The 69,694-nt window shown below is 33.7% G+C and overlaps 2 protein-coding genes across 2 annotated transcripts; both read left to right on the top strand.

Moving 5' to 3' along the window:
• The first annotated feature begins 12,215 nt into the window (after positions 1-12,215).
• LOC128554590 (alpha-(1,3)-fucosyltransferase C-like) lies at positions 12,216-13,870 on the top strand. Its single transcript, XM_053535856.1, has one exon. The coding sequence runs from the start codon at positions 12,272-12,274 to the stop codon at positions 13,409-13,411; it is 1,140 nt and encodes a 379-aa protein (XP_053391831.1). The 5' UTR covers positions 12,216-12,271; the 3' UTR covers positions 13,412-13,870.
• Positions 13,871-61,587: 47,717 nt separating this feature from the next.
• Positions 61,588-62,742, top strand: LOC128554589 (probable UDP-galactopyranose mutase). Its single transcript, XM_053535855.1, has one exon. It carries the CDS (start codon positions 61,588-61,590, stop codon positions 62,740-62,742), a length of 1,155 nt encoding a protein of 384 aa, XP_053391830.1.
• Positions 62,743-69,694: the final 6,952 nt, after the last annotated feature.

Below are 69,694 nucleotides of genomic sequence, written 5' to 3'. Positions count from 1 at the left end.
TACTTGAACTGTATTTCGGGATTATATTTAAGTTGATTTTGTTTAAGCGGCATTTTAAAAGAAAGAATAAAGTGTAATTAAAAAGAAAATTGTTATTGTTTACATAAATGTTATAGAGACAAGAAAGATAACTCATGCACACCGCAACTAGTAGACACATGTAGAACGTTCTTTTATATAAAAATTATGACGTAGTTTGTATACAAGTCTTAGTGAGCAATCGGTACGCACGACGGCTGAAATGAAATTCTATGCCTAGTGTCAGTGGTATGCGAGATCGATTCCCAACAAATCCTGTAAAACTTTTTTTTCTGTCAAAAACGACAGAAAGTACTATTCTTTGATGGTGAGTTGCAAACCATATTTAGATTTTATATTTTTAGCCGCGAGTTAAAATATTTTAAACTATTATTTCTATAATTAGTCAATTATTCTTTTACTGTATGTCTTTGATAAAGTTATAAACATGTGTTTTTATACTTCTTTTTTTATGACGTATGAAAAATAGTAAGTCAACAACTCAGAATTGTTTCATCAATTTTAAAATACTCCGTTTCATCGCCGTACGAAGTTTCATAAATAAATGTATGTTGAGTCAATTAATGTCACTGACATGTCATTTCCAGTGTGAAATATTTTATTTTATGAATAAAAGATAAAATCCCTATATAACCATTTTTAAAACACAATAGCTAAGCTACATTTGTGTTTAAAAATGTCTTAAATATCGAAAGACGCGTCATCTTATAATTGTTTTTAATAATTTATTGTAGGTTGATTGTGATTTGTTTTGTTTTGCATTTTAACGCCGTTTTTCAACAGTAATTAACGGACAATTAACTTAACCAGAGTTCCTGGATTCCGTACCAGTAAAAACCTGTTCTACGCAAGTAGTTGTCAACTTCCCCACATGATTATGAGATGGAGGACAAATGATTGTAATCACAATATCCCCTATCATATCGTCACGGAGAAGAAAAGCCTCGCCCGGGGATCGCACTCGCGATCCTGCGATCCGCAAATCTGCGGTGTCCTTATTGAGCTTGCGAAGCAAGTTCTTCAACATATATATATCAATTTCGACATTTCATTCCTGATGAATCCATTCATCGAAGCGGGCCCGGACTAGCTAGGCTCTCTGCACTGTTAATGAATACGCTTTTGAAATGAAGGCACATATACAGGTGTTGTGTTTTTTCTCTTTCTTTTCTAGAATAACAGTAATGATTTTTAAAAAACCGAGGAATGTATATACATGTAGTTAAGGTATCACAGAGGGGGACATGGATGTTTTTGTCATGCTAAAACGTGCGCACGTATTAGTTACTTCGTGCTCACGTAATATCTATTACTTGCGCACGTAATAAGAATTATGTTACGTGTTACATGCGCACGTAATTGTATTAAACATCTGCGCACGTATTATTATAAAAAATACCTATGCGCACATATCACTCGGCATGATGGAAAGCTTACTATAGACATCACTTATTAGCTTATACGTGGGCACGTGCGCAGATGTTTCTTAGACTAACACATGCGTACTGAGCAACTATGCCGGCCCTTTATCGCTACAGCCGTTTCGTCTCGAATCTGTCTGTCTTTCTATTCGAGGAAAGGAAAAGCGTTATTCCAGAGGAAAGCCGGGTCATTTGCTTCTCACTGTGCAACCATGACTAATTGTTATTTTGTAAACAATTTATACCTACCGCTCTAATGAATTCAGTGTTTAATACCATTAGAATAAAATCAAATGTCTTCATGCGCGCATACAAATGTTACTACTTGGGTATATCCCAGGTCGTCTTGTAAACTGATTTTAATATAAATGCAACAAGTGTAATTGGAATATAACAAAATGGACTAAATCAAATAATTTTCTTTCATCTATAATCCAAAATCTTTTGCAGGAAATCGTAAGCATTTTACGTTACATATATAAGGGCATTTTGGCGGGAAACTGACGTGCCTTTCTTGTCACTTCTTAGTAATGATCTTATATACGCTGATGTATATTTCGTGCTTCTCATATCGATATTATAGTTTCGTGTCAAAGGAAACGTTTTTGATTTAATCCAAGAAATTAATTTGAATAAACTACATAGATATGCTTCCATAGTTGTAATGCCTATCTAATTCGTTTCCGGCGACATTTCTACGGGTACGTGTTTTAATTATGTGGTAAGGATTTAATAATATTTAACTCGTATATTATTTATTCAAGTAAAATGAACACTGTCGTTTTTTCAACTTACTTGATGAAAATACTTCATTACATATTTAGAAAAAAAAATCACCGAAAATATGAAAAATGTAAGCTTGTAAGACAAAGTCCTGCTTCCTGATTTATTCGACGAAGGTTTTGTTTTATACGAATGTCACACAAGAAGAACATTCCGTATACTAAACAAAAAACCCCGCTAAATATGTAAGGAGATATAGAAGCAAAAATGTTTTTTAAAAGTTAATATTTCATCAAGTATGTGAAATAACTCGCTAAATTACTATAAATAAAAAAAATGCAAACTGTTTCTATGTTGCTATGGTAACGCATATGAAATGAAAGTTTTGGATTTTAGTTTTAGAAATTTTCTTGATACAAAATAAAACGAAACAGACATAATAAGTAGAGAATACGCCTATGTAGATGTATAAAATATAAAAAAAATCTTATTTCTTAAAAGATTTTCGGTCGTCCTTACATGAAAGAGTTATCTCCCTTGTTTTCCTTGTTTTTGCACGATCATTCTGTCTTAGAATACAAAATAAAAATTCGTTTCAAGAAGTTGGATCACTGTGTATTGTGATGACATACAGTTTATAGGGTTCAGCAATATAAAATAAAATATATTGCAAAATAGTTTTCTATACCCCCATTCTAAATGATCAAATATCTTTTCAGCGTAAGTCTTAGATAGGTGTAATAATCAATTATTTTTGGTTCATTACCGACGTCTGGTCATTATATCTTAGTGGATTTTGAAAAATATAGTTAATTACCAATGGAATGGTGTTGTTTTAAATGCATATTTAGTGGGGGCCATTTTTGGTCCTTATCATATCCCGTCCTTTAACAATTCTTCAAAGATGGGTGTAAATATTACGACTTAACTGTCTCAGTGTCTGTCACACAAGGTTTGTGTGCATGTTTAGAAATTAATTATACATCAAAATAAGCCATCGATATTCACTCAAAAATGGGTGTAATTTTGAGTAATGCTGATGTAATTACTCTGTGTTAATAATGTATTTCTCTTTATTGGAATTTAATGTGTTTAAATGTGAAAAAATCAATAAAATCGGAAATGTTCCATTATTTATTAAATGCAGTAGGTCTGTAAAAATGGTGAATGTTTCGAAGTGAAATTATTATTTTATTTGGATATAAGTTACGGACAAAAGTGGAAAAATGTTCAAACTTGGAAGATTTTATAAGTATAGTTGCTAATAAAATTTCTATGCATGATTTAAATTGACTGTCTGCGAGTGTGATTATGATAAAATCAGATAATGTTCATCGACGTCAGGTGGTAATTCTTATCTCGCCGCAGCATGTATAATTATTATGATATCGGCCTCAAGGAGTTAACCCAAGTGAACAAAACGCACAGCACGGTTTTAAACCGCTTCAGACGTACCATAAGTTTGATCTGATGACATTTTATATCATTGACAGAGAAACACCGCATAACTTAGTATCATGTGTTCCGAGATTTATTTGAGTTTGGCTCAGAACCAACGGAAAGACGGATAGGCTTAGTTAATGAACATGGTATAGTTATAATTTTTAATCATCAAACCTCGAAATAAACGAAGGAAAGAAACTCAGACTATCAGAAGGCCAAGTATTATGTATGCAATATCAGTTTAACCAACCATTGCAGATATTGTTCTGGAATGATGAACAGACAGACAAGCGGAAAAATAGACAGATGAACATATCGAAAGGTCAGAGCGAAAATTATCTTAGTACTTGTAGATAAAGAAGTACTTAGAACAGTTTCACTCTCATCTCTTAACGTCGAAACTATATCCCTCCGTTTTTTTTTTTTGCGTAGAGGTAGAAAGACACAAGCAATGGATAATTATTATCACAGTCTCATTCTTATCGAAACTATCCTCAGTCTACCAAAGAATATCTTCTATGCACTAATTTATTTGCTTGGTAGTCCCTAGTACACTTTCAGGTCATCAAAAAGTATGAATATTTCCGTACCACTTAACAAATCGTATTTATATCTTACACAAGTTTAGACGGTGTAATTACAATAAATTTGCTTGATTCGTATTTATACTCATTTCTTTATTTGTTGTTCTATGTTTGAAAACCTACCACTTCATGGAACATTTATGAGCGATCAGGCAATATTCCGCGAGAATTATGCTATTACATGAGATAAGAGACAAACCACAGCCGTATGTTGCATAGGATCAAGCTATTCGTACTTCTTTGATATTTTGATAAATTTATCAATGTAAAATACTAAAAATGTTTTAACAGGTACCAAAATTAAACACGTATAGATACATCAAATTGTGCTATATTCGGCGTTCGTTGTCCAGCTTATATATTATTGCAGCATTATTTATAATACCCCTCTTCAGTTTAGACACCTGAAAGGGCCAGAAATTGGCTATTTTGGTCTTGTCTGTACAAAGGCGGTTTTATTTATCTTTGGATTTTAACCAAACTTACACACAACTTGTATCACAATAAGTTCTCGGTTCATATCTTGAACCAACCATACTCCCGCCATGGGGCGTGGTCATTTTTCTTTTATGTATATAGCTGAAATTTCAAGATCTTCTAGTGTAAAACTGCCGATTTAAAAAACAAATAGATACAAATGGTCCTTGAGTGAACAAAGATTGCTCAAGTAATTTTGTTTCGTCCAAAAAAAGGAATAAATAAATAAAAACATTGCCGCCAGAGGTTGTGGTCACTTTTGCCTATACGTATGACCTTTAAAAATCTCTCTCTAAATGTATAATGTAGAATATTAGAAAATCGTCTTGTATAAAACTGTTTGCCTGATTTTAAAATAACTTCACACAAATTGTCCTTGTGTGACGTTCTACAAATACTTCTAAAGTTTTTCTGATTCATCAAAGAAAAAGCATGGCCGCCAGAGGGCCTGATGATTTTTCACCAACAATTTCTTTAAACAGCATCTCCAAAAACCACTACATGGATTTTGATGAAATTATATGAAAATGATCTCTAGGTAGCCCTCTTTCAAAGTTGTTCAAATGGTCTCGGTTCATTGAGCTTATGGATCGTTTTGGTTCAACTCTCAGACTTTATAAGTTAATTTTACTAGAACTTTGATATGTGGTATGGGATATAAGGGTTTGATTCTCTACCGTACTTAAACTTATTGCTCTAATGTCCAAAATGGCCACGTTCCAGTGTGTTACATGTACTTGCTATAGGCTTATACTAGTATATAAGAAACTTTGAAAATCTTCTCTGAATCTGTTATAGCTTAAGCCTTAGTATTTAGCGTGTGATATCAGAACTGTACTGTCTGCAGTAATTGTTCAAATTATTCCCTGAGGTTAAAAATAGATGCCATGTATTTGATAAAAAACTTAACATAGAAGAAACCTTACTCTGTACTTGAACCACAAACTGAAAACCTTGAATACCTATGAACGCTTTAGGGTCATTATTTCTCGTTTACCATTCTAAAGAAATATATCAACAAATATCAACTTGTTAATCTCTACAATTATGGATAATGGGGCCTCAAGTGCATGAAATATGGAAAAGTGGAAACTTCACAGGTCGCTCAACACGACAAAAACAAAAATGTTGCAGGCTCGGTTTGATTGAGCTTATTCATGGACGGTAGTGGAAATGCATGCTACCGTCCACGCCCTCTAGCCCCGGGTTGAGCAGAACTCAACATTTACACATGCTAAAAATACAAAAAGCAATTTAGAGACATCCGCAGATGTATTCAAACGGCGGTGAATATGGAACCTTCAATGATACACATGTTGAGGCGTGTAATTCCATGAAGAGCGGCGTTTGGTCCCCAGATAAAATAATGGGTTTACCCCAAACGAGAAAACAATGGGCAGAACTAAACAAACTGGAATTTAGGAAGGGGATCTGAGGTAATGGAGCCTATCACAGGAACTGTCAAAAGACAAAATTAAAAAGCAGGCACCATATCCAAGGGGTGATAATACAATACCCAAGGCTATGAAAGCGGGAGTATTGTAACCACTCAAGACAAGATGGTCATGTTGAGAAACTAAACAGTACCAATAACACGACATAAAAGTCGTGCTGAACGATCTGAGAAGATCGAAATATAACAGCCCTGATTGAATGTTTGGGGAGACTTTTTACGGCCGCCATACGGCACAAACAACGCTGCCGTAATAATAAAATAGGGAAAAGTGAACCGTATGTGAATTTTGGTATGATTAGTGTTTCGATTATCTGAATCCTGACAAATATATACACCTTACTTTTTATTCAGTTTTCAGTTATCGTTTCGCATTCGACAATTTATTTTGAATGAATTTTGATCTACCAATCCACACCCATTCAGTTCTGTTTGTTCTCAATTTCTGTTTCTTCACTCCAAAAGTAAAGTTGTAGCATCTGCTTACTGTTAAATTTTAATGCCTTTCCTCCTATTTCTGAATTATTCTTATGTCTGTTATATCATCCGAGTTCCTAATATTTAAAGCCATTACTTCTGATACCAATTTGAAGAGTAGAATTTATATCGGACAGCATTATCTTATAACGATGCAATTTAAAGCTTTCAGATATCCAGCCATTATTTAGAATACAAGAATGAAGAATAGCTGTTAGAATAAAGTGTTTTAAACCACAGAATAAAAGTGGATTTGAAAGGAAGTCAATCGTCTTAAAAACTTTCAAAACGTTTAGAGATTGTATTGCTTCTTCTGATCTGAAAGATTTAGGCTGATGATGATTTTCATATGTATTCCTTATTTGTAATTGTTAATAAGCGTAGTTGAATAACGTCCCATAGGAATATCGCCACCATTTGTAATAGAAAATTAATAAGATTAATAAATAAATTATACTAAAATCGAGAAATATACTAAGTTTTACGTTACCATCTCCTCAGCACCTATTTGAAAACGTTTCAGACATGAAAGTCATTCTTTTCATTTTCCATATCTTTATTATATTGAATTTAGGTGTCTTCAAAATAGTAAACAGTATAATATAAATTGCAACGCTTAATTTTCAGTATATGCAGATAACTTTCTTCACACCGTTACCGTTATCATAAGCTATGGAAAGCTTTCAGTAAATTTCGCCGGAATGTTAAAAAAATACAATACGAACCTTAAACACTTCTAAAACTTGGACTTAAACACCCGGAATACTATGGAGATGAAGTCCTTATTTTAATCAAATATTTATAAAATGGGTTATTTTAAAAAGTTTATCAAAAGAGGATACGATGCAAAAATCGTGAAGCACAGTGCATGTTTAGTGATTGACCCCTCTACAGTTAATTGCTACGCCTTCCTATTTAATTGTGCGATGACTAATATGTGTAAGACTCCATGATGCTTTTCTCCTAAATCCTACAAGCAACAGACGGAGGGTGTTGATTTTTGTCTTGCAGTTTTCTTAACCGTGTCCTTGAAAGTTAGGCTCTTGGTGCTCTGACTTTAAAAAAGTTTAGTTGGTTTAATTGTACTTTAGATTAACTTAATTTTATGTTTTACTTTATTAATCTGTTATTTTGCGCTAATGTTAGAGCCTTTCTCAGCGGGAATTTTATTTACATTTTGTTGTCTAACTTGTTGAAAATAGGGTAGGTGCGAGATTGGCATGCCCTAAACGCATTTAAACCCCCCAGTTTCCTTTATATAGGTTGCTAACCGTTCCAAGGCGGTGCCCTTATTTTCAACTGGTTTTCTGTCTGTTTTGTGTTGTCTATTGCGTGTGTTTTCTTGTTTGTTGTAAACGTTTTTTTTCTTCCTTCTCACTCCCCCTTACGCCCTCTTTTTCCCTTGCATTTGCGCTACATTTTTCATCCCCTCTCCCTTTACTTTGAGTTAGTTTTCTTGGCTCCCCTTTATTTTGGCTGCCGGAATCCTAAGGCGGAACACGATTGTTTTTTTTCCTGCATATATGGGTGCGTTTGTGTGCTTATGAGTCTAAAACGGTGCCCTACTGTTTTCTTGCATCTTACTTGTTCGTTCTTTAGCTCACCTGAACATTGCTCAGATGAGTTTTTCTGATCACTCGATGTCCGGCGTCCGTCGTCTGTTGTCTGTCGTCCGACAACATTTAGCTTGTGTATGCGATAGAGGCTGTATTTTTCAACTGATCTTCATAGAAATTGATCAGAATGATTACCTTGATAAAATTTAGGCTGTGTTTCAAAATGGGTTATCTAGACTAAAAAACTAGGTCACTAGGTCAAATCATGGAAAAACATAGTGTATGCGATAAAGGCTGTATTTTTCAATTGATCTTCAGGAATTTTGGTCAGAATGATTACATTGATGAAATCTAGGAATACTTTGAAAATGGGTCATCTGGGGTCAAAAACTAAGTCACTAGGTCAAATCAAAGGAAAACCTTGTGTATGTGATAGAGGCTGTATTTTTCAAATGATCTTCATAAAATGTGGTCAGAATGATCACCTTGATAAAATCTAGGCCAGATACGAAAATGGGTCATCTGGGATCAAAATCTAGGTCACTAGGTCAAATCAAAGAAAAACCTTGTGCATGCGATAGAGGCTGTATTTTACAATTGATTTTCACGAATTTTTGTCAGAATGATTGCCTTGATAAAATCTACGGCAGATTGGAATATGGGTAATCTGGGGTCAAAAACTAGGTCACTAGGTCAAATAAAATAAAACCTTGTGTATGTGATAGAGACTGGATTTTTCAATTGATCTTCATGAAATTTGGTAAGTATGATTGCCTTGATGAAATCTAGGTCAAGTTTGAATATGGGTCATCTGTAATCAAAAAGTAGGTCACTAGATCAACTCAAAGAAAAACCCAGGGTATGCGATAGAAGCTGTATTTTTTAATTGATCTTCTGGGGTCAAAAACTAGGTCACTAGGTGAAATCAACGGAAAACCTTGTGTATGCGATAGAGGCTGGATTTTTCGATTGATCTTCATGAAATTTGGTAAGTATGATTGCCTTGATAAAATCTAGGTCAAGTTTAAATATGGGTCATCTGTAATTAAAAAGTAGGTCACTAGATCAACTCAAAAAAAAACCCCTGGGTATGCGATAGAAGCTGTATTTTTCAATTGATCTTCATAAAATTTGGTCAGAATTTAAGTCTAATTTGAATATTGGTCATCTGGCATCAAAAACTAGGTCACTAAGTCATATCAAATAAAATACTTGTTTAACTCAAGAGACCACATTTTTGGTCCAATTCTAATGAAAATTGGCTAGAATATTTGTTTCCATAATATCCCTAGGTCAAACATGTTTACACTGTTATGGTGTGTTTTCAGGTGAGCGACCTAGGGCCATCTTGGCCCTCTTGTCTATGTTATTTAGTTGGGTGAGGATGTGTGTTCATCTTTGGTACATGAGTGTCTGCGCTATTGTAGCTTACGTTGTAGTGTGACTGTTATTAAGGACTTTAGCATTCCCTTTGTATATTCATCCTTGTTCTACTTTACCCTTTCAAATTCCCCAACCAACACCCCCTCCCAATTTTACTCCTTACCACTTCCCCCCACCCCCCTCCCCCTCTATCTATATTTGGCATAAATGAATATGTACTTGTTAGATGTTTGAAGCAACTCGTCTGTAATTTTTTTTCCATTACAGCTTCTTTTTGTTGTGGGCCTACTTTGCAAATGTGTGGCTCTGAGGCTGTGTTGTTTGGTGCTCTGTGCTTCCGAGAATTCTACCCTTACCTATTATCTTTTAGGGGAAAGACCGGAAATGATGTAGTGCTTAAGTACATATCTAAGATTATTCGAACAACTTAACTTGTGCAGCTCTCTACCAACTGCGGTGGAACATCAAAGCAGGAACACTCTTAGATAAACCTACCGACTAGCAAAACTTCATGGGTACTTGATGTCACCTTAAGTAAAAACCATTTGCCTGCAAAGACCACACGTATTTCTTGTCCCTTGTCTTGTATAATGTTCAATAGTTTGACTGAAATTGACTAGAATATAATTGTTAAAATGTAAATCTATATGAACGGATAAATCTAACGAGTTTTAAGACGGCAGCGTATCTTGTTATCGTATACATAACAACTTCTCATGTGATAGTTATGCTCTGCCAATTTTCACTTCAATTTTTAAATTTAAATGTTTTCAGTGGTCTTATTTAGATAGAGTGCTGATAAACATTTTTCTCTATATTCTACAGGAGTATTGCTGAGGATGTTTCCAGAAGAGACAGTGTCGACACTACGCTGTAGGGCCAATGATGTTCTCAAGCGGCCGAGTGGACTCAAAGGCGCATTCAGTGCAAAGAAAATTCAGGGAATTTCAGCAAAGTTAACGACAAAGTCTCAAGATCAAAATCGTTACAAGTCTTTAAATGAGGGCGAAACCACCAAAAACACCATAAGTGGAAACATGTGACGTGTACCGCCTTTGAAGCAAGCTTAATTTTTGACTTTTGAAACAATTTTAAGGTGAATTTGTGAAACAAAAACGATGACAACCTTGTTTTTAAAAGGTTCTTATTTTGTAACAATCATATCTTCAATAACTTATGTGTTTTAAGCATGTCAATTTTGTAATATGTGTGTGATTATATCCCTTGTAACTTCTTGTCTTTTAAATATTTCCTTATGATATGTTCATACCCTCAGTGAATTCATATTTCAAGTTCAAATATTGATGAAGAGATGGTTTATTAGTAGCCAATAGTTATTATTTCAAGTATTTACACGTTTTCGATATGTCTTCGAACTCGTTTTAAAAACATTTACAAGACGTCACCATTGGGGTGACTTGATGTCTCTAAAGCGTCTTGTTTGGGTTTAGGAAACGCATTTTAGACGATAATGTCTGAAAACGTCTTAGCCACGTATCAGGTTTAAGTGTTGGCAAGGTTTTGCCTAGGTGTTTTTGTAGTTTTCGTAGCGTTTAGAAAACCATACCACGACGTCGACAAAACATTTTATGGGTGACGACAACGTTTTCAAAACGTCTTAGCTGGAAAAGTGATCGTTAAGTCCAGGAAAGGTAGGATGGTTCTCTTAGGCTTAATCTATTTACTTAAAATGCTTCTGCGATTTATCTAGAAAAACTTGCTATATTTGTTCCTTCAGATTTATAAAGTGTTTCACAAAATTAATTTTATCTCCTCTTTCAGTATCTTTGCGATACTTGTATTTTTATCAACTACTTTAGAACTGTTTAAAAGGTTTGGCGCTTGTATTGATTTATTTTTTAAATTCAAATAATATTTTGAATTTTTTCGCCATCTTCAATATTCTCTATCCTTGACCTTATATGAGTTACTTTAACCTTAATTTCGTATAGTTTTGGATCTCTTTTTAAAATACAATGTATTATTGTAAGGCATTGAATTTTCAAATAAACTGTGTAATTTATATTTCAGTGTATCAGCGGATACGGTATTCGTATTATACTTTTTCGTCGTGAGTACGATTCTCAGACCCGTTAAATATTTCTTTATATTTTTTCTTCAATATAATTCATTGAAGACAAAACGAGTTAGTAAATCGCGTTCTAACATGTTCTCTAAAATCACGTATCTTCATTGACACGTAATTATGTCTAAATACATTCCACTTTTAATATGATTTAATTTTTTAAGCTTTCCTGTGATATTTTTAAACCTGTACGAGTTAGTTTTATAAGTTTTATAACAATATTACACTTCACTTTAATAAAAGCATTGCCCGGCCAAAATCTTAGAACTGATTGATTTATAGGTACTACCACTTTTGTACGAGAATAAGAAACAAAACAATAAACTAGAAACCAGACAAAAACAAAATTACACAAAATATGTAATGCAAATTGAGTAAAATAATGAGGATCGAACTCTCGAGAAATACCGTCAACAAAGAATCACTGACTAAATCGTAAACTTAGTGTATTGACTTGATTAAATGTTAATGTTTAGCTTCTAAACGCCATAACACTGTGCGCTACATTATTTGAAAATGTATCCAAGTAATAACGTTTAGTTAAAAAACTTACCAGTGAAAGAGGAATGAGATTTCATGCGCGTGCATTTCTAATATATTCGTTTATCATATGCCTTGAAGTTGCATTAATGTATAAGTATGTAAGGATGAAGAAACAGCAAACTGGAAATTATGATCATAATATTCAAACTTTGTTAATACAAAAAAATAACTTTTCAAAAGTTACAAATAACATTTCGCATAATGTGTTATATTTCACAAGTAATATATTTGAAATTCACGCTAAAGAAAGTAAAATAACAACAGGTAAAAAATTAATTGTATTTTTCAATGTACCGGAATACATGCAAAGTAATACGAGAAAGGATACGCTGTATAGAAACTGTGAATATAAAAATTGTATAATTTCGTTTGATATAAATAAAATGTTAACGGCAGATGCCGTCATATTTTACATAGGAATTAGAAATAAGCGAATGGAAAAATATCCACCAATAGATTTGAAACAACGAAACCCAAATCAGGCATGGATATTTACCTCTGTGGAGCCTCCTGAGCATTTTTATAATACTGATTATCAGTCAGCATCGTGGCATAATACAATGAACTGGTCTAGTCTATACAGACTTGATTCAGATATACCAAATCCTTACGGTTGTTTAATACGCTCTATGACCATTAATTCGCAGGACTATGTTTCAGCCTACAGCACAAAAACAAGGAATGCACTCTGGATGGTAAGCCATTGCCAGGTTTCTAGTGACCGAAATCAATATGTTACAGAATTGATAAGGAGCGGATTCGATGTTGATATCATAGGAGGCTGTAGTTCAGACGGAAGAAAAATAGATGTAGAAGAACTTGATCAAATTGTTCCTACTTATAAATATTATTTAGCGTTTGAAAACTCGTTTTGTAATGATTATATTTCGGAAAAGTTTTTTCAACATTTCAATTTAAGTTGGATTATTGTTGTAAGAGGTGGTGCAAATTATGAACGTTTACTTCCAAAAAATACTTATATTAATACAGCGGATTTTTCAAATATCTCGACTCTAGCGGACTACCTCTCAAATCTTGGAAATGATAAAGAAAGATATATTGAATTTCTACGTAATAAAGACAAATATGTAAGCATCCGCTGGCATGCAAACAGAAATTGTGAAATATGCAGACGATTAAATAATCTATCCAAGTATAGAAAAACATATACATCACTTAAGGAATATCTTACTGATGGCCAGTGTTTTAGACCAAAGGACTTATAAGTCAAATTTATAAAACACAAATTGAAATAATTGTACGATACATGTATTCGGAACATACAAATGTTTTCTATCTGGAGAAATAGAAATAATTTGAAACGTACGAACTTAGAATAATTCTGATATATTCAACAAAGTCGAAAGCGTCAACGTTTCTAGAACTACATTAAAGAATTCTACATTGCGTGTGTTTAAGGAGTGTACACTTTAATGCATTTATAAATGCCCTTTTGCAGACAAGTTTGTTATGTAATTGTTTTGATTTGACCAATACATTTAACCATATACTTTTATAGATATACCTATATATCTATACCTTTAAAAGCAACAAAGGTAATCCAATTATCATTGGCAACTATATTTTGAAAACAATAGGCCTAATTGTTCTACAGAAATTGATTAAATATTTCTTTTTAATCGCAAAGTTACATTGAATATTACTCTTCTGAATAAAGGAATCATCCCGGGACTATTAGCAATAATTTAATGAAATAAGAAAGCCCCTTACAATGCGTTTCTTATAGCTGGAATAATATATATCTAAATTATCTTATGTTTCTCTAAATACACACTACATTTGAATATTTGTTGATATCCCTGTAAAGTTTGACATATGAACACACTGTTTGATACCACTCAAACTAACAAATCATAACAACGGTAACATCTTCACTAAAATTTATTGAGCTACGAGGAATGAAATAAGGTAATTCAAAACTAAAAAAGTAAAAACTCAGAGCTGGAGCTGGACTCAATCAAACCAAGCCTGCTACTATTTTGCTTGGCTGCGTTATATGCGTTATAAATTTACACTCATGAAAGGATGGAATCTGTTCCCATCTTTACACTCATCAAAGCATAGAATCTGCTCTCATCATTTCACCGGCTTTTCTTTGCAGTTTTCATTAGTAGATTATCAGATTTGTTTCCAGACACACATACGAGTTCTGCAGTGTAGATTCTTTAGGCAAAGTTTGTCATCTATTTGTTATTCATTTTTATGTATAAAATATGCTTCGTTTGGCTGTGTGAATTTGAAAATTACTGACGCTATTGCATTTGTTTACACCGTGTCATTAGTAACACCTATTAGTAACCTATTTTTTCAGAAATGATGAAACACAATCACCCAGAAGAATTACAGCTGAACAATGTTAATACCTCAGATTTATTTGAGACGTCATCTTTTGACTTACATTTAACAATTGTGAAAAGTAATTTAGAAACAAAACTATATGATAAAATGGACGATTTAAATTTTGAAATTGTCAACTTCCCCATTTTGATGGGTATGTCCTTCGAGCAACAACATATGGTGATTGTATTTCACAACTTACTCGTCCCGCAAGAGCTAGCCAAAATGATTTTAATGACAGAAGTTATCATTATTAAAAAAAACCAAAAAACTTTATTGCAACAGTGTTACCAATATCATAAACTACGAAAGGTTCCACTAAATTTTATTACAGAGCGTCCAAACTTTTAAATAAATATATTGCAAACCTTAAAACGCTCTTAAATCTTAGTCATACACTCCACGCATACAATGGGACAATTTAGATGGTTCTTTGGATGATACCGAATAAATATCGGTAAAATGTGTCGAAAAGTTTATCAAAACAGGATACGATGCGAAAATCAAGCACGGTGCATGTTTTATGACTGACTCCTTTATCCACTATAGTTAGCCGCTACGCTTTCCTATTTGAAAGTTCGATGACTAATAAATTGTACAACAGCGGATGTTTTTCTTCTACAATGAACGGTCGGAGCGAGTGGACTTTTGTTTTGCGACTTGCTGAGTACATTTGTGTAATTATACCTCATCTATATATTTTACTATATATAATTTGGAATTTTGTCACTAATGCTAGAGCTCTCTAACTTGTTAGAAAAGGGTAAATGTGAGTCTGACATGCCCTTAACGCGTTAAAACTACCTAATTTTCGTTTAAATAGGTTGCTGATAGTTGCAAGCCGCCCTATTTTCAACTTGTTTTGATTATTTTATTTGTTTCGTACTTTATATAACGTACATTGTCTTGTTTGTGGTTTGTGGGTATTTCCTTTCGTATCTCCATTATCCCATTGTATTTAAACACCTGTGCGTTTACTTTGAGTAAGGTTAGTTGCCTACCATATGTTATGCCGCCGGCCGTCTCTGGGCAGTGTTGCGTTTTCCTTCTTATTTGCTCTAGTTGTGTATATGTGTGTGTTCGTGTCTTGGACGTGCTCCGCTTCGTTGTTTTTTTTTCTTGTTTAATATAAGTTTATTTGCTTTGTGTGTCTGTTAGTGTGGATAAAATTCAGAAACGATATATTTGGACCGTGTTTACCCTGGAAATCGAAAAGTATGGGGTTACTTGATTGGTGGTGTGCAAATGATTTCTTTACGCATATTTTTGTAGTAATTTAGCAATTAAACACACGTTACTCGTGTTGTAGTTGTTGCACGCATGCACAATTCAAAGGTAGAAATCCAATTGCTTACCTGTTGGAAGTAAAATGCTGTCCAGGTCTTACTTTTGTTCAGTTGTACTGAATTTCATTAAAACAAGCAATCTTTTAAGTAAACTGTTAAAGACTCAGCTGACAGTTTCTTATATGTATATAGGGAAAATTTTCCTACGGACAGATTTTCTTTAAACTTTATGCACTGACTGAGAATCAAGTTGAAAACGGAAACATGCATTAAAATCATAGGCATCGCACTTGATCTTGCATTATCTGCCCTTGAAAATAGATTTTTCAGTATTTTCCGACTTTCAAAGGTCAAAAATTCATGACCAACCCTGGGTACCTATGACCACGATGATTTGCTTTATTTTATATTTCTGTTTTTCATTTGATTCTCTGACAGTAAACAGTTTAAAAAAGAAATTCTGTCCGTAGGAAAATTTTGCCCCATGTCAATTTAGACGCTGGCAACTGCCCTCGACTATGAACATGACGAAATGATACCTCGAAGTCCTTGTCTTTCCGATGGCCGAATTTCTTTAAACATTGTATATTGAATGCAAATGATGACTAAAACAGATGTATAAATTAAAACGCACAGTCTCCTTCTCTTAATCTTGAATTATCTGCCCTTGAAAATTGGATTTTGTTAGTATTTTTTGATTTTCAAGAGCAGATAATTCAAGATCAAGCACCGGTACGTATGATTTTAAATACATATTTCCGTTTTAAACTTGATTCTCGGTCAGTACAAAAAGTTTAAAGAAATACTGTCCATAGGAAAAGTTTTGCCTATATACATATAGGAGACTGTCAGATGTGTCTTTAAGTTAAAGCCGACATTACATTGAATTGTTATTAGTCAAGCTTGTGATTGCGATAGATTCGAATGAATGATCATGCCATGATCAGGTCAAATGCTTGAAAAGAGGCTTCTGCATGCGTTAGAGGGCGCGTGTTCGATATTTTCGCAAAACTTTGCAAGTAAAAGGTAAATATGTTATTTTTATTAATCACCCCTTCTAAAGAGAACATCGTTCAGAATTTACAGTTATTTGATTTAAGTCGGTCACTCACTGGATACCGGAAATAGCACTTACAAAATTGTACTTTTTATTAAATACTAGCATGCTGGCTTTCCTGTGTTCTAGTGCATCATGGTGCTACGGCGTAGCCAGGGGTGGTTCGACTAGTGTGGCCGAGGTGAACTTTAAAGTTTTTTATTGATATATAATATTTCCTTACCAACTGTTCATTTTCCTGTAATCACAACTTCCCCGTCTTATTTATATGTAATAAGTGAGACAGTCGGTCCACGTTTCGAGAAGAAGTCCTAATTATCTCAAGGATTCTACAGTTTTTTTTTATTATCGTCATTACTACCTTGTGTGAATAAAATATTATGTCCTAGCTACGAAATATTTACTCGTGACTCGGAGATACTATTTCTTCCAATGAGTTAAAGTTATTATCTTGTGACCGTAAGATAGACTCGTTCTCAAATAGGTTATTTCCTTCCCATGATATAAAGATACGCACACTTGTCACTCGAGGCGACAAATGTACGTTTCCTTTATCTTGTGGCCATGAGATGCGAACTCGTGCAAACGGGACACTACAAATTAATTAAAGACGCACACTTGACACATCGGAATTTATAGAGCTACTACGAACTGGTATCTCGTCGCTACGAGACACAATTTCACTTATCACCTCGGAGTGTCGGGTAAGATGGTATACCGAATCTGAAAACTAAATTGACTAAAAGATCCTTCTTCATTGTATTAATAAAACACTGAATTTTCATGTGTGGTAGATTATGTATTTTATGCGTCTGGAAGTCTGGTTATAAATGTTTCTCGTAGCATCTGAGGCGGATGGTCACGCTCACGTGCCCCTGACTGCTATGAATTCAAAACCACGATTGGTTTGTAGAATGCTCATGTTCTTTTCAGAAAGCTATCACTGTATGGTAACTACAACGGTAGCCGTGTGTTTGGATTTGTCCAATATGGCCGCTCAAAGCAAAAATCAACAAGAGATATTTAATACGTCTTGCTACGTTTCGTTACCAAACCCTGTTCAGTAACACTGGTAATGTCCAAAGAAGTAAATGCCGGACTGGCATGGCGATTAGAATCGTACTTAGCATAAATATATCTTATAAACTCATTGTAATAGTTCATTTTCGCGACTCATGTTCAAAAATTTCATTTTAATTATCTATAAAATCAAGCTATCTGGACAAAATGGATGTAAATGTACTATATGATAATCTCTAGTATACGTATGCATAATCTATGATATGTAAATAGCACCTAAGCTTCAAAAGGACTCAAAACGTATAGCGTCGTAAAAACATGAATGTAACGGTTTGGATAACAAGTGTACACCGGTATGGATGACTTAATCTCTTTGGATGTTTGCGGTTTGGACTAACACTTTCAACTACTAAGTTTGAAATATCGTTTGTTTCTAAGTAATGTTTTCATATTTTACAATGGTACATGTTCAAATATGTCTTCCGGCAGACCATTTATGTTAAATATATGAGCCGCGCCATGAGAAAACCAACATAGTGGCTTTGCGACCAGATTGGATCCAGACCAGCCTGCGCATCCGCGCAGTCTGGTCAGGATTCATGCTGTTCGCAAAGCCACTATATTGGTTTTCTCATGGTGTTGCTCATATTATGCTTATAAAATACTCATATGTTGATCAATATGGATGCTACTTTTTCTAGTGTATTTAATCAAACTGATGTTCCTGCTAACAAGATTGAAACAAGACTTTTCAAGAATTTTTGAAATGAATATACACATATCATTGCTGATGACCAGAAAAACTGTCTGTTAAAACTGAGCAAATGATCAATGCATACTGAAAATTGCTTCAATTCGCTACACACTGACGCACAGCTCATGAGTAATATTTGTTTCAGCAATTACCCGTGAAAGGCATAACTCTATAATCTGCCGGAAATACGTTAAGCGACAGTTTTGATATGTAGTTCTTGCTATACAAGGCTAACAAATGACTGGTGCACCTTGTCACCTTTCAGTATGTACTAACAGGTTTATACCCCAGAGGGGGATTCAATGTTGTTATATTTTCTGGTAGTTTTTGGATCATGGAGTCCATTCAACATATGTGTAACTGAGTTCCGCTTAGGCCGGTGCTAGATGGCTTGAGAGGTGTTGCACATTTCATTACCTCTCATGAACAGACTCAATCAAACTGAGTCTGCTATTATTCTTCTTGGTTGCATTCCTTGCTTCCAAAGGATCTTTTTACAGATTTTATTTGCTATTGACAGTGCCATTGCGACGTCCTGATATTTGTTTGTTTCTTTCTTTCTTCCATGTTACATATACGTTATAGTAGGTCTATATATTATGAGAGTTTAATAATTTACACATTTATGCATACACTGTAGTAGGCTTTCGTGTTTTTCTCCTATTGGATATGTTTTCATTTTTATAATTTCTTTTCTCAAGCGTAGCAGTGAAATTTTCCAATCTAAAACACAAGTAGGAGAGAAATGGCCACGTAAAGCAATGGTCATCACCATTAATCTTTGTAGGAAATTTAAACACACAGGCCTGTTACTAAGTAAGATACGTTGCAAGTGCAAGAATACTATTGTTGATTATGCATGGTTGTTAGTTCAATAGTAGGGTCACATTAAAAGCTTTGTTTCCTGTCTCCCAATCTCACATTTCAAAACAGAGCTTTTAAAAGGATATGATTTACTAGCTTGTTTAATTATGTACTGACTTCTGTTCTAATTTCATGACTGTTTATATACATTTCGATATAATTGGCAAATATCAAGTATAATAGTTGACTATTCAAATGCTATGTCACAAGAAAGCTAACTTAATGAATCAATGACATAAACAAGTACAAAAGGGCCAAGAAGTTTGGTAAGGCGTATGTTTTAATCATAGAAAGCTACCCTCTTCTGGTGCTAAATAACACTAAGATACCTGTCTAATACATGAACTTAACCATAAGTTGCTAAGTAAAGTCAAAATAGAGATATATATTTGCTTAAAAAACAGAAGAATCTTTGAGCCTGTGCATTGCATATCGGATAATTAGAGTGAACAGGTGTTTAAAGCATGATTTCATTCTTAAAATTGGTATGTGAGGTACCTGCTTACATACCAAAGCTACAGCAGTATTTATTAACTCAATGAATCGGCATAACTCTGCAATGACGTTTAAGTCAGACTTGCACAACCTTACTTTGCATGTTAGATCCTACTTAATATTGATTATTGAGATACCTGAGTTCGTACAAAAAAGTACAAAATTCCATTTAGTGAATCGGGAAAAGAGTCATACATTTGTGAATAAAAAACAAACTAGAATTATGGAACATGTGTATTGCATGTCAGATCATCACATTGAACAACTAAATTCCCAGTAGTCTTTACTGATATAACGTCTTACAAATAATTACAAAAATATGCGTAATCGACGAACGGATGCGTGCAATAGCCCTTCGTATTCTCCAAGTAATCGTTGTAAATCATCTTGGAATAGTGAAATATGCACAGGGGTTGCCTTGTGGAAAAAAGAAACTTGATAATAAAAATTCCCGTCAAGGAAAAATTTTTTTACATTGGATCAGCAGATGTGTTTAATTGTAATATGAAGACTATCTAAAGAATAAATTATCTCCGTCATCTGAAGATCTATCTTTCAAAAATAAAATCTCTTTGCTGGACCATCTACTCTGCCTAACTGTGACCTCTTTGTCTCTGTCTCTTTTTGTCTCTGTCTGTCTGTATTTCTCTACGGTGGGGCTCAAACTCAATAGCTATCGATCCAGACGCTCTACCACTGAGCTATCATGGCACACAATTCCACTTTCATCAATGGATTTTTGTATAATGGTAGAGCGTCCGTCCCTGGTGAGACAGATCGCGGACTCGATACCAAGGATGTAGAAAAGGGTGTAGAAAATGTCACCAGTTGCTCACTTAATATGCTCAGCATTTTGCCGATAGAACAGACCGTAGTATGGCATTAATGAGATGTAGAGACTGGTGTCTAAATTGGTAACACCTTAAATTAATTACATTAAAAAGTAAAGTTTTGTATCCGCCTAAGAATCCGATATACTATTTTTGTGCGGATTATACATGTAAAGGGGAACGACCGTCTGACATGTTATCGATGGGCGTCGATATATATTTCTGGTAAAATCAAGCAAATCCACGTAACTATCACAAAAATACATTTGAACAGACTTTCTAAAAGTTTAAAACATGTTAAAGTAGCTACGAGGGGCGTTCAATATGTAATGTTACTCCGTATGTAGTTCCGTAACTGCTGGCTATTTTTAGATGCGGTTTTCGGCACATTATAGAGCTATTTATTGGCAACACAATGCTATTTAAATTTTAAAAATTGGTAGTTTCAAAGTAGAAATATAATCATTTGAGTGAGGTGTACTCTGGTATACTGGACATTTTTTGTCCAAAATATTGAGATTGTAATACGCAGTTCCTTGATTCTACTATTCAACAACTAGAAGTATAGTTAAATTTTCAGTTTAAACAGATAAACAAAGCATGATTTTCACAAAAACATGTGAAAATTTAAATAAAAAAGATTTTAACAGTTTTAAATTGAATGTGTATATTTTTACTCGAAAAATGATAAAGTGAGTACAATAAGCCTCTGCAATTTTGTCAGGCGCGATAGTTATCGTTAATTTTTTTTTGTATTTTAAGTTGATACTAGTATCTTAATTTTCGATTGCGAAACTAGTTCTTACAACTTTGATTAATCGCTTTCAAAACCTTTTCCAGATCGAATCAACCTCGAGTTAAGATTTTTTAGTTGTGTTGTATAATTAAAATGCATTAAATAGTTTAAAACTAACGCAAACTCGTCAAAAATTGCTGTACCTCGTAGATAAATGATAGAATTTTGTGATTTTACAAGTTATTCTATTTTTCTGAGACGCTGGATGCCCAGGACAAACCTAAATTATAATTATGGTCCAGTATACCTGAGTACACCTCTCTAAAATGATCATATTTTTACTTAGAACCTACCTATTTTTATAATTTATATAGCATGGTGTTCCTGATAAATTGCTCTATAATGTGTCGAAAACTGCATCTAAAAATAGCCAGCGGTTACGGAACTATATACGGAGTAACATTACATATTGAACGCCCCTCGCATTTTTATGAAGTTAAATCGACAAAGGGTCGCATACTAGCTTTTTACAAAGCTTAACTTGTTTACATAACAATTCATTTACAATTGGTTTACAAAGCCACTACTGAAGACTATAATTCATACTGGCAGTGAGGTAAGATCAGACTACACTGCTTATCACGTCCAACTGATACCCGCGCGAAGGTAACAATAGAGACCGTTTTCTGAATTATTAACTTAAATGACACACACTGGAATCCATTTTAAATGTTTTTGACTTACTACTTTTGAGGAATTTGTCGATGCAGTATACAAATTTAAAGATAAGTTTGGTTAATGTTTGATGCAAAAGAGTAATTTTAGTCAAACAAACGCATTTTAACGTCAGCTCAAAAGTCAGACCCCAAAATGGTAGTATTGGTGTACGTTTTATATTCCGTGACAAGTTCTTTAATGCATTTTTTACGACGAAAAGGCATTGGTAGAAAGGAATATAGTTCTACAAAGCGAAACAGTGCAAACTATCTGAATCCGTTACTTTCTACCATTTATTCGCTTTCACGCAATGTTCCTATTTAATGTCTGTATACCTACTGAGTAATGATATATTATTGCAGTTCTGCATGTTTGAACCAAATTTATTTCTCCTATGCAGAATTTTACTGAACCATGCTTTTTCAATGTATATTGAAACCGAAGAATATCATTTATAAAAAAGATAAGATCATATGTTTGTTTTATTCTTTGACCGATTAGACCTTTATTTCTTTTAAAATTAACAAATAAAGTTTGAATATTTCCGAAGGCATATTAATCAGTAGATTGTCAGTTTTCACTTAAAACTTAAGTTTGTTTGTTGGTTTGTTTTGGGCTTAACGCCGTTTTCTAACAGTATTTCAGTTATGTAAGACGGGGCAGTTAACCAGTGTTCATTCACTCAACCCGTACCAACCTGATTCCCACTTGAATCAGCGGTGGAGGACAATGATTTCAGGAACAATGTGTTTTATCAAATCGTCACGGAGAGTATCGCCTCGACCGAGAATCGAACTCACGACACCGCGATACGTAGATCGGCGCTCTCCCTATTGAGCTAAGTGGGTTGCTTTAAAACAAGCAAATAACTTTGGATTCTATAAATAGTTTCAGTGTACCAGCAAAATACACTGAATGACATATATTACTGCATAAGACCAATAAAAGCTGTTTTCTATTTTCTGAAAAACGTACACTCGCAGAAGTTTTTTATTACGTAAATGATATTGATGTTTTTAAACTGATTAATCAAATAAGAATTTTTGTGTTTTTAGGATAGATAATACATCGACTTTTATCACATGACGAATTTAAAAGATACAGTTTCTCTTGTTTTCTTTTACATGTTATACTGTGTTTTGTACTGATGTATTTTATTGTACCAACAAAGTTGATTTTATCTCATGTTGATCTTCTAAAGATATTTTATCGCTTTGTCCGTCTGCCTATTTGACCGTCCGTCACACATTTTCTATCTTTAAGATACAGCCGACATTTCATTGAAACTTAAAATGCACATAGATGTAGCTGAAACGAGGTACATCGTACAAGAAACTAAATTTTATGTTGAATAGTATTCAGATTATTTCCATTTATGTAAGATGTGTTTTCTTTTTCAGAAGTTTACTTTTCTGTAAACTTTAATCAAAGATCCAAGGAAAATGAAAGATATATACAGGGTATTTCATAATATCTGCTATCATTTGGTTGTTTTAATTTTTTCGAAATTTAGAATGTACTTTTAAACGGAAGTCATTTATCAATAGGATATATAATGAAGTTTTATTTGAAACATAACATCAGCAGGTTAACTTAAAATGCTCAACTTCATGTTCATTTAAAGAAAAGATTCAGTTTTACAACATGTGTTCACGATGACGTCCTCTCTGAAAACCTGAATATTTTCGGTCAGCTTGTGTTACCATGTCGTCTGTCAATAACTGACCCTGACTGTTCAAACCTTTTAAATATTCTGTGCACTTGCATCTTGCTTAGTTTCTCACCTACAGGATATCGTTTTTACATTTATCTTAATTATGACTGTGAACGGTAAATAACTCTCATAATACAGCTTAACTATTTCTGTGCACTTTTCTATGGGCAACGTCATCTTGAAAATTTTACTTGTTTTGATGACGTCGTTTATGATGTCATGACGTGAACATTTTCCCATTACTTTTTACATTATGTAAAAAAACAAAGAAAAATATCAAACAGGGAATGCCACGCACCAAAAGCGCAGCCTCCTCAAAACGAACCCCCCAGCACGCAAACGCGTGCACCACACACACACTCAAAGCTTACACATCAGAACAAAACGAACAAAACACACACACACACACTCAAAGCCAACACATAAGGACAAGACGAACAATGAGCATACACACACGCGCGCACACAAAGTCAACACACAAGGACAAAACGAACTTCATTCTGTTTTCTTTTGAATACCATATAACATAACTGCGTTATGTGTTACATGTACGTTTTATATTAGCTCGCAAGGGTAACAAATGTTATGAAACACCCTGTATGTTCAATAAGTAAGTATAAAGTCCAAAGGGATTGACAATGTCAATTAATAATTAGCAACTCTAGTCTCTACAACGGCTTCATTCGCCTTTATCAAGTATAAATGGTCTGAGCTGTGTAGTAAATATCACATTTCGACCATGTTTATTGCTTTATCAATGATGATGTTGATAATAATAATAATAATAATAATAATATTAAAAGTAATAATAATGATAATAAGTAATAATAATAGTCTTATAATAACACAGATATGACGTTACGTTACCATAGCGTAAAACTAAATATTAACGCGCCAAATAGACATATTGCAAACAATATTTGGGGTTCTGTAAAATTGAACAGAAAATGGGCCATATAGGAAATTAGATTTGCACTGAACATGTTGTGGCGAACTTACCCCAAACAAGTTGCTGCAAACACCCCGTAAACTAGTTGCTGTGAACATCCTGCGATCAAGTTAGGAACAAGCTAAGAACTATGACAACTGAACAAAACCCTGACAGAAATTGCCCACAAAATAGCTGGTACAGAAGATATGCAATAACAATTAAATTGATGGGAAATATCATCATAAACTCAAGTTGCCATCATGTTAGAAGCTACTTGGAAAATGTTGAATTATTGTTAATTGCAATTCAAGTAACAGTGTAAGAACAAATAAAGTGGTGGGAAATATGGTCATAAATTCAAATTGCCAATGCCCAAGCGTTTTCAAATCATTTTAGAACCTACTTTGAAAATGTTGAAATATTGTTAATTGCAATTCAAGTAACAGTGTAACAGTACACAAAATGTATTTCATCCCAGTAACATTTTTTCTTCCCCATTGCTTGTAAGTTACAGGAATATTTAGTTCCATTAAATTGATTAGTTAGATCAATATCAGTTTCTTACTAATTTCTTATTAAGACACTACATAGGAAAATTGCTTGAAAAATGGTATTCGCATAATGATTCAGGGTTGTTATTATTTTTCATTTCTTTATTTATTTATTGCTAAAGCTTTTCCCCTGTTTTCTTTGGAATGTTTTACGGAATTCACATGGCATCTATGCTTGAAGTCGAGGTAGAAATTTCATAAAAAATATTCAAATGGGTCCTGCTATTTGCTGCACCCATTGGAAGTTTGTCCTTTTTATAAAGAATAAAGAATAACATATATTAAGTGTATCCAGACCTATAACGAATTGAGTTGTTACAAAAATCTGATTGATATCATTGAAAAATGAATGAAAAAATCTTACTAATTTATTCTATAATGTTAATCTACACTATATTGATAGGGTAAGTACATTTTGATGTATGTCAATTTTCTGTTTGCAGTTTTTCCTGTCCATATTATCATCATTTGGAAGAAAATTGGGAGGAGTAAGAAATTTTCAAATGTTCAAATCAATGATTATAATATTATTATGCATGTAAATCTCTGTATTGCAGTTTAATGTAGACTTTGTTTTAATAAGATTAGTATACAGAGAAGCCTAGAACTGAAGTTAGAAGTACTGTGTGGCTGCCGTAAAAAGTCACCCGACTCCATCTTGGTGTTGTTATATTTTCTTGTCCTTCGGGATCATTGATTTCAACTCATTTAGATTTGAAAATTGAATACTGCTTAAGCCGGTGCTAGAGGACGTGGGGAGTGTTGCATTTTCCATTACTGCTCATGAACAGACTCAATCAAACCGAGTCTGCAATTTTCACTGTGCCATGTTCTCGGTGCTCTACTTTCAAGATTGTATTTACTTCACAACAGCGGGTGTTAAGTGCTGTGTGGCAGTTGTAAAAAGTCACCCCTACTTCATCTCAATGTTGTTATATTTTCTGGTCCTTCGGGATCATTGATTTTAACTCATTTAGATTTGAATATTAAATACTGCTTAAGCCGGTGCTAGAGGGCGTGGGCAGTGTTGCATTTTCTATTACTGTTCATGAAAAGACTCAATCAAACCGAGTCTGCAATTTTCACTGTGCCTTGTTCTCGGTGCTTCCGAGGGATCTACTTTGCAGGTTTTTTTAGAAATAAATGCTAAGGCCTAGACATCATTGGTCTTTCTAGTTGGGAACAACTATCCGGATAGGACCAGTTTCTGTAAACATGGAGTGACTGCTTTATTTATAAGTTATTGAGCTTGTCAACCTTAAAAGCGTACGAGCGCCTAAGGAATGCTAGGTTGTATTTAAACACAAACCTTCTCTTATGATTTGGAAGCGACAGATGTACACATAGGATGTGTATACATAATTAAAATAGTTGAAAAGTACGCGGAAACATTCCTTTTATGATTTTCCTGTTTAATATTACACTTTTGAAAATGATATGAATACAGAGGCAAAATCATTTAGTGTTTGAACGTTAATAATCTTTTTATTTTTATTTTTTTTTGTAGTTCCAGCATAATCAAAATTTCTTTTCAAAGTTAATTAACTTGCCTGTTTAGTTCAAAAAATGTAAACCAAGTGCTTTGCATCTAGAGCCCGCGACTTTGATCCCAAGGAGCGCTGTATTTTCTCTTTAACGATTAATAAGATGACAGTGTGTAACCATTCTCCACATATGTGTCATATGTATGTGTTTGTTACTTTATTGTTGGGTTTTAATTGACACCGACACTGTCACAGGTCATATGGCGACTTGTCAGATTTGTTACCATTCAGGGTATTATTTTTTTATCGCGAGCGGGAATCTGAGTTGAACCATTGACCTTCTGGAAGCTTGATGGACGGCTTCTAAGAAGAAATAATCATAACCTTACTAAGCAAGTTTTCGAACTCACAGAGGTTAGTGGCAAATGATACAAAGCCAGCGGCCTTATCTCTTGTAAAGTTTGGAGTTCATGTCACTACTGGTGCAGATAAAAAAAATGGAAAGGTTATGAAACCACCGTTTTATTATTGAAATAATGTAGAAAACGTTTTAAAAACCAGTAAAACAACAACAACATAAACAAAAACAGAAACACTATCAAACAAATAGTTAGGTTCCGTTTTCTTGAGGAAACTGCAAAATGTACATACAGTCGACATCGTGCCTGCGACCACCTATATTAAGCAATATTTTTATTAAAAGTCTGGCCAAAATCCACCCGAACGTTTTCTGTACATAAATTCATTTCATTTAGCGGCTTTTTTATTGAAAGACAAGCGACCACATTAATGTAGTCCCGGCAGGTATAATATTTGACAAAAATATCTATTAAGCAACCGGGTACCAAATTTCCACTGGGCATTACTTCACCTCTGTAGTTAACGAGTACATTTTGTACCTGCCTGTATGAAATTTACCTCTGTAACAGTCGAACTGATGAACAAATCCTGCTATAATTTTCACGTTTTGTGGACTTGTAAAAGAGTTCGCGATTTTAAAACAGATTTTGAAATCATTCATGTACTTTCTCATCATCGTGGCATCCACTTCGGCTAAACGCAAAGCATAAATTAAACCTATGCATTTTGAAGTATAAGTTTATATACATATATGTATACATGTATTAATTATTAATACGGTTACATTTACAGTTAGAATCATTTTTCTTTCCACCTGACTGAAATTCATTATGAGAGCATTCCATTAAGAGGCCACTGTTTAGCAGTCCATTGGGCGGACACTTAATACAATGTCAACTGTATTTGAAAATTAACTAAAAATAAAATATAGCTAAATGGTTAAGTAAATTTAAACATGTGAACAAGAAACGAAGCTCTCTATTGCGGTAGAAACACAGTATACAATTTGATGTAAACAGAAAAAGGGTTTTATCTATCTCATACTTAAATACTAATTTATTCATTTTGATTTTGTCTGCAGTTTTGCTATTTCATAGCCTTTGACATGAGTTTTAAATACTTCGGTACAACAATGTATATCACTATTACTAAAGGCATGCCCGCTAATCGGACGACATGACAGTTAATCCAAAAATATTTGCCTGAAAGATTCCATTAACATGACTTGACTCTGAAGAAAATGTTTCTTTCAAGAATAAAGATTGTATTGACTTATACAAACAAAGTCAAGGCTTAAGTATTTACAGAACAGCAAAATATCATGTTAGGCACATCTCGAATCAACTGATTGGAGTAAGGAAGCACTGTACAATTTGGGTCGGTAGAAACATATCTTTTATCGTACAGTTGCATATCGTCATACAATATTTTGCGCATCGCGCGACAGTACAGTGCGACGCACAAATTTTGAACACGCGCCCTTTCTTATCAAGTCTTGTGCTCTACCTACTGAAATAACGTTACGTGCTTGTTGTACTTCGTACGGTTAATTTTCTTCCCGTAGTTCAAATTTAATACTAATATTAGACGTGTTAGGGGACGTTCATTTTTTTCAATATGACATAAATGTATAATCAATTAGTACAACACAGAATATTGAAAAGTATTGCTTTCAAATACACCTGAGCAATTGAGAGTATAATTATTTGATGCTTTTTTGTACAGGACTTAAGGATTGATATATCATGTAAAATATTCACCATTTTAATATTATGCACCATTCAAAAAATAGCGGAAAGTGGAAACTTTACAGGTCGTTCAACACGACAAAAACAAAAATGTTGCAGGCTCGGTTTGATTGAGCCTATTCATGGACGGTAGTGGAAATACATGCTACCGTTTACGCCCTCTAGCCCCGGGTTGAGCAGAACTCAAAATTTACACATGCTAAAAGTACAAAAAGCAATTTAGAGACATCCGCAGATGTATTCAAACGGCGGTGAACATGGAACCTTCAATGATACACGTGTTGAGGCGTGTAATTCCATGAAGAGCGGCGTTTGGTCCCCAGATAAAGTAAAGGGTTTGCCCCAAACGAGAAAACAATGGGCATAACTAAACAAACTAGAATTTAGGAAGGGGATCTGAGGTAATGGAGCCTGTGTATCACAGGAACTGTCAAAAGACAAAATTAAAAAGCAGGCACCAAATCCAGGGGGTGATTATACAATACCCAAGGCTATGAAAGCGGGAGTATTGGAACCACCCAGGCCGAAATGGTCATGATGAGAAACTAAACAGTACCAATAACACGACATAAAAGTCGTGCTGAAAGATCTGAGAAGACCGAAATATAACAGCCCTGATTGAATATACAGGGAGACTTTTTACGGCCGCCACAGGGCACAAACAACGCTGCTGTGATAATAAAATAGAGGAAAGTGGAAACTTTACAGTTCGCTCAACACGACAAAAACGAAAATGTTGCAGACTCGGTTTGATTGAGCCTGTTCATGGAGGTAGTGGAAATACATGCTACCGTTCACGCCCTCTAGCCCTGTGTTGAGTAGAACTCAACATTTACACATGCTAAAAGTACAAAAAACAATTTAGAGACATCCGCAGATGTATTCAAACGGCGGCGAACATGGAACCTTCAATGATACACGTGTTGAGGCGTGTAATTCCATAAAGAACGGCGTTTGGTCCCCAGATAAAGTAAAGGGTTTGCCCCAAACGAGAAAACAATGGGCAAAACTAAACAAACTGGAATTTAGGAAGGGGATCTGAGGTTATGGAGCCTGCGTATCACAGGAACTGCCATAAGACAAAATTAAAAAGCAATCACCATATCCAAGGGATGATTATACAATACCCAAGGCTATGAAAGCGGGCGTATTGGAACCACCCAGGCCGAAATGGTCAAAATTCATCTATCACAAACGCAAAAGCAAAAGCGTGATTTTTGCAATAACATAGTATGCGTTCCAGATTAAGCTTACATAGTGGTATGTGAAAAATTATATGACAAATCACTATATAGTTTAATTGTTAGAGGGAGCTGCAATTACCAATTTATGTCTTTACTAAAAAGAAGCAAATGAGACTGACCTTTTTGTAGAATATATTTGCTTAAACATTTTGAAAAGAAATAAATCAATGCATCAATGAAATACAGTTGATTTCTTTTCCCTTGATAAACATTGTTATGCCCCCATTTCCAACATATTTTTGTCTCGGTTGAGGTGTGGACACTTATATTTACGCCTTGTTCATAGATCTGTCCGTCAGTACGTCTCTCCAGGTGTAGGTCCGCCAGAATTTATAAATAATGATGTAAAAAGTAAAATAAACACGTACAACTTCATAACAAAAAGTAGTCCGTTTATATATTTACTTCATCATATCTTTGTGTATGAAATGCCAACACTTATCTAAACAATAAAATACCACAGAATGAATCGTGTATATTAAACAACAACATTACTTTACATCGCCATTTAAGTATCTTCTTCTGATGCTGAAAATGAACTGTACTATCACTAGTTAAAACGCAGTACAGTCTAATACTGACATCAGTCAAATAAAAAGAATACAAACACATTATTATGTGACAGCAAATTTTGTAGTCCGTTTTAATATGAAAACATTTCTTCTATTACAATTGTTAGTTAGTAGGCCCCTCACCAGTTACTAAGACTCGTGTTTCATACAAAGCAAAATAGATGAGGGGGGTTAGGGTGGGGAGGGGAGGGTCAATAAGAGCTATCATGCACCCCATCCCGCTAGACTTTTTTTCATAGGTACCAAACTATTCGGCTGGACCCCTCTTTCAAAATAAAAAATGTTCCCATGAAAACCTCTTTTGAACTATACAAGTTTTTGTGACAAAAATATAAAAATGGTATCAAAATGGAGCTAAGACACTTGTCTAAAACAGCATTTTATGTTAATAAACTAATTTGCATATTCATGAATATTAATGCGAATGTTAAAAAATGACAACATTTTATTAGAAAATAGTATTTTCAAAGTTTTAAATCAATTTAAGTAAAGTCTCTCAGTGTTTTTCAAATAATTTTTTGTAACACTGATGGATGGTATTTTTTTCACTCCAAAATAGGTGTGATTAACTAATTTGCATAAAATTAACCACATCCAACGTCTCAGGAAACAAGATACCACTTAAATCTAGTTATCAATGAAATAACAATTATGTGAGCTATATTGTTTGGAAATGTAGTTTAAACACCTTTTTGAAGGAGGAATCAGTATGTAACATACTTTACACATGTTTTGTTACCATTTCAATAACTTTGTTTTATTACATCAATTATTTAGAAAATATAGATCAGACAATTTTGTTCTGGTCTTAATGTCTCTCAGTGTTTTCTAGAATAGTATTTTGTTCTTCTGAAGGTAAATATTTTTTTTCTACATCAGGTATTTTAGCTAATTTGCATGAAAATAATTTATGCTAAAACAGACATGTCTGAAAACAAGATATAAGTAAAATTTAACAACATGACGAAATAGACCGTGATCAATAAACTTGTGTTATTTGAGCTATATCATATGAAAATATATTGTAAATACTTGTTTGAAGGAAGAATCTGTTTGAAACAAACTTTACACATGCTACGTTACCATTCACCATTCCAGTAATGTTGTTTTATTGTATCGTTATTTTCTCAGAAAATAGTAGAGGAATATTTAGTTATCAAGTTATTAGACACTCTTACAAGTTAGTATAACTCCATACTTCTCAAGCAATGATATTTTTCCATAACGACGCTTTAAAATACGCTGCCACTTTTTTCTGCTGTATTTAGAAATATATAGGAAATAAATTGAAACATTGTTATCAATATTATGATATCATTGATTTGTTAAAACTCTAAAGTACTAATTCTAACATTCTTCCTTTACTTTTGCCAACCATAAAAATCATTTGAAAGATTTATAACATATTCAAATCTCCTTTTTAATTTTTACTTAATGCATATAGCAGTTCAATTATACTAATACCTGTTTCTTATTTATGTTGTTCTTTTATATCATGGTTTCATACTGTTGTCAATAATTACATTTTACATTGATTATATATTTTCATGTATATTTTCTATATATATTAATAATGTATACATCCCTGCTAACATCCATACACTGATAATAGGGTTACAATTTGGGGCTGCCTTTAATGAAAAATATTTTTTTATGGAATATTTATCTAGTTTTGTGTGATTGTGAAGTGTATCTATGCAGTTATTCACGTGAGAAATAAAGCATTTTGTTTTGGAGATTCAGAAACACATGCATTTATTTGATATATTTATGGGCTTATTTAAAAAAAATGAAATATTCAGGTACTTCAAGTAATCTTTAGATTTAAACTTAAAAGAAAATGCGAAAAGCGGCCAAGAATGTAACAATATTAAGTGTTTGAAAACCAAAATTGTAAAGGAAACAATTACATAATGCTATTTAATACTTCTAGGAAGATACTGAGATCATTCCGAACGACACTTCGGAGTTGCTGAAAACATTTTGCAAAAGACTTTAAGAAGAACCTCTAGAAACAAAGGACGCAACTAAGCAAATATATAGCAAACTCAGTGTGAAAATCACATAACGCCCCCGAGCACTTGCTATTAACTTTGAAAAATGTCTCTCTGAAATAACTCAATCTACTGATGACTATATTAATAAATGGTGTCGGAATAAAATGCAGATCAGAACGCTCTCATTGAATGGAAAAACAATATATTTAAAATCATAAAAACTCGAGTTGAATTGATTGTATGAATCAAACCCTTCCTTATTTCCTCCTAAACCCAACTTTTCACTTCGAAGTTTAAAGAAAGCTTTATCCAAGGTACACATGAAGTTTATTTTTACTCCTGCATACAAAGCTTTTGATAATATTATTCTTATATGGCGTATTTACTACACAGAAATATTACAAAACGAACTGAAACATACAAAAACTTACCAGTTATAACAACAAGATCAGAAAATTATTGCAAAAGGTCATATAAACCAATGTATGAATTTTAATGTCGCACTTGACGACAGTCGGATGAAGCTCCTTACTTTTTCTTGGATCCCTAAACTTCACAAAACTCCATATAAAGCTCGATTCATCGCAAATTCAACCTTATGCAATACAAAACAAAACACATTTCTCTACTTTTGACTTTTGTCTTACTGCAATAAAAGACCACGTACAGAAGTATTGCTCCAAGGTATATAAGAACTCGGGTGTTAATCTGTTTTGGTCCATCAAGAACTCTGGGGATGTTATCAAAAAGCTAAAAAACAAACACTTCAAATGTTCAAGTACTTATGACTTTCCTACTCTTTATACTAATTTTCCACATAATCTTATTAAAGACAAACTAGTAGCTTTAATTGAGAAAACATTTGCAAGAGGAAACGTTTATTATCTGGCTTGTAATGAAACCAGAGTACTCTTTTCTAACAGTGTATTTAAGAGATATAACCTATGGAGTTGTGATCAGGTTTGTGAAGCTCTAAGGTTTCTGCTAGACAACATATTTATCAAATTTGGCAATAAAACTTACAGACAAGTAATTGGTATTTCGATGGGAACCAACTGCGTCTCACTCATTGCTGATTTACTCTTATACTGTTATGAACGAGATTTCATGCTTAGCTTATCCACTGAGACTTATTCTGAAATTATTGAAGCTTTTAATGGAACCTCAAGGTATCTTGATGATTCTTAAATATGGACAACCAATATTTTTTAGAAATGGTGAAACATATTTACCCAAAAGAGTTACAGCTTAACAAGGCTAATTCTTCAGATTTAGAAGCGTCATGTTTGGATTTAAATTTAACAATTGTTAATAATAATTTAGAAACAAAAATATATGATAAAAGGGACGATTTTAATTTTAAAATTGTCGTCTTCCCCCACCTTGATGAAGATGTCCCTCGAGCAACATCATACGGAGTCTATATTTCACAACTTATTCGTTTTGCAAGAACGTGCTCAAAGATAGATGATTTTAATGACAGAAATCTTCATATCACCAAGAAATTGTTACAACAGGGTTACCTTTATCATAAGCTACGAAAAGCTTTCAGTAAATTTAACTACAGATCGTCGGAACTGTTAGAAACATACAATACGAACGTAAAAACACTTCTAAAACTTGGACTTACACACCCGCAATATTATGGAGATGTAATTTATAAAATTCGGAAAATTAAACATAGTCCTTATTTTAATCTTTACTTAGTCGTGCCCTTAAAAGTTAGGCTCTTGGTGCTCTGACTTCAGACAAGTTGTCGAGTACATTGGTGTAGTTATACCTTTAGATTTACCCGAATTTTGTTTCACTTTATTAATTTGTTATTTTTGCGCTAATGTTAGAGCCTTTCTTAGCGGGGATTTTATAAACATTGTGTTGTCTAACTTGTTGAAAATAGGGTAAGTGCGAGGTTGGCATGCCCTAATCGCGTTAAAACCCCCAGTTTCCTTTATATAGGTTACTGACCTTCCAAAGTGGTGCCCCTATTCTCAACTGGTTTTCTTTTGTCATGTATTGTCTGTTGCGTATGTTTTCTTGTTTGTTGTATGCGTTTTTTCCCTCCTCCTTACTCCCCCTATTGCCACCCCACCCTCCCTTCTCCTTGCATATGCGCTACTTTTTGCATCCATCCCCCTTTACTTTGAGTTACTTTTCATGACTCCCCTTTATTCAAGCTGACGGAATCCCAAGGAAGTACACAATTTTTTTTTGCCTGCTTATATGGGTGCGTTTGTGTGATTGTGAGTCTAAGACGGTGGCGTACTGTTTGTTATGTTATTTAGTTGGGTATGATTGTGTGTTTGATTGTGTAACACGAGTGTCTGCGCTTTCGTTGTAGTGTGACTGTTATTCAGGAACGTAGCATTCCCTTTGCATTTTCATCCTTGTTCTTCTTTCCTTTTCAAATGCCCCCACCCCACGATTTTAACACTTCCTCACCCTCTATCTATATTTCACATAAAGTAATATGTACTTGTTAGATATCTGAAGCAACCCGTCTGTAATATTTTTCAAATATAGCTTCATTTTGTTGTGGGCCTGCTTTGCTAATGCGTGGCTCTGGGGCTGTGTTTTAGGTGCTCTGTGCTTCCGAGAAATCTACCCTTACCTATTATCTTTTTACATGTAAGATTAATTACGTTTAGTAAACATGGTCCAAAAGGACAGAAAATCTAATAACACTGAAAGTAAGTACGAAGAAACTTTTTACAACCATCATATAACACTTAAAGACTTTTTTTGTGATAGCGAATATTTTTTAAATATGATCCTTTGGAAGCATAACAATACTACCAAGCAAAATAATTGCTGACTTGATTCGATCATGTCTGTTCGTTAGATGTAGTAAAATGTAAAACTGCACTCACGCCCCTAGAACTAACTTAAACAGTGTTCTGTTATAGTAAAATTTTATGGATTAGTTAGAATCTGAATCTAAAATCAAATGAAATGTCTGAAAAATATAAACTGCATACAATTTAAGGCAGTAGAGTTACAAGAATCACATTCTGCACGTCCTGATTAAGATGTGACTTACTATATTTTCACTTTAGTGTTACCTACTACAACAAGTTTGCTCGCGTGTTGGTTAGCTCATCTGAACAATATGACCTTTTAGCATATTATCTATAAAGTAGAAAGCAACTGACAAAAGAAGATCATAGGCTCTCAAAAATCACTTTATTTTTTTATGAATGACATTTGATTACACTTTGATTCTAAAACAATTTGTACCATGCTCTCGAGTTTCTTGCTTCAGTTTGAACTTTTGACAAAGACTGGTCATGCAATTTTCATAACCTCTGATACGTATCTGAATTGATAATCAAACTTTATTTTGTTATGATTGATGCATAGTTTCTCTTAGTAGTGTATCTCCCAATGTTCTGGTATATACAGGAATATTCCACCACATAATACAAATTAGTCCTCGTCTGTACAATTTAAAATATCAAAAAAATATTTTGTACATTCTGTTATTCTTGTAAATGTTTCAAAATGACTACAATAGTCTTCTTTATTTCATATCTATAAAGCTTTATATATTTCTTATATCTTGATTTAGAATTACTAAAACAGTTTTGTCAGCCTGGAAAAAATTGTAAATCTAAATTGTTTACTTTAACGTGGCTTGCTACTTTCCTCACGAATTTTGGCACCATCTCAGATTGTGATGATTTTTGGCATAACTGAACGATAATGCATTCCCTTTCAAATGGTGCATTTTTTAGATAAATGTCTGATATAGTTCCTGCCAAACAATATGGTATCTATGAAGAAAGTCTATGGGGGGTGGGGGTGCATGGTAGACCAACTGCACCCCAGGACTAAAAATAGTGTTAGAAATATATAAATACGCTAAAGTCATTTACTGTAAGGAAAGCTAAGATGTAGTTCATTCAACAGGGTTTGACGAATAGTACAAAATTTCCTGTCATTAAATGTTTTGTACCTGTTATATAGAACATCATAACGACATTCAGAATTTTTCGACGATTTCAAAACTTGTGTACTATGATCTTACTGTGTAAGGCATATGTGCTCTGCCAATGTGAGAATTATACATGAAAGAAAGTATGTTAAGCTCAATTATTGCTTCCACCGGCAACCAATGCAAGTCAAACAATGCTTGTTTGGAACTGTCAAATGTCCTCCTGTTAAGAACAAGTTTTGCAAACATGTTTTGAATACGTTGCATCTTCCGCAATTCACTGTTAGCTGCACAATACAGTATGACATTGCAGTAATCAAGATGTGAAATAACTAGAGAAAAAGCTACAATTGCAGTGGCTGCCTTGGTTAAATGAAATCTAATGTTCTTACTTTGTGGGTATTTCAACATGGATGTACGATATTTGAGATTTACACGACCTTTAAAGTTCAAGGTTTTGTCAAGAAATGCACCAAGATATCTAACTGTGCTTTCACGTTTTCATCATCAGCAACGTTATTCGAATTTGTAAACGTATGTTCAAGTGCGGGAGGTCGTGGGTTCGATCCCTGGCCGCGTCATACCAAAGACGTAACTATTGGTACTAGTAGCTTCCTCGCTTGGCGCTCAGCATTAAGAGGATAGTACTAGGACTGGTCAGCCCGGTGTCAGTATAATGTGACTGGGTGGGGTATCATGTCATGTGTCTACGGCGTGATATTGCAGTGAGGCAGCACTATAAAGTTGGGCATTGTGCTCACTGCTACAAGTAGACACCGTCGTTCATATGACTGACAAACTGTTGAGAAAGACGTTAAACCCGAACACACACACACACACACACACACACACACACACACAAACACACACACACACACACACACACACACACACACACAGGTCTGCAGCCAAACATAATAAATTAAGTTTTTGAAGTGTTCATTTTCAGTTTGTTTCTACTCATCTAGTCTTAGATTGAAATTGCGCACCGTTCGAGGTCTTCGACCACTTGTGATATACGGAAGCAGATGTTGGACGAAAGCTTTTATTTGCCATATGGTCATCAGAAAAGCCGTAGACCGATATAGAATTGGGAACGACATAAAAATAGTCCCAGCATAGGTGAGATATATCCAAGGACCAAGGCAGCTCCCTTTGGGCACACTGAATTCAAGCTGGCGGTCTGATGAATTTGTATTGTTGATATCAACCTTACAAGTTCGAGGCCTTAAGTAGGACTCTACCCATTGAAGAGCTTTTTCACAGACACTGCATTATGCTTTTAGGAATAAAGTTGATTTGACAAATCTGAACATTTTTTTTGGCGATCCGGACGTTGTTATATATGATATATATTACTCTACATGCATGATTGTTTTCTCAGTACGCTAATGATCAAACTTGGTATATAAATGTGTTATTAATGATTTAGGGTTAGAGTGTCTTTAAATGTCTAGATTAAATTGCCAGAATTACGTCTTGCTTCTTTAGTATCGGAGTCAATGTAGGCTATTTGTTATCTTCTATTTGTATAATATCAAATTATGTAGTAACAGTACAAAATTAAGTTAATCCAGATGAATAAGGGGAAATTATATTACTATGATCACCTCGGTTGTACTTTTCTTGTATAAACGAGAATGTAAAAAGTGCTGATTCAATGCAAATGTTGTTGATAGCGATTATTATCAAAACATAGAAACTATGAAATGGAATTAAATAGTGTCAGCTGTCTGCTGATGAATCGAAAATGTACGAATGTAGAAAGCAACATCAAATATAATCCAAGTAAAGCACTTAAGATTACATAACCGTATGTACGAAACATGTATTCTGGAATAAGATCATTTTTGGCATTTTAAACATAAATACTTGTCTCATTTGTACCAATATTTAACCTAAGTTCGTCGTTGTTTAATTGATGAATTTCCTTCGTTTTAATGTGTTACTACTTTCCTACAGTTATATTATTCAAGTATTACGTAAATTGTCTCTGTTTTAAGGTTTTGTTGCGATGCTTTATTTATTATTAGACTTTTTGTTAGTAAGGCGGCGTTTTTTAATAACGTGCTTATTACTTAGTATACAGTTGACTGCAACACTAAAATGAATATAGTGTACCGTAAAACTCCATGTGAAGAATCTTTTACGTTATTGAATATAGTTGTAGTTTGTTATGCCTCTTCAAATGTAACAGATCATTTAAATGTGGAGTATGAACGTCAAAGTATACCTTTCTGGAATTATGTTTCCTTACGTATACAAACTGATTTTTAAGCTCATAAAATAAAACTTATATGAAGTTTTCTATATTATTTTGTAATATTATAACCAGGATAATATATGTACAAGTAAATAAACTTTAAAAATGTGTGGATTGTTGATATTGCACGTCGATAATTGCAAAGTATTGAAAGACTTCTTAAGTGACATGTTCAGCAGTAATAGTTTTAGCATTCACGTATTCGATAACGGCTGTTTATTTTCTTTTCGGAATATATGCATTTTCCATGTAGCAAAACTATTTGTGGAATACAAAAATATATCTTATGTGGAATATTGGCTGTGAGTATGATGCTGAGAAATCCACCACTATGAATTATCAACGCTATATTCATACAGTAGCATTGGGAGCGCTACATTATAAAATGATTTGTAATAAACAAGCAAGATTGTTAGGGGTTTCCTGCAGCATTTACCTATATGTGAACAATTTCATTAAAGAAATGAACCACTTAAGGGTGTTTAAAAAACTAATAGTAGCATTTATGTTTTCAGTTAAGTAAGTTGATGCATAAAGATTATCAATTTATGTAAAAAAAATAATATGCGGATTTTGTGTAACCCTGTTTTCAACATTTGGCAGGCAGTAAGTAAAAACAGCATTAAGAATTAGACAGTAGGCAAATATCTCCAAAATGCATTGTTGCTGAACAATACGTACATGTATGATATAGCGGAAAGAACAACGAAGGAAATGCCCTTTTTTCTAATCTCAACCGTGTCTCCATTAATATGGATCTTCAGGAGAATGATAATAATGATGGTGAAGGACGTTGTAATCAATAGTGACGTCACTTATGTATAAGTGATAAATATAATAATAATAATAATAATAAAAAACATGAAATATGAAAAAATGTAAAACATAAACTTAATTAATTTTATATTCATATTCCTTCGATTTTTTCCTCATTATTTGGCACAATTAGAAATAGACTTCTTTAATTATGTAGTATGGTAAAACCCACGTCTTAAAATCTTTTGAAATGAATATATATATAACATTTACTTGTCTGTTTGCCTATTTTTTCCCATACAAAAGACGAATTGGGCAAATATATAATCACATGTTCATCATTAGGCATACGTTATAAATATGAGTTCATTATTAAACTGAGGTGTCGTATACATATTAATGACGCCAGTATTACATCACGGGATGTCACAATTAAGTTAATACTCATTAACTAAATAATCCCTACAGCACGATCTTTCTTTGTGGTGAAACACCATTGTTCTTTATCTTGCTTTAACATTGAGATTAGAAAGTACATCATCTGATAGCTGGCTGGCAGTATTTTGATTATCAAAGGATTTTACTATACATTGTTTCAGGCCAATCTGTCGGTCATCTCATGACATCACTTATGTGGTCAATCATTTCAAAATTTACGGGGATGATATTTTAAATTTACGTGAAAATAAGCTTTTGAAGCATGACACACAACCAAGAAACACAAAAATAGATTGAGTCTTTTCGTAAGATGTAATGAAAAGTGTAAATCCACTTCATATCTTCAAGGTAAACACATAACATTATCTTCATGCTTACTTTATTAGTCTTTAACAGTAATAGTACGGGGGCAAATAAGGTCTATCCATGCACCCCCTCTTTTTTAGGAACCATATTGTTCAACAGGACCAAATCTTTCAAAATAAAAATAGATGTTCCCATGAAGAAACACTTTTGAACTACATGTATATATGATTTCACCTTTTCCATGGCAATCGTTCATTTTTAAGAATGACAACCATATAAATGATAATCAGTAAATATCTTGGTCAGTTTTCGTCATAAAACAATAACTATGGAGCTTTTATTGGCTTTTAAATAGTAGAATTTTTATATTAAAGAGAATTCCTATAGTTTTTTTTCCTTTCCTTTCATAGAATTTTTTCAAATTCACATATATGATAGGAAAATTTGTGCTAAAACAATGAACAAATAAAAACAACGGGTCACCTGGTTTAGTTTTGTGAAAAAATGTTTTGAACACACCCACTTTTGCTGAAACTGCCAGCGATATTTTTTGTACTAAAATGCAATGTGAAAACACAACCACAGAAATGGCAAGATACATGTCAGGCATGATACTTGTCAATACATCATAAACAAGTATCAACATTTGATTTCTGATAAAAATGTTATTTCACTCAAGATTCCTCATATTTAACATTGTCTGTGACATGTTTTAACAAAATGTTGACTTCATTTCAGTTTTCCATAGAAAGTGTCGGCTGCTCAGGAAGGTGCGCATAAAAATCTATAGGAATTTCCTTTAATCAGCTACTTTTCATATTCATGATTATTAATGAGAATATTACACAATGACAAAAGTTTGCAAAAATTATATTTTCTATGTTTTAAATCAATTTAAATGTACCAAACAGCTTTTGATCTCTCTCAGTGATTTTGATATATTACTTTGTTACTCTTATGGTATTATTTTTAACTCAAAACTGGATTGGGTCAGCTAACTTGCCAAAAATGAACCAGTGTCACGAACCACGAATAAAATACTGGGACCACTAAAACTGAATAATATGATGTAATTAATTATTATCAATGAATTAACAATTTTTATGTGGTCTGTAATGTTTGCAGACATAGAGTTAAGACTTTATTGAAGGAAGAATAAAAACATAACATACCATACACATATCAAGTTTCTATTTCAACAACCTTGTTGTATTGCATCACTTATTCAGAGAAAATTACAGAAACATTATTGATATTACAGGTTTTTTTGTACCATAAAAATACAATATGCTTCTTTACTTGTCAGACAGTGATCCTTTTTTCCGTCACACATTTTAGAATATGTTACCACTACCATTGCTTATTTGAATTATCTTTAAGAACAAATTAAAGCCCAAATTGTCCCATACTGATTTATTTAAACTGTAAGCGATTTTAAAAAGGTTTTCTTCTAATAGCTCAGAAATTACCTAAATTTTATATTGCACCATCCATGTAACCATATTTTTTAGATGGAATTTTAGTAAAACATACAATAATATCCACCTGCGCATTCATAATACTATGACCATAGAGCTGATATTTGCAGTCTTCCTGTGAGTAAAGTGAGTAAAACTCAAGTTTTATAGAAAGTATTTTTTTTTAAATAGTACTGTAGTATTATAAAAACATATACAAAACTAACCCTAGCTCGATAACACCAATCAAAGGGTCTTGTGTCAGATACCTGGATAAGGTCATTGCTCACCATGACGATTCAATAAAGATATTTCGTCTGAATTCAATAGACTTACACATGTACAATACAGAGAACTTAGCACTTGCCTTAGAGAACTGAGTACATCCTGTACAGAATCAAGTGACACTTGTTAAGTTAACTGCTCAAAATTACATGACTGAATTTCTATTGCAAAGTTGTGCTAAACCAAAACTAACAAAAGAAAGAAAATATGCAGTTATTTAAAGGCCTAGATTCACTACTATATAAGTGTCCCCCACCCCTAAATCCAATATACAACTCCCGGCTTATCTGCTGCTTATCAGCGATTATGTAACAGTAACTGATTAGAGGGCAATTAGCACAGCAGGGACCCCAACCAGACCATGAAGATGTATGCAGTGGAGTTGAAAGAAATTAATTTTTCTTCAGTGAATGTGGAAGATAATAATACTAATTATTATTTTGATATTATATAAATGTTAATAACTATTACATTAATTTTATAAAAATAATCATTATTATTATTATTATATTACATTACATATAGGATGATAAAAGATACAGTAACAATATTGAAAATAATAATGATAATAAAACACAAGTATAGTGAAAACTTCATGAGTTCTTTGTGCTGATAAACAAATTAATATAAAATTATTGTGTTCCATCTATACTCAATTTTGATTTTTAGTATGTTGCCAAAAGTGACTTTTTCATGATTTGCTTTGTAACTTTGAAATGCACATACTGTTTTCAATTTTAGACAAATGTTATCTACAGTATTCTGCCAGCTTTAGACGAGCGAAAGTCACATTTTTCTGAAATATCACAATTCTATAGACAGAATCTGAAAAAACAAAAACTTGCACATTTCTTTAAGTAGCCTAAGTTTCTGATTATTTTATTATTGTGTTTGATAAACAATATTTTTTTTTACAAAGAAATGCCAAAAGAAACCTATTATAACTTTAGATTAAATGTTATTAATTATTCATTAATTTAAAAAAATTACATTGTTTCTCCTTCTCACTAATTGATACACTTGAAAGGAAGACTGACTCTCTAATAAACAATGACCCTTGTTTATTGGAATCATACTGTGATGGTCATTAGCTCACAACTGAGCTGGTGAAGACAGAAATCCCTTGGCCCACTGCCAAAATCTAGGCCTTTAGATTTGAAACTTTTACCAAGTTGACAAAACTTTTTTAGTAATTCCAAATCAAGATATAAGAAATATATAAGACTTTGTAGATATGAAATAAAGAAAACTATTGTATATGGCATGTCAAACCTAGCTAAATTCTATATTACTGTATGTTATTATTATTGTGTTTGTTATTGTTATTCAATGCCGTGTCATTCATATTCTAAAATTTGCTATTGTTATTGTATATGTCGTCATTCTTATGGTATGCTCGATATGTCGTGTCATTCATATCCGAAGTGTTACCATTGTCATTCATAATGTCGTTATTCTTATAGTATGTTAATATTCTCATTGTAAAAGACGTTATTGCTGTTGTATATTCATTGTTGTTTTTGTAAGCTTGATATTCTTATTGTATGTGCGATTTCCCGCAACATGAATAGCACAGCGACGCTATATAAATACAATCACATAACATAGAATAAGAAAGACGCGTTTTGTAAATAGTGTCGTCAGATATTGAAAAACAATGATGACTTTTACCATAAGAATATCAAACATACAATAAGAATAACGACATATACAATAACAATGGTAAAGACAAATACTTTCTATAAAACTTGAATTTTACTCACAGGAAGACTACAAATATCAGCTCAATGATAATACTATTATGACACGACATTGAATAACAATATCAATGATACAATAAGAATAACGAAATATAGAATAACAATAATGACTTTTAGAATATGAATGACAAGACATTGAACAACAATAAGAAACATACAATAATAATAACATACATATAGAATTTAGCAACTTTTGACATGCCATAAATGTAGTCACTTTGAAGCATTTACAAGAATGACAGAATTTACAATATATTCATTTTTTAAATTATTTTATCTTGTGCAGAGAAGGACTTAATTGTATTATGTGGTGGAATATTCCTGTATAAAGTTTACTAGGCCGCATTGCCTTGCGTCGTTTTCACCGTCGTACATGTAGCAAACAAATGGCACGTGTCTTTCTTGATTCTGCCGAGGAGAAACACAAAAGAACCCCTTGAAAACCGAGTTCAACACCACAACAATAAATATGAGCAAACTGAGGCGAAATTCCGGTTTCACAGAATATGATGATCACTACATATTTTAGTGAACGAGAAATAGAATGGTTGCAAATTATAATAAGAATTAAACGTAATAAAAAATAGTAACGGACTTGCAAAACTAAAGAGGAATGTTGCGTTGGATAAAGTCTATTTCAAGATGTTGTAGGACGATATGCGCATATATACATGTATATAAATTGTCCAGTTTTTCGTCAACGGAAAATTCAAAAGATGACAAAGTAACTTCGATGACATTTGAAGCCGCTAGAGAATGCTGACGTGAGCGGTTACGTTCATGCTAAATGACGTCTCAATTGAATTATTATACCTTGTGTATATAATTATTAGTTTCTATTAGTAAATGAAACTTTCATAAACCCGATCAGATAGTGGTTATTTGTTTGTGTAAGATTAGAATATGTTTTACGAGTGAAAATATCATCACGAGCGGCTTAGACACGAGTGAAAGTGTAAGATATGGTGAATATGAGTGAAAGATATTACATGTAAAACAAAGACATTTTAATTACAGTCATGTTTTGACTAACTTTACCTATTTTACACATTCTTACCAGTAAAAAATAATATTTAATGTTTTACACTGAAAAGTCTAGATATATTTTACTCTCATATTTAAATAAATCACTGAAAAACATTAAATGTCAAAAGAAAGATGTCTATATGTTTAGCAGTTAATGAAAAGTGAAAAAATGAATACAAAGGCAATGCGTTGTACTCGTTTCTCGGGTTGTTGGCTCGTCCTTGGGTAAATTGTATAACTGTCGGCTTCAACATTCCGATCACTCTTATTAAGGATAAGGACAGCAGTTTGTTTTTCTTTTCTTTTTATTATGAAATATCCTAGTGAAATTGCATGAGGACACAAAACTATGAACAAACTTTAATATAATTATTGTGGCAGCATTATCAATTACATAACCATATTGCCACACATCCCCTATGTGGGAAATGGTCTACTAAAATATGTCACCGAAACTCATCCACAATATGTCTGCTGCTTCGTGAATGTTTATAATTTTAGCAAGATGATTAATCGCCCCTTCAATCTTTTCATGAGACAATCATTGTCTACTTAATATCAGAAATGCCATTCTTAGCTAAATAATAATAATGATAATAAAAAAACATCAACAACAGTAATTACTTTCAACATACATATAACTGAAATAAAACTATGTTTATGACTTTATGCAATGTTGTTGTTCAGAAAAGATCGAGTTATATATGGTGTAATAACTATATTTAAATGTTTTTTTTTGTTTGTTTTGTTTTGGGTTTAACGCCGTTTTTTAACAGTATTTCAGTCATGTAACGATGGGCAGTTAACCCAACCAGTATTCCTGGATTCTGTACCAGTACAAACCTGTTCTCCGCAAGTAACTGCCAACTTCCCCACATGAATCAGAGGTGGAGGACTAATGATTTCAGACACAATGTCGTTTATCAAATAGTCACGGAGAACATACGCCCCGCCCGAGGACCTCGAGATCCGTAGACCAACGCTCTTACCTATTGAGCTAAGCGGGCGGGCTTTAAATGTTTTTAATGGGATTACTGATACTTTCCCAGCAGCGTATTTACCTACAGCGTTTCCCAGATTTTAAGCTGATCATCTCGTCTTGGGGAGCATACGTATCGCAAAGAATCCGAGCTCCTGAATATGGATAGGCGAGCATGATATAAAATAAAAATTTAATCGTTCTCGCCTTTAGAAGTGGTTTTGATAGATTTCTTTGTGCTTTATTACGATTTATTTAAACAAAGCTTTATATCACATGTTAACAAAACGAATACCGGAATAGTTGTTCAGATTTATAAAAATTAAGTCTGATAATTATTCCAGTCATCAACAGCCTAGTTACCGAAAAACAGTTACCTGAGAGCCATATATTTCAATCCACACCTTCAGATATTGAAATACTCTTCCTGCATTTCGTATTCTTCAACCAGTAGCCGAAATTAAATGAAAGAAATTGTTTTATTTTAAGCACTATTTCATCATAGTAGCGTATGAATTACATATTCATTCATAAATTGCAACACATGAGTATTCTAACAGCCCGAAGTGTAAGACGAGTTTTTCTAGAACAGACAAAATTACGGGAAAATCCTTTCTTGCACACCGGACTGGCGTTTCCGGTGATTTTATCCATGCCGGTATAATGAAGTATTTCGACCCCCATAGAATAATGACCCCCCGGCCATTATTCTATAGAAAAAGTGACCCCCCGGTCATAGTATTATGACCTCCTGATCATAGTACTATGACTCCCCCACGTGAAGTAAACTGAACCTCACGAAGAATATTGACTCCCATAAAAAAACGACCCCCGGTCATTTGGTCAAATTCAGTGATAACTCATGTATCTAAGGCCTAATTGCTGCATTTTATGCCCCCACTCGGGAGAGAGGGCATATAGATTTGCCCTTGTCCGTCCGCCCGTCTTCCCGTTTGACAATTAGCCCCAGATACCATCACTTGACACAGAAATCAGAGCAGTCCGCAACGGGAAAAGGGATTCTGTTTCTAGACGCTGTATCTTGGTGTATACATTTTTTTCAGGAAAAAAACAATTCACAATGCGTTCACAAAATACACCAGTGTCAATAATCCCTGCAAACTTCGGTATGAGGTAATTCTTCAGAAGAAAACTGCACAAGAAACTGCTAGCATAGAACTTAGTATTAATAGAAGTTGCAATACTTAGCAGTGGCAGTAAAGTACGGTAGCGGCAACAATAGAAAGTAGTAGTAGTAGTAGTAGTAGTAGCGGCAGTGGTAGTGGCAGCAGCAGCAACAGCAGCAGCAGCAGCAGCAGAGGAATAAGTGACAGCAACAACAGCAGCAGGAGAAGAAAAGGTAGATGTACAAGACGTATTAGTGGAAGCAGGTATAGTAGTATCATTAGTAGCAGTTGTAGTAGTAGTAGTAGTAGTAGTAGTAGTAGAAGAAGTACATGTAGTAATAGCAATAGAAGTAGCGGCACCAGTAGTAGTAGTACAATCAAAATGTTAACTATTGGCAATGGAGGGTATTAGAGTTGTAGATCTAGTAAAATTGTCCGTTAGGTTTGGTAGGGATCACTTTTTAATAGATATTATCGTCGCAAGTCTTTTTAGGAGCCGGTGTTTTACACGGAAAGAGTAACTTTTTTAGATAGAATAATGTCAGAGAATCGATATTGTATGAGAGTTCGAATGTAGTAATTTCAGCAGTGAGTATTTTACATGGAAGGAGTCACTTTTTCTATAGAATAATAACCGGGGTCGTTATTCTATGAGATTCGAAGGGAGTCATCTTTAGGGAGTCAGTATTTTACTTGGAGGGGTCAGTTTTTCTATAGAATAATGACCGGGGGGTCGTTATTCTATAGAATTTTCAAAGGGAGTCAGTTTTTTATAAGGGGAGTCAATATTTTACAGGAAAGGAGTCACATTTTCTATAGAATAATGACCGGGGGGTCGTTATTCTATGGGGGTCGAAATACTTCATTACACCGGCAAAACCCATCTGCCAGATGACTCTCGTGCTGTTAATGACAACTACTGGTTTAGCACTTATAGTATATTGTTCATGTAAAATACGGAAAAAAGCAGGTACCTTGACAGTTTCTCTCCGCTCCTTATAGTATATTTCTCGATTCAAAATATGTTAGTTTATCATAAAAACATAACGTTACGCTACAAACGACTAGACTAAAGTGGAACTTTGTCATTGTGCGTAACGCAAAACATGTCGTCACTTCTGCTTACGGACGTTAATTCCCCGCGCTTTGTGTTCAATTTCCACTATAAGAAAGAGTGCTAAAAGAAACTACTTCTACCTACATGTATGTTATGCAAGAAAAAAAATCTGCCAGAATAAAATGCTAACATGTATACGATATGTAAGTAAAAATATCAGTCATGTGTTTACGAATCGGAGGGAAATATCCATCCTTTGGCCACCTGCGCATGGGTGGTAATTCGGCAAGCCTCATTACTGCCAAATGCGCAGGTGCCCTCGGGACGGATATTTCTATCCGATTCGTAAACACACGACAGATATTATTAATCTAGTACGCGAGAATGGGGTTTTCAGCACCGACAAAAATATGGGAAACTCCTGTCCAGCATGCACGAAAATGCATTGCGTACAGCATGTGTGACTTCTCTATTAACTGTGCTGTTGCATTGTCACTATGAGCCCATAGAAGAGTACTTTTTCACTCTTAACTCAGCAGAGTGAGTACTAATTTCCCTCTACTGGGGAATCAAGGGTGAAGGTTTGATTGTCTGAAAATGTATACCTGTTTGTATTTCAAAAAGGGTTATGAAAGGAAAATGAATCACAAAAAAAAGATAAAAAGATAAGGATGAATGTGTAAGCTGTATAAACTGTTCTGTCGTGATGTCTGTTTCATCTTTATAAAATCAAAATAAAAGTTTGAAATTGTTTTTCTCTTTATCCTAATAGTATACAGCTTTACGGTTACCTAAACAAATTATAGTTTAACGTTTTTTTTTTTTTTTCTATTATTATTATTTCAACATTTGAAATAAGTTGAGTGCGCACTTAGTGCGTCGTTTGAGTACATTGATATCTTAATTTACTTATTATAACTCACATGTCTATAATTATTTACATACATTAGAGGTCATATTAGATTATCTAGTGTTTTTCCCCCAAGGGCTTCTGCAGACGTTAAATCACAAAACACGTATATTGTCGCTTTTCTTGCATAAAAACATTTCCCGAAAACTAAATGTATTGTTTTCATATGTGACGACTTAACGATTCCGGTACATTTTTTTAATTACCATTCTGTTGTTCTTGGAAAGCGATTCTCTAAGTCTAAATGGACCAAATAACACAGTGAAGGGATGTAGTTCCATTAGATTTCTCAAACTTCAAACAGTTCACTGCATGAATGAAGTTAAGTTGTGTGAATTCCCTTTGCTATGACCAATATACGATGTAATCTGTCATATTTATGACTTGTAATTGTGCAATACTCGAATGTAACTCATTAAGCATAAATGTGCATTTTATGAATTGCGCAGGCTTACAAAGCTTGCGTAACATCCGGCGAAAGACAAAAAATAGTTCCACAGGGCTCCAGATAAGATGCGTATTAGCGTAAATTACGTATAGAAATAATGCAAATACGCATGTCTAATAATTTCTAAGCGTATAACAAGGGTGCAGAATGTCACAATATACGCCCGTCACAGCAAATTTGTTTACACTAGCACCTGTATTTGCAAATGGAATTTTAATTTTCTAGTTGTTTACAATGTTGTTTTTTTTTAGAAATTATTGTAATTCTTTTATTTTTCTAAGTCCACAAAAAAAATCCTTACCAGGTAGAGATACCTTAAAATACACCCAAAATTTGAAAGTAACATCAATGTTGTACCACAGAAAAGTGGTCTTGGTTTTTCCCTACGGTCAATTATAAAAAAGTTACAATGTAAGTTATTTATAGTAACAACTAAGGGAAGTTAATCTTTAAAGAGAAAAAAAAAAAAAAAAAAAAAAAATCGAAAAAAAAAAAATTACAAGTCCACACAAAAATCCTTACCAGGTAGAGATAGCTCAAAATACACCTCAGAATTGGATGTAACATGCATGTTGTACTACAGAAAAGTGGTCTCGATTTTTCCCTACGACTTGTAATGAAAAAGTTACAATATAAGCTATTTATAGTAACAGCAAAGGGAAGTAATTCAAAAGAAGGGACCAGTGCATGACACTCCGTCTCATGATGGTGTACAATTGTGCCAAGTTACATCAAAATCCCTCCATGCATGAAGAAGAAATGCTCCGGACAAAGTCATTCTTGTATCTGACCTTTGACCTTTAAGTGTGACCTTGACCTTAGACCGAGGGACCTGGTTCTTGCGCATGACACTCCGTCTCATGCTTGTGAACATTTGTGCCAAGTTGTATCAAAATCCCTCAATGCATGAAGAAGAAATGCTCCAGACAAAGTTTTCATTCTTGTATCCTTTGACCTCTAAGTGTGACCTTGACCTTACCCTAGGGACCTGGTTCTTGCGCATGACACTCCGTCTCATGATGGTGAACAATTTTGCCAAGCTACATCAAAGTCCTTTCATGCATGAAGAAGATATGCTCCGGACAAAGTTTTCATTCTTGTATCCTTTGACCTCTAAGTGTGACCTTGACCTTAGACCTAGGAACCTGGTTCTTGCGCATGACACTCCCTCTCATTATGGTGAACAACTGTGCCAAGCTACATCAAAATCATTCCATGCATGAAGAAGATATGCTCCGGACAAAGTCATTCTTGAATTTTTCATTCTTGTATCCTTTGACCTCTAAGTGTGACCTTGACCTTAGACCTAGGGACCTGGTTTTTGCGCATGACACTCCGCCTCATGATGATGAACAATTGTGCCAACTTTCATCAAAATCCCTCCATACATGAAGAAGATATGCTCCGGACAAAGTCATTCTTGAATTTGACCTTTGACCTCTAAGTGTGACCTTGACCTTAGACCTAGGGACCTGGTTCTTGCGCATGACACTCCGTCTCATGATGGTGAACAACTGTGCCAAGTTTCATCAAAATCCCTCCATGCATGTAGAAGATATGCTCCGGACAAGGTCTCTGGACGCCGCCCGCCCCCCCCGCCCGCCCGCCCGCCCATCCGCCCGCCAGGGGCGTTCCCATAATACGTCCCGTTTTTCAAACGGGCGTATAAAAACGTATATAAAATTACAGAAATGCACACAATGCTTTTTTAAAAATCTGAATCGTCTGGATGCGTTAGGTAACATAGCCGATCCCGATCAGCCTTAATTCTCCCACATTGAACGTATACACGCATCGTATGATTTCTATAAACTTTGCGTGGGTTTCTACACACACACATGAATTTTGCAGTCAGTAAACGGATAAATTATCGGAAGAAGAAGCTCTTACTGGTTTGTTTAGTTACTACAGATATTAAAAATGATTTTAATTCTTATTTTTCGAGAAATAAACAAATCGGCGAAACATTAAATTGTATTTTCTTGTAGTTTTTGAAATCGAAAGTAGATCGTCTATGTTTGGCTGCTTTCACGAAACGAAACAACTTTTTTATGAAAAGATTTATATAAGAGATAATATAACCGTTTTTATTACACCTACATATAATCTATGTCAGACTGGTATTCTAGTCCTGAGGCATGATCTGAAAGTAAAAAGATGAAGTGACAGTCATACTTTGGATATTGTAATACTAGAAAGAATCTAGATCGTAACCTTTCTGGAATTTTGACTGGTTTGGATTATTTGCTTACGATTCAGGTTCGCAAAAAAATGAAACCGTCACCCATTCTGCTTTTCATGATGACACATGGCTTGATTTTTGCAGTCAGTAAGCGGATAAATTATCCCGAGAAAGAGCTCTTACTGATTTGTTTAATTACTACTGATTTTAAAAATGATTTTATTTCTTATTTTTCGAGAAATAAACAAATCGGCGAAACATTAAATTGTATTTTCTTGTAGTTTTTGAAATCGAAAGTAGATCGTCTATGTTAGAGTGCTTTGACGAAACGAAACAATTTTTTTTATGAAATGATTTAAATAATTTCACCGTAAACTTCAATGTCAGATACTGCCAATTGCTGCTAAACTGTCTTCATATCATCACAATTTGTAAAACATATTGTTGAAACTGGAGATTTTGGCGGTATAAAAGAAAGTGTAATCATATCCGGATATAATATTTTGGGTAAATATCGAGCTGTGTTATGAAATTTAAACATTAAAGTAACAGACATGATAGATATTATTGTAATAGAAATGATTCTAGAATTTATTTTTATAATACATACATAGAATCAATATCAGACTTATATTCTAGTGCTGAGGCATGACCTGAAAGTAAAAATATGAAGTGACAGTCATTCATACTTTGAATATTGTAATACTAAAAAGAATCTAGAGGTAATATTTATAAATTGAAACATAAAATTTTCAGTTAGAAATCGCACCAAAGGCTGTATCAAGGGTCTTCATTTTCAAAATTTCTTTGTGGTGATACCCCAAACCCTAATTGCAGGAGGGGGTATCCTCCCACACCCTCCCCCCATATTGCCACTTTACAGTTTGATACATTTGCCCTTTTACCACCTGCCACAATGCCCATTTCAAAATCTGACTGCAGTTCAAAGCGGGAAGGAACACCCCTCCCCAAACCCACCCTGCTACCGACCACTTAAAAATGGCTCAAACATTTTTTCAGCCCAGTCTGGGCCTGTCTGTCTACATGAATCAAAACGGATAATTGAAAGTACATAGACTTGGGGACTACTCACATGGTTTTGAAGGGGTTAACAGGTCTGAAATAGAATAAATGATGGTTTTAACTAAAAAAGAACTGCATTTATTAATATTGGTTATCTTTTCCAAAATTGGTAGCTAGTCCGAGTAACTTCTCTTAGTTTCGAATGCGCAATTTTCCTGTCAGTGTAAACATTCATGACACTATATATTGACACTCAGCAACATTTACATATCTTTAAACGCAAAAGTAAGTATACTTTAAATTCACATCCCTTATAATATGTTTGAACAATACCTAGCGTGTGACACGGTTATTGCCAGGCCCCTTATCTGTAAAATATCTGAACAGTTCTTTCGTCCATCCGTTACAAATTGTATGTGGCAATCCGCGCTATAAAATTTCAATATATAAATTTTCATATTAAAATTTTATCATGTGCGAATATATACCAGCCGATTATTGCCTGTTTTGGTAATGCCGGAGGCAAATGTTTACTGGAAAAATATTTATAGTCATGGGCAGTATCTTAGTGTCACCTGTCAAATTGTAGTTTGTACTTTCAACATTTTTATTTTTGCGAACCACTCTTCAATTTTAGAGAAATATATTGGGTTTAAATACTTGTATAATGTCAATCAAAGTTTTAATAGGCATCGATTGAATGTCCATTTCATCTATTGTAACAAAATATCTGTTCAGTTGGGGAAAAAAACTAAAACCAAACTGAAACTGGTAGACTATACTACCAGTATGTCACAAATTGACATACGGGCCTTATTTTATCTGTATTGTAAGTGCAGGTATTGCATCATCTTTTTGTAAATTTTTGAGTTATTGAGGTAAATGTCAGATTTCACGCATGAAATACCTCTCATGTTTTTCTGTATTTCATAACTTAAATTTCCATGTAAATTTCATTAAATTCTGTTCAGTAATAAGAAAGTTGATATTTTATAAACTTCAGTAATTTATGTTTTTATCCCCAAAACCACTATAATGGGCCTCAAATTGTCAATTTAAATCCGCGCCAAAGTAGTTAGATTCCCCGGCTATATCGTGAATCCCGTGGAAACACAAATAGTCGGAGTCCACGGCTTAGCCGTGAATCCCATGAAATTTAGTATTTGGCGGGACATTACCCTTTAAATAGACTGGACTAGTTATGCCTTGCGCACACCACCTTACGACTTTATAGACGAATCTATGTCTGAATTATTTTCTTGCTAGAAATTTATGCTCGATCGAGGTAAGAAATTTATTTGTTAGATTTTTGTATGATTTTTGCATTACGATTTTTATTTGATAAAGTTTTGTTCATTCTACAGAATTCTGTAACATTTACTTTTCGGTACATGATTTTAGCTAGTTTCGGTATGTCAGGATGATTTATTAAATTTTTCAGACTTTTGTAAATTATTTAGAAAGAGGAGTCTAAACGTTTCGTTTATATAAGATGTTAAATTTGTACTGAAATTTGTATCGTGATAATTGTAAAGCACTGTTTCAAAAACTTATGTCAAACATTTTTGTTAATTATGGAACGCCATTACTGCATTGTATTGTTATGTATAAATCTATATGGCAAGTCTAGTACCATGTATATATTATTGTAATATGAAATTGTGTGACAGTCTATTGCATACACATACAATGTCCGTTTTAGTGTATGGCATTAGATATTATATGGATGCCAACTATCATATAACGTTTGATTTACATTGAATTTTGTTAATTTGTAGTTGTAAATAATAGCTGCAGTTTATCATGTCCGTATCTATAATGTTTCATCATATACTTTTCATATCATTTCATACTTTAACTTTAGTCTTTTAAGTAAGTAATCTTTGTAATATGGAAGTAATAAGTGACGTATTTTAATCATGTGACGTTTGAACTTAGTAGCACATATGTTTTGTATAAGTAGCACGTATTATTTATGGGAGCCTACGGAGGTATGGTGTACCCAAAGGAGCAGTTTTATGCCCTGACTTATTTGTTTTGCTATGGTGCTTACCATATGTTATATATTTTAGCTTCTTCCGCCAGACGATTTTACCTGGTGATGTCATAACCCGGAAGTACAATGCCCGAGGTTCACTTGTCTTCACTCGCCTGGATGTGATATTCCCAGCGCAGAGCTTTCGTCCCATGGTTGTGCCGTAAACCGCAAACACGATGATTTTTGTTATCCTCTGAAGTCAGCTCAGGGATGCAATCACCTACCACCATAGGGAGCCAATACGGAATCAACGTATTCACGGTTTAAAGGGACTGTATTTTGAATTTAGAAGCTATGTTTTGTTTGTGCTACTTAAAGTTCACAATTACATTAAAGACCTGTGTCACGTCAGATTAGAATGGACTATAAGAACTTTTGTATCTAGAGATACTGAACTTTTTTTTTTCTTTCTTATAATCAGTTTTTTTTTCTTTTCATATCTATTCATTGTTAATAATCATCTTATGTAAATAAATTTGTAAATATTGTAAAGGGTGTTGATTTGTTCTGATGGTTACTGTCGCCGGTACGGCCTTTCCTGTCACACAGTACATCAATCATTAGTCGACTCTCAGGCCCTTCAGGCCTTTGATTTCTTTTTTCATATCTCCCGTTATAATAACAAACATGAAATTACTAAAAAATATTCACATAACTTCAACATTTGGTTAACAGGAGGCCAATTTCAAGAAAAATAACTTTACATCTGAGTTATTTTGAGTACGGACACATAAGGAGTACCGATGAGTACGAACGTAATGTCAAACTTTCAAGCTGTTTATAAAAAATTCCTCCAGAAATTAGAAAAAAGAACATGTCGACTGATACTTTCCAAAATCATAATTTAAAATCTGATTCCTAAAAACAAACTATCGTACAAGTTACAAGCGATTCTTAAATATTCACGATTATCTACAAAACTGAAACGACGAAGAGTTCTAAAAGGGGAGTGAATAAGGGAAGAAACGAGTATGAACATTGTTGAGGGCAGCGCATTTGGCGTTGGTAAGTGATACAGCAAAGCATTCTATGGTTTAGATTGCATCTTTTATGCTGTCAAAAGAGGTTTTTATGAAAGAAACAAGACGCAGATACAATATGTCAATCTGCGCAGAAATACATATATGTCCCTAGGAAAGCATTTATAAATAAAAATCGGGTATTAGCAGCACGTAAACTGCCTTGTTTGCACACGATTTCTCTCCCGTTAATAGATCCAGTGAAAAAGTGTTTTTTATGCAGGAGTGTCGTGAAACGTGCTATGTTGTCATTTTATCACGTTTCTTCGGTCAGTCGTATAACACATTTACCAACGATATGTATTTATTATTTCGGCGGGATCTTATGTTAAGTTAACGTCTTTAAAGTGAAGTCAACCCGAAAGTGACGCCATTATATGCCAGTAAGTTTGTTATGTTTTCATTTTTATAGAAACAATAGTATATATTTCTGACTACGAAACAATTACACCATAATGCAGATGCCTGTGTTTCAAGCTGCATTGTTCTAAAGGAGAGAAATAATATTATCTAATGGTAACAAAATTCGTGATTCAAAAAAGACTAATGTGACAATTGAGATCGTTTCAGCGTTTCTTAAAATCTGACACAGACTTTGAGGTCTTATGTATTGGCACAGTTTGGTCGAGCTTCGACAGAAATAAACTAAAGACAAACGTCTTATTTTGTTTGTTTGTTTTTTACTGAAGAACTGACAGACGAATAGACTATGGAACAACGAACATTTTCTCATCAACCGTCGGCGCAGCTGAACTAGATTTATATTTGTTTTGACATATTAGTGTTAGTCGCAGTTTACAAGATTTACTTAAGTCGTTAACTTCGTTTCTTTGAAAACACGAGCTGTTGTAAACATATACTTGTCTTCATATCTCTTGACATCAGCCTGTTAAGGTGGCGTTAGTGTTCGGAAGTGCTGAATGTTTGTCAAGCTGGAAATAAAAAGTGCAACCTTGATTATTCGGATAATGTAGACTAAAGCCTGGACTCATGTTTAAACAGGAGAAAATCCTGTGTTAACAGAGAGATTTTCAAGCTCATGTGCGGTTCAAACACCTATTGTATTTGCGCGATCCGTGGCAACGCGTAAACGCCTTACGTTCCCAAAGCGGGTAATCTATTTATATAAGACAGTCATCAAATGTATGTATTTATTCGAAGATCTATCATTATTCTGTTATGCCAGATGAGATAAAATAGAAAAAAAGTGGAAACTTCACAGGTCGCTCAACACGACAAAAACGAAAAAGTTGCATGCTCGGTCTGATTGAGCCTGTTCATGGAGGGTAGTGGAAATGCATGCTACGGTCAACGCCCTCTAGCCCCGGGTTGAGCAGAACTCAACATTTACACATGCTAAAAGTACAAAAAGCAATTTAGAAACATCCGCAGTTGTATTCAAACGGCGATGAACATGGAACCTTCAATGATACACCTGTTGAGGCTTGTAATTCCATGAAGAGCGGCGTTTGGTCCCTAGATAAAGTAAAGGGTTTGCCCCAAACGAGAAAACAATGGGCAGAACTAAACAAATTGGAATTTAGGAAGGGGATCTGAGGTTATGGAGCCTGCGTATCACAGGAACTGTCAAAAGACAAAATTAAAAAGCAGACACCCTATCCAAAGGGTGATTAAACAATACCTTAGGCTATGGAAGCGGGAGTATTGGCTAACGCGCCTCTATATTGGCCCGCATTCATTAAATATATTGGCAGGAAGTATGTAATGACAAACCGAATGTTAATTATAAACGTGCTTCTGCGAAACGGTCTTATTTATTGTTTTACTCTGATGAATGCAAACTGCAAAACTTTTTATCAAAGTTCTCTCCACTGTCTTGACTTTTTAAACTTTCAATTTAGAATCCATATCGAATGGAATTTGCAATTTTTGTGTGATATTTTATTATTTTACTATAGATTATTAGAATATTTGCACATGTATTACTACAAAGAATTAATTCTATTATTTCTTTTTTATTGTTTATTTTCAAGTTCACGATTTTCTAGCCTTGTTCAGTATTCTGTTCGAGGATGATGAAGATATTTACACTTCAAAGCTGGGCGAAGGTAAAGCGGTCGATGGCTATGGACAGTGCATGATTTCTTTTAAGGTTATACATTTAACTAGAATTTTATTACCTTAATAAAAATGCTCGTGAACAGAGCTTTATTTTAATAAATAACAAGTCTGACAACAAATTATACAAAAAAAAAATATATCTCATAGTAGATTGTCTTATCTGAGTTTTTTTTCCACAAAAGTTTTAAGTGCAACAAAATGGGAAATAACACTTTACAAAGTCTTGTTTTTGTTTTGCATTGTAAATTGTTGTAAACTTAACATCACCTTTCAATTGATATATAAAAAACTGCACGTATCTTTTTTAATTGAATATTGCGACAGAAAGATTGATCGATTTATAAATTTCAAAGGGAAATAACACCGATTGACTTAACAAGTTTTAAGAATTTTCTTTTGCATTTCATTCATTAAGCTCTTTTTTATTTATGACACATACATATTGCGTCTGATACCACAGTCATTCTCCAGATACAATTGGAATTTAGACAAAAGTTGTTAACTGAGTGTCCTGATATAGCCAAGGATTTTAGATTCCTCTTTGTTGATCCACCAAAACCATCCTGCGGCAAAACATGAATAAGTACATAAGTACTGAGGCACCGCTAGTCGGTGATACTGAGGGAGAATACCCAGAAGATGTCTGAAGAAACACCAGGTCACCTTCATTCCAGTGAAAGAGTGCAAATTTGCTAACTGATTAAGGTGTGACCCATGTAATATTGTACCTCCTTTTGAAGAGTATTCAATTCCTACATGTACAATAAACCTACTTTAAGTTAAAATTGTTCAGGGGGGCATAGGTTCAAGCCCCACTTGGTCCCAAATTTTGTTTACTTATCTTTCATTTTTTCTATTTTTTTACTTTTTTCAGGACCTTTTATTGATTTAGTGTAAAAAGTGAACATTTTTCATTTGATAAGTGATTTCTTGCCGTTAAAAATGAAATTACTGCTGAAACAGATAGGAAATACTGAGTTACATGCGGTAAAAATTGTTTGTTTTGCCTTTGCTCTTTACATTGCACATTGTGAAGAAATGTAGGTAGGTTTTACTTCTGCCCAAAGGTTATGTTTGAACAAAGTGAGCAAAATTTAAAGCAGTCCCGCAGAACTCGACCTTAATTTTTTTTAATGTTAGAGTTAGAATTCTTTTTCATTTAATCCTTTCACTTGAGGCACCCAAGAAAGAATGATATTCACAGTTTTTTATTATGTTCTATAATTGTTTACCAATAGTTGGACGTTTATTTTTATCAAAATGAATGGTATAATGAGTTCTCTGTAAACGTTTTGGAAAATGACTTTCACTTTGAAATTTTTCTCTACTCGAGCTGGAAAAAATATCATGAATTATACAAAATTCATAAAAACGGTATAAGTATTGCGTATAAGTCTCTAAGTGAAAACATTACACTGCTACAACATTGTTTTGAACATTTAAGATATTCACCATTAGGTGGGTCATACATTAAGTGTGAGTGAAAAATACCAAAGACACGTCATTGATTTATCTGGATTAATAATCATAGTGTTTTCTCAGAAACACCAGACGAGTATATTGTCTCTAAAGATCAGAGCAAGCCCTCAAGTCGTTGCGATAAAATATGTTTTATGTTTTAGACTTGTGTAGTCGATAGCAATTTGGTATAAATAAACGATATAATATTATATTTTCTTGGCAAACATTACTGAAAATTACCCATGATTATGTCACGGGATAAAATATAGCAAAAATGACACAAGGAAAAGACCCTGAATTGATTTCACATATCATTAGAACTGATTCACAGGTGTGATAAATGTCAACACTCAAAGTTATGTTGTAATATTCAAAGAATAGTTGTTTTATTAGGTACGCATTTAAGCAATATGAAAGTTAAAGCCTTATTTTTTATTCGTTCTACAATTAAACGTAAGACATTTCCGGACTAGGAGGATGCAAGATGACAAACTAATAGAATGCAAGATATATTTTCAGTTTTATCGCATTCTTTTCATAAAAGACGTCGATACGATGGGAAGAGGATACGGCTATAAAAACTCTTTCGATGACATTTGAAATTAGAGATCAGTATAAAGAGACACAATTTAAACCAGATAATTCTTAATCCCAATGCAAATGTAAGAAATGCTACGGAACTCGCTAGGCAAGCATATGAGATATCTATGGATTACTCATATTGTGTCATCCACTGATGTCACTATCGAGAGACATCCAGACATGACTAATTAAACAAAGAATAAATGATAAGTAATATCTTCCAAAAATGTACTGTGGCTAAAGATATATTCACAAAAAATATGGTCTAGGCATTCTTTTTTTTTCATTTATTGGCCGTACATATAATGCATACATAACATCAAATGAAAATTTCAAATTCATAAACAACCGTTTTCCATTTTAAAGACTTCGAATATGACGCCAGTACTGGTTTCCCCCCCAAGAAAACGGACTCGAGAGTGTGTTCAAATAAGCTTGAAGCTTTTATCACAATCGAGCTAAAACAAACTAGTATAATCTAAACTAAAGAAAGGTATTCATAAAATACAGTGTTTCAAGTTTTCTCTTCTGAGAAGTTTTATATATTCTCTCCAAAAAACTCCAAACTTTGCTTTCGAGACAACACTAAACGGGATATGAAACACATAAAAGAATGTAACAGACGGCTTTTGGAGTGTGATATGATAGATGGAGGGAGGCACAACACCGCTATATATTTGATAAACTGTATTAACATTAAGATCATTTGAACAGAGAGTAATGAAGCACGAAGCGAACATTCGACAAAAACACACAACACCTGTCGCAGAACATTTCAAAATAATGCTCACAACATAGATTATGATAGAGCATATGAAAGAAATCAATTGATACTACCGACGAAACAAAGAACTTAAGTGGATCTGGAGATAAAGCTAGTCCGAGGAAACTACTTTAAGTAGACAGAAATCCCAATAACAGAATGAGATTAATAGCTTGTTTAGTATTACAAAAAAAATCACCGACCTATGTGCTGGATTATTTGTCTGTTACCTTGATAAGCATTTCACTATATTTTCTTAGCATTTCTTGCAAATCTGTACTATGTGCCCATAGCATTAAGCAGTATCAATGATTACACTGTAGTACATAATTTCTGTCATGCACTGTTATAGATAAAACAGTGTTTTTTCATATGTTGTTTCAGTGTTTCTTGTGTTGGTCATAAAATCATTTAATTATTTATGCATCTTAACTTTTAATATTCTTTGCTATCAAGTATAGATTGCTGTATTAAATTTTATATAAAATCGATGTTAATAATTTATAACCCTATCAATATTCAGCAGATAGACATGTTAGATTATATTGTTGAGTATCGTGTCAATAAACATCACTTGTTTACAATATCAACTTCACCTGAAAAGTGTGTGATTTATGTTTGTAGAATATTAAACAAATGATATGCAAACCAAAAACATTTGTATATTGAAGCGGATATGTAATATTTGTTCATTGTCTGTTTATTCTACTTACGTTAACATTTTACTCTATGTTTCCATTATGTGCATCTTGATATCTATATACGGGCTTGTATGCAATTATAGAGAGATAATGAAAATATCGTTTCATATGTTAAATACGGATTTTCCATCAGAACGATTCGATATATGTGTGGTTGGGGCTGGTCTTTCAGGTGCAGTTATAGCGGAAAGATATGCATCAACAACAAATAAAACTATTGCTATGTTAGAAAAACGAAATCATATTGGAGGGAATTGTTACGATTACACTGATATAGAAACAGGTATTCGTGTATCAAAATATGGGGCCCATCTTTTCCATACTAAATATGATCGTGTATGGTCGTATATTCAACAGTTTGGTAAATGGGTTCCATATGAACTTAAAGTACAAGCACTTATTCAAGGAAAACATGTTCCGGTACCAGTCAATATTGATACAGTCAATACATTATTTAATATTCGTATTTCAAATGCAGATGAAATGAAGGATTGGCTGCAAAATGTGCAGATTCATTATAATCGTTCTCCAATTAATTTTGAGGAAGTCATCTTATCAAGAGTTGGTAAAGTGTTGCATGAATATATATTCAAACCATACACTTTTAAGAAATGGAACAAAACTCCAGCGGAACTTGATCCATCTATGCTTGGTTGGATTCCAGTAAGAACAAACTGGGACAATCGTTACTTTACTGATCCTTATCAGGCCGTTCCAAAAGAGGGCTACACAAAAATGATTGAAAATATGCTACATTCAACACTTATAACGTTGAAATTAAATACAGACTATTTTAAGGTTTCTGAGCGAATGGAATGTGGAAAAACTTTTTTCACTGGTCCGATTGATAGATATCATGCAAAATTTGGGCTAGACGCCTTGGAGTATCGATCTTTACTTTTCGAAAGAAAAGTGATAAAAAATATAAAACACTTCCAGCCAACATTGATAGTGACCCATCCAAGCTTAGCGGAAAATTTTACACGAATTGTAGAATACAAATGGCTAGATCATGAAAAATACAATTCCAATGACACAGTTATTTTTATTGAAAGGTCGACTGATATCGGTGAGACGTATTATCCAGTACCAAATAAAAAGAATGAGGATCTTTATAAAAAGTACCAGGCGTACACACAATTAGAAAGTAACATACACTTTCTCGGTAGATCAGCGAAGTATGAATATTTTGATATGGATGAAGCAATTAAAAATGCACTTGACACATTTTATAGTGTGTCATGATATCTATCGTTGAATAAGCTTTTTTTGTTAAGGATCTCATGGTTAATTCATATACACGGTATTTTCCTGTTGTTTTTGTGCATTTGCATTGAGGACCATGCGTTCCCGAAACGTTGTAATGGCAATAAGTACTGAGTGCCGTCTATGTTGTTTTGGTTCATATATTAAATAAATTGTAAATTCAAACAATTCCGATATTAATATGTAATACTTTTATAAGTTTCTGAAATCGATTGAAGATTCAGACATTTCATTTCTTACCATGACATAAGATTATGAAGTATCTCTCTATGTAGCAAAATACGCTCTGGTCATGAATTCATAAAATACGTTTGTTCAAATGATTTGATGGTGTCGTTCGTACTCATATGCGATAAAAAGAGCAGTGTAATGAGGTCGCTGCCGTAGTTGCTCTTCGTGATAATCAAACGAGTATCTACGTTATTGTATAATTTTGAAAAAAAAATTGATTTAGTGACTCTATTTGAGTGTTTTTCTATAGATGTCCCTAGATAGTATTTTAGTATTTATAGCAGATGTTGAATTGTGCTCAACCTTGGGGTAGAATTCAATGGAAGGTAGTAGGCATTCAAATTGCATTTCGTTAACGCGAGCCTGCAAAATATTTTCATTTTAATCGTGATCGGCCGTCAATGGGCGTTGACTTTTCTACTTTGTAATGGCAGTTTATCAAACGTATGATGTTGGATGTTAACGAATGTCTATCAAAAAAGAGAATTACCACACTGTTATAAAAGCAGTTTAAAAATGATTAGATATAAATATCAGTGGATAAGAACATTTTCAAATTAGGAGATTCGAATTAAGTTTTTGACATCTAGACATTCCATAGTATCAGAAATGTAAACTATTATTCCGTGGGCAAGTGACATATAGCAACATTTACAAGTTTCCGCCGCCCTATATGAGTATCAACTACTGTCATGTAAGCCATTTGGATAGTACAAGATGTCAGAATATTTTTCCATATATTTCTTAAGGTTCTGGGCTCCAGTTATAAAAAGCTTACTATACAGATACTGTGTTTTTTATACCATCGGTTGCAGACGTCATATTGGGATTGCATATAATTAAAGACAAAGTGTTTACTTTTATTGTGAAAACAATTCTAAAACTGTCAAATTGTCAAAAAAAATTGTATAGTTTATACTGCTAACGTAATAAGAAAACACAGAAAGTGCATGACACCTTTTTTCATTGTATCACTGCTATAATTATTGTTGAATTGCTGCATGTCATAGACGTTGTGGCTGGTTTTAGTTTCTTTGTATTGATAGATGTATCATAGCATCACACGTTATGTTATCTAAAATAGTAAAAGGGAACCAATTATTTGTTAAAGTAAGTACCAGTTGTGAATTACTATGTACAGGTTTGGACCTTGCAGAAACAAGTCCTATAAAAAGCACCAATCAAAGATCACATCTCATAAGGTACAAATAGGTAGATGGGTGATAGAGATAATCATTCTGTATCCAGCTACTGAAGAAGACACATAAATGATTCATCTAATAATTTATGCTTGTACCTCGATGAGCAATTTATTGCTGTCAAGACGGATAAATTATTTAAACGAAAACGTTTTAAGTTCATTGACTAAAGATAAGTCGCTGAATTTCAACAAAGTTTCAAGCTATAGGACCAGCGCATAGGGGTTTTATCTTAAGGGTAGTTGAATGCTACTGACGATAGAAAATATAGGCTGAAAATCGGACAAATGAGACAGAGACCCTTGTTTTGGTGATCTACTGAAAAAGTAGGATAGTTCAAGCTTATAGACGAGGTTAAGCGTTAATGGAGAAGTACAGCCAAGGCATCAGGCTATATCTATATGGCAGTTGAATGCTTTTAGTGATAGCATATAGGCGATTTGCATCCAGGAGTCAGGGCAATCTTATTGTGTTGAAGCTTTATTAAGAGAATATAGGCTGAGCATCGATGCGATAGGACTAGTACGTTGTTGTTCAAAGACATTGTCTAAAGGGAATTTCAACACAAAGACCAGTCAAATAAAGTATAGAATTTGTACGAAGTAAATCACCACCACAATATACAGACCAATTAAGGTAACGTACAAACGAACTAGTACATGCCACAGCAAGAACATTGTAAATTCTGCTTTATATACGAGCCCGAAATGTACTACTTATACTCAAATTTCTGTTTTCATGTCTCACAAATCAGTAATGACATTTTATTCACTATACATGATTCTATTTTATAAGATTGACTTGTGCTCCCCAAGAAGCTGACATATTACCCGCATGAGTGTTATATGAAATAAAATAATACTTCACTCATAGAGAACAGTTACAACAGTCCGTGATTAAATGTCGAATATAATTTGTTTTAAAGCTATTTGGCCGGCAATTCAAAGTGACAGACCTTATGTATGCTGCTCTTCAATTATCTGTAAGTATAACTATGGGTGTATCAATTCTATCTAAAATAATGGGGAAAAACAAATTTATCGATCAGTTTTTTTATTTTAATTTTGTTATTCAATCAAATCAATTTTAACATCACGAAATAACTTATATAGCCAGTATAATTAAGGCACCTCTGATTAAAACCAACTGGTCCAAATGTATCTAGAGCAGGGTAGGCATGAGTTAAATACAACCAAGTTGGCCAATGTTTGAGTGAGTGAGTGAGTGAGTTGGGTTTTACAGCGAATCGACACAAAATGGTCATATATCGCCGAGAAGAAGTCATATTGCAAACGCCAACTGTAAAGCATAAACATTGATGTAAAAATGTAAAGCATACCCCAAAACATCCATGTAAAAATGTAAAGAACACTATGAGTATTGTAAAACATATCTAAAAACATCCATGTAAAAATGTAAAGCATATCTAGAAACAATTATGTAAAAATGTATATACGTGTGTGTTAAAATATCACACATTCGTGTTGATCTTCTTTATTCAAAAGATAAGAATGAGTCAAACGGGTATGACCTATTCGACAGCGAGAAAGAACAACTTCCTCCCTGCGAACAGATCTGTTCCCTTTGTGCCATTCCCCTAGAGTAGGTTTGATATCATGAAGCTTATTGAATGAAGCACTGTTCCATGACGATTGCCATTTAGATAAAATGCATTTCTTTATATTGGGCCTTTCAAATTGGATTGTGATAATAAAAGGGATTTCTTTGCTGCAATATCAGCATCCTCGTTTCCATGAATACCAACACGACTAGGAATCCAACAAAATATAATAAACTTTTAAAAAGATAGTTCATAAAACCTGAGAAGAATATTTTGAATGAATGGATTTTCCATATTTCGGTTATGAATTGACCGTAAAACAGAAAGCGAGCCGGAAAAGATAATAAATTTTTCTTCACTAATTTTTTATATAAAATATAGAGCTAAATCGATAGCTTTGGCCTCGGCTGAAAATATTGTTGCATTATTTGGCAAACGTAATTTTGGCTAAGGAGGCTGACAGCAGCACAGCCAACCTTTGATTCATCTTTTGAACCGTCTGTGTAAATTGCAAAATAGTCCTTGTAAATTGATTTGATTTCATGATATTAACACTTCCAGTTGAATGAATGTCCTTTAAAAAGTTTCTATATTAATATTATTTTAATATTTCTGACAGACCTAATGCGAAATTGTATGGAAAACTGCATATTTTAGGAATAATCTACCGCTGTTAAACAGCAGTAAGAAACTGGAATACCACGGGGTATCGATAATATTTACTGACTGTGTCATAAAATAAGATTAGTCTAGATTTATACCTATCACTTTCTTTAATTTATTTAGGTTTTCTTGACAAAGACGACCTCTTTGTAGGTAACTGACAACTCCCTCATATGAACTAAATGTGACTGACATATCATTAAGTGACTGATCTTTAATGGAAACCGTAAAAGAGAACATTTACCTAGCAAAGAAATTGAACATGTCATCTAGCTTTATGATCGTATTGCGCTATCCCTAATTAACTTTTAAGACAGTATGAGAAAGTGATAGATTATTATATATAAGGTTGATTTTTTAATATTCATGAAAGTGTAACTGCTAGAAAGTAATACACAGTTTAAAACTTTGAATTTACTATGTATCGTAGTGGACATAGTCATGTTGGTTGGTAAGTGAACAGACTTGTTACAGTTTGTTTTCAAAAGGTAGATTTCCAATTAAGAAATAAAATGTTCATAAGCAGGAGAGAAAGGGTGACAGGCTACTCATCTGATTGTTCTTTGTTTGCATTTCCAATGGACTGTCTGTCGAAAGGCATGTTATTAAAATGTTGACTGCAGGGCCTTTCTAGAAATTTGACTTTTGGGTCTTCAAGTTATCTATCTGAATGCCTGCTAGTCCAAAATAGTCGTCACTATAAAGGTATGTATGCAAAAATGTTAAAATATATGGATAAACTCCTAACTGGTCAGAATACATATCACTTTTAAATTACAATTGTCTGAAAGGCGAGTGTCAACTTTAAACTCAAGTGCTACTTTTTAAGTTTTTAGGTTTGGCTTAGGTTTAATATTAGTTCAAGTAACAGGTGTACGGACTAGCATACTTTCATACTAACGGGTACCTTCTCATAGGTGGTAGAAGGCGACTACTGTAATTCAATACTTTTATGGTATGGGCTTAACTGCCGATTGTACAACAAATAAGTACTTAAAATAGAGAATTAATCCAGTTACAATGGCTACGGGACACCCTGTTATAAGCCGACAAATACAAAGTACATTGCATTTTTACAGAATACATTTGCTTGATATTGTCCAGCTGACAGTTAGAACTACGTACACTCCGACTATCCTACCCTTAAACCCCAATTTATTATCCAGAATATACCACTCAGACATTTTTGCAGGGTAAATTATCTCAAATTGTATATTTACTTGTAATTTTACAATAAAGTATACGATAAAACATAATTAGTGAAGCAGTCCCATAACTACCCGTTTTATTTAAATGTACAAATAATCCAAGAGAAATAATTGAAAAAAAAAAACAAACAAACAAAAAAAACCCAGCCCGCCCAATAACTGCCGAAAACCCTCGAATATTCCTTTCGTACCTGTATCGAATATAATATATTTGTCCCGTTGTAGTACATTACTACCTTATAAACCTGTGACCCGTAGCCTTTATGATGAATGCAATGTTTCATTTCATTCGCCTCCGCCAAATTGTAGTGACCACTATGTGGTTTACCATTATAACTGTTGAAGTAAATAAATAATACATATATATCTTCGGTATTATTATCAGCTTGTAGCGTCCCGCCAATACAAAAATGACCCACGTCCACACAATCAACTATAATTTTGTTGCCACAACATAAGACTGAGGCCATAGCCACCAATGAGGGCGTAAGGGCAGAAATTATTAGCTCTACCTGCTGGAAGCAGGCCGTGGCACCGTTTTGAGGATTCCAGCAGGTGTGAACTTGCAAACACCGCACATGTATACTCTTGTTTTCTTTTTTACTTCTTTAAAACTACTTTGTTTCTTGGCATGTTAAGGTCATTTACTAAAAGCATCTATTTTCATTACTTTCACATAATCAATGCCATTGGGTAGTGTAATAAGTGATGCTTGAACGTGTTTATATACGAAAAATTCGAACTCATATCTTTTTATTTTTGTTTTATTTCTGAGCAATGTTTTATGTATGTGTCATATTCCCCAAATTATTGTTTACTGACCTAGTTTTAAGACATCATTTAAATTTTAACACAGAATATCCTATTGTGTTCTGTAACAATACTGATATAGAGTGTATGACAGTTATTTCTAAAATAACATTGTCCTTGATTTTCCAGAATGTTCTTTTCTTTCTTAGTATTACTTGAAAATTCATTAACCTTCCATGAAACAATAAACACTGAGATAGTTTAGGACTAAGACAGAATCTAGACTGTAGATACTGGTGAAACGTTCATGTATTTCTTAATAAGAAAATATTACCAGTTTGGATATTTAATATTTTGAAGGATTTCTTGAAGAATCAAGTGAAATTTGTGGATGTAATAGGTTCTCTTTGAAGAGAGGATCTATGGTTTTTGGATATATTAAAGTTACTTTTAAACGGTGTGGAACATTGGAATTTATTCTAAGTGTATCTAAATCTGACTTTGACAAGATTCGGACTATTTTACATATTACTGAATTGTACGGCTCTTTGATATTTTTGAAGGTGTTTGTATTGTTGCTTAATTTAATTTTAAATTATGAAATTTTGTCATTGTTAATAGGTGCCAGTTTGTCATTCTGTTACTTTTCTTTACTGTAACAAGAAATCGTTCCCCCTCTGACGTAACACATGTCCAAGTACAGAATGTAATCACCTTTGTTTTAAGGTATAAGATTACTAATAGTAATGTTTACAAAATGGCATTTGCTTGGTATATTCTGAAAGGTAACCCTGTTTTGCACTATTTTGCAATTTTTAAACAACTTTTACCGTGCCTTTTTTTATAAATTTTGTATATTTTATAGTATATCCTCAAGCTCAAGTAGAAACAAATTTCAAAGTGATAGCCACTATCCAAAACGATTGCAGATAACTCATTTTACCATTATTTTTAATAAAAGAAACCTCACACTATTGGTAAACAATTATTAAACACAAAATAAAAATGTCAACATAATTTTTTCTATGGTGCCTAAAGTAAATGTATTTAATAAGACAGAATTCATACTTCAACTATGAAAAAATAATGTCGAATGCTGTGTTTCTGTTTTGAATTTTGTTTACTCCATTTAAAAATAACCTTCGGGCAGACGTAAAACCTACCTAAATTTCTCCCACAATGAATATATAATCTAAGAGTGAAAGCAAAATAGAGAACTTTCACCGCGTGTAACTCAATATTTTTAAAGATTGGTAACTCTAACCCTTCTGTTTAAGTAGTTTATTTACTTTGAACACCAAGAAATCGCTTATAAGATT

The sequence above is a fragment of the Mercenaria mercenaria genome, unplaced genomic scaffold (genome assembly GCF_021730395.1).
Source record: "Mercenaria mercenaria strain notata unplaced genomic scaffold, MADL_Memer_1 contig_550, whole genome shotgun sequence".
NCBI classification, from domain to species: domain Eukaryota; kingdom Metazoa; phylum Mollusca; class Bivalvia; order Venerida; family Veneridae; genus Mercenaria; species Mercenaria mercenaria.
The sequence above is the reverse complement of the archived record's forward strand: the minus strand, read 5'-3'. Positions and strand labels throughout refer to the sequence as shown.

What these genes read in the sequence shown, in the direction of transcription:
- LOC128554590 (XM_053535856.1), top strand. Translation starts at nt 12,272, where the DNA reads ATGTATAAGTATGTAAGGATGAAGAAACAGCAAACTGGAAATTATGAT.
- LOC128554589 (XM_053535855.1), top strand. Translation starts at nt 61,588, where the DNA reads ATGAAAATATCGTTTCATATGTTAAATACGGATTTTCCATCAGAACGA.